At 66.6% G+C, this 65,825-nt stretch overlaps 4 protein-coding genes across 14 annotated transcripts in view; 1 reads left to right on the forward strand and 3 right to left on the reverse strand.

Annotated features, from left to right (window-relative positions):
- The first annotated feature begins 20,156 nt into the window (after positions 1 to 20,156).
- On the forward strand, positions 20,157 to 26,865 carry LRPAP1 (LDL receptor related protein associated protein 1). 2 transcript variants are annotated; one of them, XR_013960479.1, is made up of 9 exons: positions 20,162 to 20,439; positions 21,934 to 22,078; positions 23,333 to 23,457; positions 23,652 to 23,772; positions 24,248 to 24,406; positions 24,876 to 24,958; positions 25,189 to 25,365; positions 25,642 to 26,318; positions 26,397 to 26,865. XR_013960479.1 is itself a non-coding variant. In XM_080666211.1 (8 exons), the coding sequence occupies exons 1-8, from the start codon at positions 20,224 to 20,226 to the stop codon at positions 25,702 to 25,704; spliced, it is 1,089 nt and encodes a 362-aa protein (XP_080522337.1). In that variant the 5' UTR covers positions 20,157 to 20,223; the 3' UTR covers positions 25,705 to 26,865. The 2 variants fall into 2 exon arrangements, 1 of the variants encoding a protein (XP_080522337.1); XM_080666211.1 differs by having other exon boundaries at positions 20,157 to 20,439; positions 25,642 to 26,865.
- A 7,411-nt stretch (positions 26,866 to 34,276) lies between these two features.
- DOK7 (docking protein 7) lies at positions 34,277 to 47,240 on the reverse strand. Of its 5 annotated transcripts, XM_080672726.1 has the most exons (7): positions 47,083 to 47,240; positions 46,961 to 47,006; positions 41,139 to 41,369; positions 40,154 to 40,354; positions 36,918 to 37,037; positions 36,228 to 36,347; positions 34,277 to 35,947 (listed from the first exon to the last, which is right to left on the reverse strand). In XM_080672726.1, the coding sequence occupies exons 1-7, from the start codon at positions 47,134 to 47,136 to the stop codon at positions 35,208 to 35,210; spliced, it is 1,512 nt and encodes a 503-aa protein (XP_080528852.1). In that variant the 5' UTR covers positions 47,137 to 47,240; the 3' UTR covers positions 34,277 to 35,207. The 5 variants fall into 5 exon arrangements, with proteins under 5 accessions (XP_080528852.1, XP_080528853.1, XP_080528854.1 ...); XM_080672727.1 differs by lacking the exon at positions 46,961 to 47,006; XM_080672728.1 differs by lacking the exons at positions 46,961 to 47,006; positions 47,083 to 47,240 and adding an exon at positions 46,532 to 46,648.
- Positions 47,241 to 49,287: 2,047 nt separating this feature from the next.
- Positions 49,288 to 57,288, reverse strand: HGFAC (HGF activator). Of its 2 annotated transcripts, XR_013960767.1 has the most exons (15): positions 56,847 to 57,287; positions 56,168 to 56,348; positions 55,963 to 56,059; positions 55,679 to 55,758; positions 55,023 to 55,145; positions 54,767 to 54,898; positions 54,540 to 54,650; positions 54,272 to 54,446; positions 53,926 to 54,011; positions 53,218 to 53,473; positions 51,569 to 51,708; positions 51,169 to 51,309; positions 50,943 to 51,091; positions 49,754 to 50,472; positions 49,323 to 49,508 (listed from the first exon to the last, which is right to left on the reverse strand). XR_013960767.1 is itself a non-coding variant. In XM_080671476.1 (14 exons), exons 1-14 carry the CDS (start codon positions 56,949 to 56,951, stop codon positions 50,290 to 50,292), a joined length of 1,959 nt encoding a protein of 652 aa, XP_080527602.1. In that variant the 5' UTR covers positions 56,952 to 57,288; the 3' UTR covers positions 49,288 to 50,289. The 2 variants fall into 2 exon arrangements, 1 of the variants encoding a protein (XP_080527602.1); XM_080671476.1 differs by having other exon boundaries at positions 49,288 to 50,472; positions 56,847 to 57,288.
- A 1,055-nt stretch (positions 57,289 to 58,343) lies between these two features.
- RGS12 (regulator of G protein signaling 12) overlaps positions 58,344 to 65,825 on the reverse strand; it is a 75,267-nt gene continuing 67,785 nt past the window's right edge. For 4 of the 5 annotated variants that reach the window (XM_080671430.1, XM_080671431.1, XM_080671433.1 and 1 more), the window contains 2 exons: positions 63,759 to 64,160; positions 58,344 to 58,814 (listed from right to left, as the gene is read on the reverse strand). In XM_080671430.1, coding sequence (XP_080527556.1) covers positions 58,588 to 58,814; positions 63,759 to 64,160 — 629 coding nt within the window. In that variant the 3' untranslated portion in view covers positions 58,344 to 58,587. Of the gene's footprint in view, positions 58,815 to 63,758; positions 64,161 to 65,825 lie in introns of those variants that run through there. The other variant, XM_080671432.1, reaches the window with a different exon arrangement.

The raw sequence follows: 65,825 nt of genomic DNA on the forward strand, positions 1-65,825 counted from the left end.
GTGGTATGATTGTGTGTGCATGTGGTATGATTGTGCGTGTGCGTGTGCGTGTGCGTGTGGTTGTGTGTATGCATGAGTGGGGGTGTGGTGTGTGCATGTATGATTGTGTGTGTGGTGTGATTGTGTGTGTGGTATGTGCCTGTGTGTATGGTATGTGTTGCGTAGGTCATGTGTATAGTGCATGGTCTGTGGTGTGTTGTGTGTGCTTTACATGTTGTGTGGTGGGTGCATGCCACTCTCCACCAGAGGCCCCCACCCTGAGGGCATCAGGGAAGTCCCCTCCATGGACCCACCCTGCGGCCCCGATCCCACAGCCCCAGGTGCCCAGCCCCCAGGCCGCCGGCACATCCATGCCCAGAGCCGGAGCCCTCCTGGCTGAGGCCTGCAGGGTGCGCACCGAGGGCCCAGCCCAGGCTGCCCCAGCTCGGGCGAGGCCTGCCGGGCCAGGGCGGCGGGCGGGACAGCCCTGCCCGTAGCTCTCCAGTGCCTGTGACCCCCTGCTTCTTGGGGCGCCCCAGGTTCTTCAAGCTACAGAAATTGAGAGGGCCCGGCTGGCGGGGCTCAGTGGGTGAGCATCGACCTGTGAACCAGGAGGTCACGGTTCGATGCCCGGTCAGGGCACATGCCCAGGTTGTGGGCTCCATCCCAGTGGAGGGCGTGCCGGAGGCCCACATATTCTCTCTCATCAGTGATGTTCCTCTCTCCCTCTCCCTTCCTCTCTGAAATCAATAAAAATACATTTTAAAACATAAAGAACCCGCGAGGGAGACACCCCCACCCCCCCTGTTGGGGCCGGGCTGCTCCACTGTCCTGCCCGCTGGGTCTGTCACCCGCACAGGTCACCCCCAGGACACCTCAGGGACCCTGCGCCCAGGTCCTGGCCTTCTAAACTGCTCCCCAGCTGGTGCCTCCCCCACCCAGCGCCCCCATAAACACACTCAAACCCTGACAGGCAGTGGCCAGGGGCCCCGCTCCCCACTCTGCATTCTGCCCCCTGGGGGCTGTCTCCAGGCTGAGGGGTCTGAGTGCATGGACGTGGACACCCGGGAGCAAGGGCAGGGGGCTGGGCTCCTGGCCTCCCCTGGCAGGTGGGCAGAGGGCACTTCCGTCCCCGGAGACGCCCCCAGCCCCTCAGGGCTACACCCCGCATCCTGTCCCGGTGTCTCAGGGTGAGGGCTCCCGCCAGTCTGCCGCCCCGAGCCGCTCTGTGCCAGGCTGGGGAAGAGGCCACCTGCCCGTGACCCGGAGCGATGGCTCACAGCCGCGGCCAGCCCCCCCGCCCCCCGGCACCCGGCACTTTGCTGACCACTGACCTTCGACAGGCCGGCAGCCAAGCCGGGAGGGGCCACGGAGCCTGCCAAGCCTGCGGGCGCATGGAAGCGGACAGGACTGGCTCAGGCCAGACCTCGGGCGGGGGCTGGGGCTGGGTGTCTCAGAGCCAGGGCGTCCTGGGGCCGGGGCAGGTGCCGGGGGCGGGGACGTGGACGGGCCATAGTCTGGCCTGGGCCCAACCGTGTGGACGAGAGCGGCCAGGCAGCCACACGGGGCCGGAGACGGGCTCGCTGGGACCAAAAGGAGACATCAGAGGGAGCCCTGCCCTGCGGAGGGGCTGCGGGGCTGCACTGTCCCCCAGGTTCATCCGCCGAAGCCCGCCCGCCCCCCGGGCCGGAGACTGTGGCTGCCTTTGGAGACTGGCTCTTCAAAGCGGGGGTCGAGGTAAAGGAGGGGTGGCTGGGGTCCTGACAGGAAGAGACCGGGGCACAGGCCACACAGGGGAGGCCGTGTGAGGACACGGGGAGCACCCCCGGCCCCCGCCTCCCAGGCCCCTGCCTCTCGCGCTGTTGTGCGGCCAGTGGCTCGGAGCGGGTGGCAGGTGGGGCTGGGTCCTGCCTGGCCTGTCACCCTCCTGGAGCTGAAGCGCCTGGTCCTTCGATGTCTCCTCGCGTCGGGCAAGGCGTCTGTCAGTCACGCAGGGAATGGGGCTCAGAGAGGGGCCTCGGACCCCTGACTCCATGCCACCCGCCCTGCTGAGGGCACTCGGCCGGGACAACTGAGAAAGGAGGTGCTGGACCGGCCGCCTCACTATGGGGACCTGGGCCCAGGCCCTGGGGGGCCAGCCGGCGGCCCGGAACCTTCGCCCGAAGCCAGCGGTGCCCGGGCCAGCCCTGCCGGGCGCACAGACAGCCTCCCAGGGGCAGCAGCCAATGCCTGGCGATGCTCAGGGCTCCCGGAGCGTTTGAAACCAAGATCACTCTCACCCGGCCGGCGTGGCTCAGTGGTTGAGCATCGACCTATGAACCAGGAGGTCGCAGTTCTATTCCCGGTCAGGGCACATGCCTGGTTGTGGGCTCCATCCCCAGTGTGGGGCGTGCAGGAGGCAGCCGATCAGTGATTCTCTCATCGTTGATGTTTCTCTCTCTCTCCCTCTCCCTTCCTCTCTGAAATAAATAAAAATATTTTTCAAATAAAAATAAAAATAATAATAATAATAATAATACAATCAAAGCCATTTTCTAAACTCCCACCTCTCCCTGCTCTGCCCCCCGGACGGGACCCGCAGCCAGTCTGACAGCTGTTCACACACCACGTGTGGTCCCCTGGGCACGGGCACCGTGGATGGACACGCCCTGTGGAGGGGACACGCCTTGTGGAGGGACACGCCCTGTGGAGGGACACGTGCCGTGGAGGGACACGCCCTGTGGAGGGACACGCCCTGTGGAGGGACACGTGCCGTGGAGGGGACACGCCCTGTGGAGGGACACGTGCCATGGAGGGACACGCCCTGTGGAGGGACACGTGCCGTGGAGGGGACACGCCCTGTGGAGGGACACGCCCTGTGGATGGACACGCCCTGTGGAGGGACACGCCCTGTGGAGGGACACGCCCTGTGGATGGACACGCCCTGTGGAGGAACACGCACGGTGGAGGGACACGTGCCGTGGAGGGGACACGCCCTGTGGAGGGACACGTGCCGTGGAGGGGACACGCCCTGTGGAGGGACACGCCCTGTGGAGAGGACACGCACGGTGGAGGGACACGTGCCGTGGAGGGGACACGCCCTGTGGAGGGACACGCCCTGTGGAGAGGACACGCACGGTGGAGGGACACGTGCCGTGGAGGGGACACGCCCTGTGGAGGGACACGCCCTGTGGAGGGGACACGCCCTGTGGAGGGACACGTGCCATGGAGGGGACATGCCCTGTGGAGGGACACGTGCCATGGAGGGGACATGCCCTGTGGAGGGACACGTGCCGTGGAGGGGACACGCCCTGTGGAGGGACACGCCCTGTGGAGGGACACGCACCGTGGAGGGACACGCCCTGTGGAGGGACACGCCCTGTGGAGGGACACGCACCGTGGAGGGGACACGCCCTGTGGAGGGACACGCCCTGTGGAGGGACACGCCCTGTGGAGGGGACACGCACGGTGGAGGGGACACGCCCTGTGGAGGGACACGCCCTGTGGAGGAACACGCCCTGTGGAGGGGACACGCCCTGTGGAGGGACACGCCCTGTGGAGAGGACACGCACGGTGGAGGGACACGTGCCGTGGAGGGGACACGCCCTGTGGAGGGACACGCCCTGTGGAGAGGACACGCACCGTGGATGGACACGCCCTGTGGAGGGACACGCCCTGTGGAGGGACACATGCCGTGGAGGGATGGGCAGGAAGCAGCCTTCCTCCTCCCGCTTGGCCTCCACCCTCCCGCCCTGAGACCCTCGCCCTCAGCTCTGCCCAGAAGGCCGCCCGTGGCCTGTTGCGGGGCCTCCTGCCCCTGGTGCTGGCCCAGCAGCGACCTAAGCCCCCTCCCTCCCCAGCGCCCACCTGACCCAGGGCACCGAGCAGGAGGCCACCGTGCTGGGCGGCTCCGGACAGCCAGGCCCCGGCACAGCCTTCTCTCCCTGAGGCTCCATCTCCCCAGCTTTCCCCCCGCCCCCACCGCTGGCCCCTGGCCCCAGGCCCTCCTCTCCCCTCAAAGCGCGGGGCCTCCTGCCCCCCAGACCCGGGGTCCCCACTGCCCGAGCAGAGACGTCAGAGAGAGACAGAGGAGCAGCTGTGCTCCCTGCAGGCATGACTCGGAAACCCCGCAGCTGCCCCAGGGCTGCTTAGGAGTCAGCGGGTACCAAGGACTTGATGGAGGGGGACTCACAGCCACCTCCAGGCAGCCAGGGCCCTTCCCAGGGAAGCTGCGCCGCAGCCCTGCTGACTGGCGCCACCCTGTGGCCGCATCCTGCACCGGCCCCTGTGCACATCAGCTCTAAGGCCTCACAGCGGCTGGGGGCTCCCCCACCCCCACGCCCCACCCCGTCCTCGCACCTGCTTTTACCGCTCAGATTTTGCACATGAGCAGAAAGGTGAGGGCTGGCCTGGGGCCACAGCCTTTAAGGGATGGGGTGGGATTTGCACCCAGTGTCCCTGGGGCCAGCTCAGACCCTGACCATCCACGACCCTGGCTCCTTCTCCGAGGCATGCCCTCTGCTGGGCATGCCTTCAAAGTCCAGGGCAGCCCGGCCGGCGTGGCTCAAAGGCTGTTGACCTATGAACCAGGAGGTCAGGGTTCAATTCCTGGTTAGGGCACATGCCCAGGGTGTGGGCTCAATCCCCAGTGGGGGGGGGGGGGTGTGCAGGAGGCAGCCAATCAGTGATTCTTTCTCATCATGGATGTTTATCTCTCTCCCCCTCCCCCTTCCTCTCTGAAATCAATAAAAACATATTTTTTTAAAAAAAGTTCAGGGAAGATGGGCCACCTCCTCTGGGAAGCCCTCCCGGACTTCTCGCCCCCACCAGCCTGCATGGGCAGATGTCCCCTCTCTGGCAGTCAGTCCTTCCTGTGACAGCCATCCTGTCGTCGGCTCATTTCACATGTCTGCGCAGAGCGGGGTGCCCCCGCCGCCTCCCCACCGGCGCAGGGGCTGCCCTTCACTGGACGTGCCCAGGCTGACGATGCCCACCCCGGGCAGCGCTGAGTAAGCCTTCCGTCCCTGCAGCCAACAGCTTCCCGTCGGCTGCTTCGTGGGGCCGTTTGCCCTTTTAAAGTAAAAATAGTTTAACATTTAAAGTTGTTGTTTTCTTTCTAAGATGGTGCAGAAATTTAAAAAAGTGTTTTAACATCTTAGTTTCCTTTTTTAGCCCAGCACGTGCGTGCGCAGCTGCTCAGCGCACCCCCCGCTCTGGCTGGGCCCCAGCATCACAGTTCCCACTGCATTCTCAGGGCCGGGGGTCAGGATGGGGGCGGCCCTGCCACGGGAGGGAAGGAAACGTGGCGATTCATCTCTCGGGGTCACAGCACTGATGTGAAGGGGCCCTGGGGACCTCCCAGCCGGAGCGGGGGGCCCCCGAGCTTCAGCGAGTCCGGCAGAGCCCAGAGCATGGCAGCCTCTTGCCACCCTGCAGGCCCCCCCCCCCTTCAGGGCCGGGGGCGCCTCCTCCATGCCCACCGCGGGGTGCTGGGCCCAGAGGCAGCCCCGTCCTGCCCTTAGGAAGCACCCAGGGCAGAGAGTGAGAGCCAGAGAGGTAAGGGCCAGGGCTGAGGATGGGGCCCCAAGCGGGTCTGGAAGGCCTCCTGGAGGAGGTGGCTCCTGACTGAGGCCTGCAGGTAGAGAGGGAGTTCAGCAGATCAGCAGGGACAGGAGGGCGGATCACCAAGGGGAGCGCCAGCCCCGCGGACCCCCGAGACGGTCATGGCGGTAGAGAGGGTCACGGGGTCACAGGGAGTAGAGAAGGTCATGGGGGGAGAGAAGGTCATGGGGTCACAGGGAGTAGAGAGGGTCACGGGGTCACGGGGAGTAGAGAGGGTCATGGGGAGTAGAGAGGGTCACGGGGATTAGAGAGGGTCATGGGAGTAGAGAAGGTCACGGGGAGTAGAGAGGGTCATGGGGAGTAGAGAGGGTCACGGGGAGTAGAGAGGGTCACGGGGAGTAGAGAGGGTCACGGGGAGTAGAGAGGGTCACGGGGAGTAGAGAGGGTCATGGGGAGTAGAGAGAGTCACGGGGAGTAGAGAGGGTCACGGGGAGTAGAGAGAGTCACGGGGAGTAGAGAGGGTCGCGGGGAGTAGAGAAGGTCACAGGGAGAAGAGGGTCACGGGGTCACGGGGAGTAGAGAGGGTCACGGGGAGTAGAGAAGGTCACGGGGAGTAGAGAGGGTCACAGGGAGTAGAGAGGGTCACGGGGTCATGGGGAGTAGAGAAGGTCACGGGGAGTAGAGAGGGTCACGGGGAGTAGAGAGGGTCATGGGGAGTAGAGAGAGTCACGGGGAGTAGAGAGGGTCACGGGGAGTAGAGAGAGTCACGGGGAGTAGAGAGGGTCACGGGGAGTAGAGAAGGTCACAGGGAGAAGAGGGTCACGGGGTCACGGGGAGTAGAGAGGGTCACGGGGAGTAGAGAGGGTCACGGGGGGTAGAGAGGGTCACGGGGGATAGAGAGGGTCACGGGGAGTAGAGAGGGTCACGGGGAGTAGAGAGGGTCATGGGGGGTAGAGAGGGTCACAGGGTTAGAGAGGGTCACGGGGGGTAGAGAGGGTCACGGGGTTAGAGAGGGTCACGGGGGGTAGAGAGGGTCACGGGGGGTAGAGAGGGTCACGGGGGGTAGAGAGGGTCAAGGCCGGAGAGTCCTGACCTGCCAAGAGGGGATGACCCCGAGGGCCCGGCCGGGTCCCCACCAGCACATCAGGGCCGCCGTGCCCCCCACTCCCGTGAGCGCTCTCACACGCACCCTCCTCCGCGCATCATGCGCTGCGGCTCCTGCACGGCCCAGCACCGTCTCCTGGAAGGTGACAGGTCAGCGTCACCCTCTGCATCTCCATGTTTCCTTGGCAACCCCTCTGGCCGGCAGCCCGCCCTGTGACCCCCTCGGGGATGGCCTCTCAGGGTGACGAGCGGGTCTCAGAAGGTCCTCAGTGCAGCGATGGTCGGCGGGTCCGGGTTGGCGCGTCCCGGGTCAGTGGGTCCCAGGTCCCAGGTCGGTGGGTCCCGGGTCGGTGGGTCTGAACTGGACCCCTGTGACCCTGAAACACTGCTGGGCTTTCTTCCCTGCGGCACCTTCTGGCCCAGAGTGGAGCCCGCATGGCAGGGAGGGCAGCCCGAGGTGGCACGGGGGGTGGGGGGGGCACTGAGCAGCGTAGGAGTTTGGGGAGACGGAGGCAGCTGGAAAGTGTGGGCGCCTCGCCAGGCACCCCAGGTCTCAGGCAGCAGGGCCGGGCGTGAGGAGCAGACCTCCGGGCCCCAGAGTGAGGGCAACGCCAGCCCCCCCCCCCGCCCACCTCTTTTCACAGACACAGGTGAAAGGTGAAGGGCAAAGGGTCACAGCGTCTGGGGCACCTGCAGTTGGCTGAAGGGCAGGGGAAAGGAAGGACCGGTGCAGGGCGTCCCTCCGGCCCTGAGGCGCTCTCCCGCCCCACGCTTCCCTTATGGAAATGCTGTAATCACAGAAACCCCACGGCCACAGGCCTGACCGGCAGGGCTCAGCCATCTGGCGTGGCACACGCCCAGGAGCCTGGGTGGGGGGAGCGGGGAGGGCTGCTCAGCGGCCAGCGTGGGGTCACCGCGAGCGCCAGGCCACGGCAGCATTTACTGGTCCAGCCCAGCACCCGCTCCCCCGCCCATCTGCTCTGGCTTCTGTTTGGGGGCCACGGGGTTTCCGAGAAGCTGTCCTCCAATTCAAGGACGCCCGTGTGATGTAGGTCAGCCGGTCACACCCTGGCCGGTGTGGCTCCGTGGATAGAGTGTTGGCCTGCAGAGTGAAGGGTCCTGGGTTCGATACCAGTCAAAGGCACGTACCTCGGTTTAGGCTCCTCCCTGTACGCGCAGGAGGCAACCAATCGATGTGTTTCTCTCACATCGATATTTCTCTCTGTCTTTCCCTCTCTCTTCCTCTCTCTCTAAAAATCAATGGAAAAATATCCTCATGTGAGAATAAAAAATAAAAAATAACAATAAGTCAGCCTGGTCGCTTAGGATGTGTGTGCACAAAGACCCCGTAGCCGTAGCCTCAGGAGGGGCCGGCAAGCACACAGAGGCCCAGGCCTGGTGCTGGGGGCACCCAGGACCGTGGAGCGCTGGTCTGCGGTCGAAGCCAATGGAGTTACTCAAGTCGCATCTCTGTTGCTTGCACCCCAAAGCACCCTTCACGTTATTCAATCGCTAGGCCCTCACTTACAGCCTTCAACCAGTCAACAATGTTCACACAATTCTGAGATCTGTCTTGTTTCCCACAACTGAGTAGAGACCCAAAAAATGAGGCGAGGGAAGGGCTGCTGCAGACAGGCACCCAGCAGGTGGGACCGTCAGAGGTGACAGCAAGCAGGCAGATGGGCTCGCACCAGAGAGGAAGCCCAGATGCTCACGCTCATGCATCACCGTGGAAACGCAAATGAAACCACAACAAGTACGTCACACCCGCGAGGCTGGCAAAGGTTCAAACAGGATAATACCAAGTGCTGACAAGGATGTGAAATACCTGGAATGCGCCCGGGACCGGCCACTGGACACACCCCACTGATGCGTGGAGGGTGAGAATAGGAGTCGGTGTATAAATGGGCGGACGGAAGTGCTATGAGCGTGTGGGTACGTGGGTAGCAGCAGGGCAAGCGAGTGATGGGTGAGTGTGGGGGAGGATAATGCATGGGTGAGTGGATGGGGATCAGGTCAATGGAATACGGGTGGAGGAGAGGCAGGTAGGTATACAGATGCATGGATAGGTGAGTGAGGGGATGGATGTGTGGTGGGTTAAGGGGTGGGTGACTAGATGAAGAGATAGGTGCATGAGGCAATGGACAGGTGGATAGATAGGTGGGTACATGAAAATTGGGATATACGGGAGGAAACATGCTATATTAGTGCTGGAAACCAATTCCAACATGTAATCATTACAAGAGTTTCACCGAAAGGTTGGTGAAGCTAGGGGAGCTCAACAAGGGTGAGCCACATATGTAGTTTACCTGTTGGAACTGCTAAATGGCACTTCCCTCAAACCTGAATAGGATTGTCTGCTGCCAGACAGCTCAGGGCATTTTATTGCCTCCTGTTGGCCAAACACCTGAACAGCTGTAGGCTATTCCCCAAACTGACAATATCCTTTGATACCCTACCCTTTGAAGTGTATTATCTCCACCTTGCCTTAGGACAAATTGTGTTAATAAAAGCAGGGTCCTGAGTCAAGGAGGGGAGTCTTCAGTTCCTTTAGCTGAAGATCCTCTGACCCCCAATGCCTTTCAAAATTATCTTTCGTCTTTGGACTCCTTCTTAATCATCTACGTGCAGCCCCTTTCTCCAGATTGCTGAACCCTTCTTAAAGCTTGGACAAGAACCTCGGCAATTAGTTTTGTGGGTGGGTGGATACAGGACTCAATGCTGGATGATGGATAGATGGATGGTGGATGGATGATGGGTGGATGGTGGATGGATGGTGGATGGATGATAGATGAATGGATGGATGGTGGATGGATGATGGATGATGGATGGATGATGGATGGATGATGGATGGATGATGGATGGATGGACGGGTGGTGGATGGATAATGGATGGACGATGGATGGATGATGGAGGGATGGATGATGGATGGATGGATGGATGATGGAGGGATGGATGATGGATGGATGGATGGATGGATGGAGGGATGGATGGGTGGTGGAGGGATGGATGGTGGATGGATGGACGGCTGGTGGATGGTGCAGTAGTGAACACATACATTTCCCGTTTAGCAGACAGGCTCTCTCAGAGGTCCTGGTCCCAACTCTTCCAGAAACTTGCTTTCTGCCCCTCTGGGCTCGGTTTCCCCGTCGGCTCTGTGAGCGCCATGGAGTCGGGTAGCCGTGCCTGCTCGTCCCCCAGACCAAACCCCGGTGCCTGGGAGTCACGCCGCAGGACACAGCCCCGCCACAGAGAGCCAGGGTCAGCAGCCTCCAGCCAGCCACCCTCCTGGGACCAGACAGACAGGGAGCGCCTCTGCCCGCTGGCGTTGCCATGGAAAACCCGTCACGGCTCATTTCCTCCCTGGCTGGTTAGGGAGAGACTCTGAAGTGGCCGCGGCACGGGCCTTCCCCGCCAGCTCCGACCTCGCGCTGACAACCCCGGGGCCGCTACCCTTTTCTGCCGCAAACAGACCGAGGCGGGCCCTCGAGCCGTCTGGCCCACAGGGCCTGTCTCCGGGGAGCTGGGGCACCCAGGGAGCAGGACGGCGGAAGCAGCCAGCAAAGGCAGGTGCTCTCTGGGCCCCGCGGGACGGGCATGGGGCGTGGGTGAGCCACAGGAGCAGGCCACACGGGGTGCGGGCAGGCTGCCGGGCCTCACAGCCCCATGAGGTGCTGGGCCCTGGACATCTATGACTCGAGCCACGAGGCTGCCGGCCGCCTTGGGAGAGGCCGGGCCCAGCAGGGTCCCAGGCGTCCTCAAACTACGGCCCGCGGGCCACGTGCGGCCCGCCGAGGACATTCATCCGGCCCGCCGGGTGCCGCTGCCTGTCCTGCTTAGCAGCCGACGCGTCCCGGGCCCGCAGTGCGCATAGGAATTCGTTCATAGTTTTTTTTTAAAAACTATAGTCCGGCCCTACAATGGTCTGAGGGACAGTGAACTGGACCCCTGTTTAAAAAGTTTGAGGACCCCTGGACACGCTCCACCAGCTCCGAGTTTCTGGGACTGACGCCCTCGCCGACTCCATGGTTCTGGGTCTTTCCGATCGGGAATCAGAGAGTAGGGCAGCCACTGTCTCATCGAGGGCAAGGCCACTTCAGCGGCGGTGGTCAGGGAGGGCGGCCGGGGGGAGGTGCCCGTCCAGCAAGGAGCCGGGCCAAGCGCTGGGGCAGAGGGAACAGCGTGGGCAAAGGGCGGTTGGGCCGGCAGAGGTGCCGTGTCTGAGGGCCCGGCCGCGGGCTCACAGGTCCCTCTGGGTGTGGGGGTCCTGGCGGCCGCGGGGCTCAGGTAGAGGGTCGCCCACATGGCGGGGCAGCCCTTCCTCCCGCCCGGCCTCCCTGAGGACGCCCCGAGCCGCCAGCTGGGGCTCCTGGCCCAGGCCCTGCCTCGCTCTCTGACCGTGAGCCCGGGCAGGGGCAGCTGAGCGCCTGCAGCCCCCGTTCAGGTCTGATGACCCCGAGGTGGGCCTGGGCCTGCTCCTCCACCTGTGAGCGGGGCTCCCCAGGGCCCGGCGGGCGCACAGAACCGGGGGCACCTGGGAGGGCCTCTCGTCAAAGCCACATCCTCACGCAGCTTGTGACTCATTACGCTGAGGGGCAGAGCCCCTAAGCGCCCACGTGTGGGGGTGCAGCCACAGCGGGGCGTCCCGGGGATCCGAGCCCCCGGCAGTGCCAGCCCGGCAGCGAGTCCCCCCTGCTCCGGGCTTCGGGCTCCGGGCGGCCCCAGCTCAGGAGCGAGACGCCTTCCCCACACAGCGGGCCGGGGCACCCAGGCCTCAGTGAAGCAAGGTAGGGGCAGCCGGTCCTGACCCCAGGCGGGGTGTCACCTCTGGGGCGGGGCCAGGGGAGAGCGGTTCCGGGACGCTGCACGTGGGCCAGCCTCTCGGTGCCCAGAGCAGGCACCTCTGCTTCCCCGGGGGGGGGAAGGCCTGGCCATGTCTCCGACGACTGTGCTGGGACCCACCCCACCATCAGCCGGAGGCCCCTCGGCCGGGCCTGTCCCGGAGCGTGCGCTGGGAACCCGGCGCTGCGGGTGGGGGGGGGGTGCGGCCAGGGGGACCCGTGAGGTGGCCGGAGACGCCCGTCTACACACTTTGGCGCCTCCATCTGCTCTTTTGTCTGCAAATCAAGAATTAGGTCAGCCCTGGCCGGTGTGGCTCAGTGGATAGCGTGTCGGCCTGCAGGCTGAAGGGTCCCGGGTTTGATTCCAGCCAAGGGCGCAGGCCCGGGTTGCGGGCTCCATCCCCAGTGGGAGGCATGCAGGAGGCAGCCGATCTAAGCTTCTCTCATCATGGATGTTTCTATCTCTCTCCTGTCCCTTCCTCTCTGAAATCAATAAAAATAAATCTCAAAAAAAAGAATTAGGAGGTCACCCGTTTGACTCCCCGTCAGGGTACATGCCCGGGTTGCGGGCTCAGTCCCCACTAGGGGGCATGCAGGAGGCAGCTGATCAATGAATGATTCTCTCTCATCATTGATATTCCTCTCTCTCTCCCTCGCCCTTTCTCTCTCTAAAATCAATAAAAATATATTTTTTTAAAAAAAGAATTACCCAGCCAGTGTTGCTCAGTGGTTGAGCATCAACCTATGAACCAGGAGGTCACGGGTCAATTCCTGGTCAAGGGCGCAGGCTCGGGTTGCGGGGTCCATCCCCAGTGTGGGTCGTGCAGGAGGCAGCCAATCAATAGTTCTCTCTCTCCCCCTCTCCCTTCCTCTCTGAGATCTGCGTGTCTATAGGGAAGAATCGGTCACGGAGGTGCTGCCGAGGTGGGCCCGGGACGCTGAGCCTCCCTCTCAGGCCCGGGTGTGGGCCTCCGGGCAAGAGCACTTGAACCCCGAGGGGCGGGCGTGAGGCAGGCAAGTGGGGAGGACGGGCATCCCTGCCTCCCGTGGCCTTGCTGAGCCGGAAGTCAGTCCCACCCAAACCCCACACCCAGTCCCCACCCCCACCGTGCAGCCCACCCCTCGCCCTGTCCACAGCGGCCCCCAGCGGCCCCCCATCAGCAGTGGACGAGGGCGTGAGGAATGAGCCACGGGGAGAGTGAGGCGGGGACACCTCCCTCGCCAAGCGTTTAACTTCAGCAGTCAGTCCCCTGGGGTAGGGACTCCCCGTGGTACACACACACACACACACACACACACACACACACACGCTGCTGGGTCCCCTCCTCCCCGACCTGGACGGAGGGCGCGCAGTTGTCATCTCCCCGCGTGGCCTGCAGGCGCGGCCGGGCGGCGGGGTGGGCGGCGGGGACCGCCGATGGCGGCTTTCTGTAGGGAGGCCCCTCCTCTTAGCATCTCTGGGCCCACGGATCCTCGCATTCGACATCATCATAACATTTCCCAGGCGGGGCCACTGCGAGCCGGCCACAGCCCTCCTGTCCCCGACGTGTCCCCTCCGTCTCCCAGGGCTCCTGTCCCGGCCCAGACCTGGAGCCCCACCCCCGCGCCAGGAGCCGCCCGCAGCGGCACAGCCTGGCACCACGTGCGCCTCCGAGCTCAGCGCGGGGCCGGGTTTCACCGTTTAGAGTTCGGCCTCCAGCGCCGCAGGGCCCGCCTCTTCCGCGCCTCCCCGCTGCCCACGGCCACGGCCCACAGGGTCCCGCTGCCAGGAATACTCCCCGTCGCCCCACGGGACCACCCTCAGCACCCAGCTGGGTTCTCCCGCGGGTCCGCCACCTCCGCCAACAGCAGGCCGACCAGGGAGCTGAGGCTTCGGCTTCCTCACAGAAGCCCGCGGAGGGAGCCGTCTGTCTTCCCGCTGGTACCCGCTCCCCCAGCTCCATCCGCTCTGCCTGCAGGCAGCTGTGGGAGCCGTTTGATCCGTGCTGATTTAACTTCGTTTTGGGGAGATAAAAACACCTTTTACATGCGCAACAGTCAAAATAAGGTTTAAAAGACACTCAGGATTCTCAGTTCTCCTTAATGGCGACCTTGTGCCTTGCGGCTGGATTTTCCTTCCTTTCTTTTTGCAAAATACTTCAATGCATAGGCAGGTAGGTAGGTAGACAGATAGATTATAGATAGGTAGGTAGATAGATAGATAGATAGATAGAGATAGCAAATAGTGTGGATGGAAAAAAAAAAGCCACATGCTAACCTGACCAGCTCAGGGAAGGCCTGCATGGCCGTCTTGCAAACTCAGAGACCTAAAGTCACCACAAAGGGCCCTAACCGGTGTGGCTCAGTGGATAGAGCGTCGGCCTGCGGACTGAAAGGTCCCAGGTTCGATTCCGGTCAAGGGCATGTACCTTGGTTGCAGGCACATCCCCAGTGGGAGGTGTGCAGGAGGCAGCTGATTGATGTTTCTCTCTATCCCCCTCCCTTCCTCTCTGTAAAAAATCAATAAAATATATTAAAAAAATAATAATTAAAAAAAATAAAGTCACCACAAAGGATGGTCTGAAATTAAACTGTAACTAAACGCAGTGATGGAGGGTAGTCACCTCCTAGGCCGGTATCTTCCCTGACAAGGTCAATCTTTACCTTAACTGAGCTTATTGTCTTTCTGCATCTGCGATAACATAGGAAATGTCAGGGTAACTTGTAACTTCCCTTTTTTCCAGACTCCTCAGGGCACAGCCAATGCCCTAGGCGCCAGGACGGAGACCACAAATCCCTTCGTTGTTATTGTTATCATGTTAATTACTATCCCGTACCCGCCTAAGTAAACAAAGTATGTGTCTATCATTTTACTCTTTATCCAATCCCAGAGGTTCCCCCTCCTTTGCTTTCTCCCGCCTCTCTACTCTCTATTACCAATGGATTTCATGTAACCCACCTTCGTCTCCTCCTTCGATTGCAATGTATAAAAATAGATGAAAACCCGCCATTCTCCGGGGCACTAGGCCAGTGGTCGGCAAACTGCGGCTCGTGAGCCACATACGGCTCTTTGGGCCCTTGAGTGTGGCTCTTCCACAAAATACCACGGCCTGGGCGAGTCTATTTTGAAGAAGTGGCGTTAGAAGAAGTTTAAGTTTAAAAAATTTGGCTCTCAAAAGAAATTTCAATCGTACTGTTGATATTTGGCTCTGTTGACTAATGAGTTTGCCGACCACTGGGCTATCCCAATCCGTTGAAATTCTGGTTTGGCTCAAATAAACTCACAAAAATTCTTCACAGGTTTGAATGTTTTTCCGTTAACAATAAATAGATGATAAATGATAGATAGATAGATAGATAGATAGGTAGATAGATTGGTAGATAGAGGATCGGCAAGCATGTGGTATGCGTGTGCAAGTGTGTCTGTGTGTGTGCATATGTGTGCATGTGCGTGTGCATATGCGTGCGTGTGCGTGTGCGCGCCCTCCTCCCCGCTCCTCCCTTGCCCGCAGCAGCGACCCTTCAACCACAGGCTCTCGCTCTTGGCTCCTCTCACTCCCAGGACCCGGGCCCAGCGCCCTCCCTCGCGGTGTTTGCGGCGGCACCGGCTCCCCCAGGGGCGTGCCAGGCTGCGGCTCTGCCTCCCGGGTGGCGGGCACTGGCACTGCGCAGCCCACGCGGTGATGAGTGGCCACTGTGCACCCCCCGCCCCCCACACACAGTGCCTCCTGTTGGCAGAGGCCCCGCGGAGCCGCTCCTGGAGCCGAGCCCCGGGGGAGCGGAGCACCCGCCTGGAGCGCCACCTCCCGCCGGGGCTGTGCGGGGACCCTGGGAGGCACCCTTCCCGCTCCCGCCCGGCTGCCCTGCACTGCGGCTCCCACAGGAAGGAAATGAGCCGAGTGTGGCTTTCTTCCTGGCGAGCATCTCTCCCGGCGTCGCCACTGGTCTCTTCTCCTGCAGCCGGTTGTCCACGTCTGTTATCCACTTTCCGCACCATTTTTTATTTCGTATTTAATTGTGTTTATTCGGTCGCACACACCAGGTACCGGAGACAAACCGGGGGTCCGAAATGCCCGCCGCAGAGCGAGAAGGCCGACACCCTGGTGGCCCGCCCCCCCGCCCCCAGAGGGCAGGGGGCACCGCTCCAGCCAGTGCCCAGCTCAGGCCAAATCACCCCTCCCCCCCCCCGGGGACCCCACGTCCCCAAGCCCCAGGGGAAGCAGCCTGGGCAGCACGGGGGGGGGGGGGGGGGCGGCCAGGAGCCGCGGGTGGGGAGAGACTCCCAGGAATTGAGGGGACCAGCCAGGTAAGGAGAAGTAAACCCACATCCAGACACACGAGTGAGGCTGCGACCAGAGACGGAGGGGAGACGCTGGACAGTGGTCACCGGGGGTCAGGGGGTGGCGGCGGGCCAGGGCCTGCCCGGCACTGTCTCTCAGTCCCAGGGAGGGGCACCCGGTGGCTGCCCGGAGGCTGGGGCTGTGGGGCGATGCAGCCAGGCAGGGAGAAGGGGTCCCCACCCGCGTCTGCCCTGGCCGCGGCTCAGGTGCTCGGAGCGCCGTCCCATACACCGGAGGCTGCGGGTCCATCCCCGGTCGCGTGCACACGGAGACCACCAACCCATGTTTCCGTCTCACATCCTTGTTCCTCTCTCTGCTGTCTCTCTCCCTTCCTCTCTCTCCCTCCCTCTCAAATCGATAAAAACATACTCTCGGGTGAGGATACATAAGTAAATAAGTAAATAAATTTGAAGAATGAAAGCAATGCCACCAGCACAGCCCAGGGCAGCTTGAGAGGTGAGTCAACGTGGGTCCCCAGTGAGGCACACAGCCACAGGGGGAGGAGGGTGCAGGCGTGGAGGGCGTGGGCACCGAGGCGAGTCAGGGCCAAGGTTCCTCCCGACCTTGGGCTCTGAGGTGCGCCCGATGCCTTTCTGCGCCCGCCCTTTGCTGAGCGTCTCCCCATCGGCAGAAGGGGTGCTCGGTGGACCTGGGAGGCAGCCTGGCCAGGAGAGGCGGCCTGGCTGAGAAGGCAGAGAGGGGGTGCAGGACAGCCCCCAGAACGCAGCCTGCGCTGCCCGATGCTCCCTGCCAGCCCCCAGGAACGGCCTGCAGGGCCACTTTGTTTTTAAAATGTTGCCATTGGCTTTTAGAGAGGGAGGAAGGGAGAGGGACAGAGAGAAGGAAAGGATGGGAGAGAACCATGGATCGGCTGCCTCCTACACACACACATGAAGTATGGTAGCAACCACACTTGGGTAAAAATTGCTGTTTAATATTTTAACCTTGCTGTTTTGGGTTCTGTACTCATTTAAAAGTTATTTTGATTTTCTGAACTTATGTATGCTATCCCAATACTCCCTTGCTGGCGGTTTGAATATCCCATGGATTGTGATCTCACTGGTTTCTGAAGCACATTCTTCTGGGAATTAGAAGAATACAATTATCCTAAATTGTCTCAGCAGCTACAGATAACTGAGTTTCGGTTGACGCAGGGGTCCCGGAATCTGGACAGCACAATTATTCTAAATTGCCCCGGTGGTCCCAGATAATGTGTTTCTGTTGATTCAGTGATTCGTAGATACTTTAGATAACTCAGTTGCTCAATTTCGCTTCTGTAAAAAAATGCTTTTTCGAAAAACAGGTTCCTCATTCCAGACCCAAAGATGTAATCAATACTTTTGTGATATTCTGCCAATATAAGCCAGCTGTGGCAAGCTGTTCGGGGCTGCGAGGTCTGGAGCGCTTTTGCTCCCTCGTATGCCGCCGGCTTTTAATAAATGACTCCATAAAAAAAAAAAATAAAAAAAAAAAAATAAATGACTCCATAATTCAACCTTTTTTTGAGGCATCCTTTGTAAGATGGGGTACACTACAACACACACACACCCCACTGGGGACCAAGCCTGCAACAGAGGCACATGCCCTTGACCGGAATCGAACCTGGGACCCTTCAGTCCGCAGGCCGATGCTCTATCCACTGAACCACACCAGCCAGGGCGGCCACTGCCTCTGTGTGAGACCGCACTGCGCCTGCCTCAGGCCGCCGTGTGGCCCTGCAGCGTCAGCCCTCGCTACCGTGAGAATCCAGCTTTGAATGTCAGCGTGAGAACCTGCAGAGTGAACAGTGGGAAGGGAACCCCATCTCCACAGGGGCCATGTGGGTGGGTACCTGACTTCACACACGGTACACGCCCACCTTCTTGGGCCCTGGGACACGGCACCCCAGACCAGCCAGCAGCCCCTCCTCAGCCAGGTGCCCAGGAGCAGCGCGCAGGACCCAGTGTCCCAGGTGACACCAGGCAGGTGCGGGCTGCGCCCCAGCGCTGAGGCCTGCACTGCGGCCCCACCTGCCCAACCACTTCCCTCTGGCCCAGCCGTGGGCAAACTACGGCCCGCGGGCCGGATCCATCCCGTTCGGCTGTTCTATCCGGCCCGCGGAGCCGAAAGAGCGGAGGGTTCTCTTGCTCTCCCCTCCGCTCCTTTACTTTGAATTTATATTAGTTCACACAAACACCCCATCCATGCTTTTGTTCCGGCCCTCCGGTCCAGTTTAAGAACCCATTGTGGCCCTCGAGTCAAAAAGTTTGCCCACCCCTGCTCTGGCCCATCCCGGCTGCTTCTGACTCACAGATCACTCCAAGGGCACATTCCAGGGTCAGGCGGGGGCCCCACCCACTTGGGGAAGGGTTTCTCTTGCTGCCCTGCCTGGGGGCTGTGAATTCCTGTCTTCAGACCTAAAGACTGTCTGGGCCCACCCGCCCACCCGCCCACCAGCCCCACCCCAGCCCAGGGCCCCTCACTACGTGCAGGCACGGGGCGGGATGGGCCCCAGCCCCCTGTGCAGAGGCTGAGGGGCTAATTCACGGCCCAGGTTGCACAGCGGATGCAGAGCAGCAGGGAACCTGAGCTCATGACCCTGCTCCTTGTCACACCCCAGCCCTGCACCCAAGGATCACCCAGTGGGGCAGGACAGGCAGACGAGGGACCGCGCTCCAGTCTAGAGACTGGAAAGGGGGTCACACGCATTAACATGTTAAAAAGTACAATACATGTGACATAGAAGGAGCATTCCATAATATTCAGTCTCTCTCTCTCTCTCTCTTTTTTAATCCTCACCCGAGGCTATTTTTCCATTGATTTTTAGAGAGAAGGAAAGAGAGAAGGAAAGACAGAGAGAAACCTCGATGTGAGAGAAACATCGATTGGCTGCCTCCTGCAGGAGGTCCGCCCAGGGCCCGGGCCAGGGAGGAGCCTGCAACCAGAATACGTGCCCTTGACCCAAATCGAACCCGGGACCCTTCCGTCCACAGGCCGACGCTCTCTCCACGGAGGCGAGCCGGCAAGAGCTAAAACGCAGCCTCTGTTCTTAAGATGCCTTAGCTGTTAATCTGATAAGAGCCTCTCCCCAAAAACTTGGGACCGCAATCCGAGTTAATGGGGAAGTGCTGAAAGCTGGCCCTCTGAGGCAGGGACACAGGATGCCCGCCGGCAGGCAGCCTTTCCGCTCAAGGTCAGCCTGGATGTGACTGGGCAGCGGGGAGGTTGTAAAGAAACAACACGCTCTATTCACAGACGGCTGTGTGTGCGCCAGGCTCTGGAGGCAGGGGTCCTCACACTTTTTAAATGGGGGGCCAGTTCACTGTCCCTCAGACCGTGGGAGGGCTGGACTATAGTTTAAAAAAAAAAAACTATGAACAAATTCCTAGGTGCACTGCGGGCCCGGGACGCATCGGCTGCTAAGCAGGACAGGCAGCGGCACCCGGCGGGCCGGATCAATGTCCTCGGCGGGCTGCATGTGGCCCGCGGGCCGTAGTTTGAGGACCCCTGGCTAGAGAAACGATGGTCACGAACAGGGAGCTGAGCAAAGTTGTTGGGTTCAAAATCTATGTGCAAGATTCAACTTTCATCCTATAGGTCAGCGACTATGTTGGAAACATAACTTTGATGATAGACATTATTACAGCACCCCAAGTCCAGGGTTGATGCGCAGGGGCACTGCCAGGAAAGGCAGAAAACGGTCAGAGGCACAGAGAGGCCCCAGCGAATGGAGACCAGGCCGGGGGCTGGAAAACTATAGATTCTCCTGGGCGTGTTAACTCTTCCCAACTTGATCTATAGGGTCCAAGAAACTTCTACCCAAACCCCAATCAAGTGTTCCTGGAAGGAAAATGCTGATCTCAAGATGCATAGGGAATGCAAAGTCAGTCCAACACACCCGGCCCACCCACCACGGCTGCCTGTGCAGTTTCTCCGTCAAACACCGTGATCGGAGGCGGAGGGCGTGCCCTACCGGACACGGGGCACAGGATGACAAGGAACATTCAACATCAGATGTCACAGCAACAGTCTCCGCGACAGGAAGACACGGTCCAATTTCTACGGAGTAGAGAGGAAAGGGGCCTGCGGTCGCTCGGTTCCCGGGGTCTGGGTGGCCGGATCTTCTCTCTACCAATCCCCTTCCCCTCGCTCCCCTGCCCCCTGCCCCCTGCCCCCCTGCCCCCTGCCCCCTGCCCCCTGCCCCCCTGCCCCCCTGCCGGCCTGAAGCCTCCATTAAGGAAGCCCTGGTCTGGGCGCCCGGCATCACCAGGTCGCGGCGTGGTTGCCTGGGAAACGCTCACGTGCCGCCGCAGGGCTTCCTGGGCCTTGTAGTTCGCCGGCGGCCTCGCCTGGGCTGGTCGAGCGGGAAGGACTACAACTCCCAGGAGGCGGCGCGGCAGGGCGGGGCCTTGCGGGACCGCTAGGAAGAGGCACTGGGTCTCCCCGACCAGAGGAGGAAGATGGCGTCGTGGGGGCACGGACCCGGGCTGCGCGGGCTCTTGGCGCCGCCGCTGCTGCTGCTGTTGCTGCCGCTGCTGCTCGCGCCCTGGCCGGCGGCGGGCCACGGCGGCAAGTACTCGCGGGAGAAGAACGAGCCCGAGCGGCCCTCCCAGCGCGAGCCCGCGGCGGAGTTCCGCATGGAGAAGCTGAACCAGCTGTGGGACAAGGCCCAGCGGGTGAGCGGCGGCGGGCCTCCCCGGGTCCGCGGCCGGCGGGGGCGCACCTGCCGTGGTGGGGTGCGGGCCTCCCCGGGTGTTGCTTCATCCCGTCCAGCGCTGCGATCTCGACTCTGCGGCGCTCTCCAGTTCCTCTCTGGTCTAGTGCGCGGCGCGGGGGGCTCGGGTGGCTTCGGGGTGTTGTAAGACCCGTGGGCCGTGGGCAGGGCGGCCTGGGCGCCCGGGGTGTGGGTGGGGCTGAGGGAAGCCCCGGGCGGCGCACTCCAGGGGTGCCCGGCGTGCCGGGTCGGTGCCGCCCTCCGGGCTCGGGGTCGCCGTGCGCTCTGGTGCTGCCGAGCCAGCGCTCAGGGCCAAGGTCTGGGAGCCCCACGTTCTTGCAGGGGTGCTTGTCCTCACTCGGTGGTTAAAGCGGGTGAAGCGCTTGGCCTTCCGGGCGCGAGTCAGATGGTGTGAACGCCCCTGCGTCCCCGTACCCGCGCCGCCTGTGGCCTCTTTCCCTTCCCTTGGGGCGCCACCTCCCTCTGCTCTGGAGGGGCTCTGGAAGGGTCCCCGAGGGCGGGTGGGGGGGCGCACCTGCCTACCAGGAGGTGGGCTGGCCTGCTCTGTCCCTGGGGCTCTTTCCCTGAGCCACCATCGAGAAAGGGGAGGGTGCTGGAGGCCTCCAGGGGCCCCCTGGTCCCCACCAGGGGCCAGCGCAGCAGTGACCTCGCCCTGCCGGCCTCCTTGAGCTGTGCTCTGCGCACCATCGCTCCGCCAGAGACCATAGCTGCGGGGAAACCTCCGTGTGTGAGCGACGCATTGATTGGCTGCCCCCTGCATGCGCCCATGCGCCCCAACCAGGGCCGGTGGAGCTTGCACCAGAATCCACCCCGGACCTTCGGCCTGCGGGCCAGACCAGCTGGGCCCAATGGTTTCTTTTAATCTACTGGGGTGTGGCTGACAGGCAGAAAGCGCAGTTAGGGACACATCCGGGTGAGTTGGAAATCCAGGCTCCCTGTGGGGCCATCGCCACCACCAGACATCCCACCGGTTTCTGCCCAGTGCTCCGTCCGCGTGTCGGTTGCCTCCGGTCACTGATGATTTACTCCGCTGCTTGACGTTGGACAATTCCACTTTGCCTTTGGCTTCTATGAACCAGCTCTTTTCCCAGGAGGCATAACGTTGGGCTGTAACTTAGAGATCTTCAAAGATCCCAGGGAGTGGGGGCTGGTGGGCGTCCTGTGCCCGCAGGCTCAGGCCCCTGGTGGCAGGTGGCTCCCTGGGGACCTGGGGTGGCCACCATGCCGAGTGTAGATTGTTCAGACGAAGCCGGTAGTCTCACGCCATAGGGCCCAGGGCCCTTCGAAGTCCTGCAGGAGCGGGTGCGGGATTTGAAGGGCTGGGGCCGGACTCTGTCTCCTGCTGGCCTTCCGGTGTCTCTGGGTCACCCTTTCTCCGGGGCCGTGTCGTCGGCCGTCGAGCAGTGGTATCAGGTGTCCCCTGTCCCGCCCGCAGCTGCAGCTCTCCCCCGTGGACCTGTCCGAGCTCCACGCCGACCTGAAGATCCAGGAGAGGGATGAGTTCGCCTGGAAGAAGCTGAAGGCCGAAGGCTTGGATGAGGACGGGGAGAAGGAAGCGAAGCTTATACGCAACCTCAACGGTACCTCCTTCCTCCTAACCCGAGGGGGCGGGCACCCCGCTGCGCTTCCCACTCGGCTTGTGGGCGGGACAGCAGGCCCTGCAGGCTGGGTCTGACATCAGGAACACCCCCTGCCCTCCGAGCCCCAGCTCACATCAAGCCCCAGGGATCCGGCTTCCAGGAGGAGGGAGTTTCAAGGCACAGGCTGCCTGTACCTCTAGACCAGGCGTCCTCAAACTACGGCCCGCGGGCCACATGCCGGGCCACATGCGGCCCGCTGAGGACATTGATCTGGCCCGCCGGGTGCCGCTGCCTGTCCTGCTTAGCAGCCGACGCGTCCCAGGCCCGCAGTGCGCATAGGAATTCGTTCATAGTTTTTTTTTTAAAACTATAGTCCGGCCCTCCCACGGTCTGAGGGACAGTGAACTGGCCCCCTGTTTAAAAAGTTTGAGGACCCCTGCAACAGACGGGACGCCAAGCTTCCCTGAGCCGAGAGCCGGCGGGCACAGCCCAGTGCCCAGTGCAGGCTCGCTGAGGGCGGACAGGGGCAAGGCGCTGGTGCGGAGGGCGTGGGCCGAGGTGCCCCTCGCCGACTGGTTGTGTCCACAGGAAGGGCTGGGGTCAGCCGGGAGACTGAGAGGGCGAGGGAAGCTCACGCCAGTTTCTAGGGAAGACGGGCGGGGCGGGAGGACCCCAGCCCTTCCAGCCAAGGAGGTGGGGGGGGAGGGCTGAAGGGCAGGGAGGGGCCCTGAGTGCCAGGGCAGACAGCAGGGGCTTGTCCCAAAGGCCTGCCCCATGTGGTGCTGGAAACCAGGCTGCTGGCAGCCCCCCAGAAGCAGCCCCCGCTGAGGGAAGTAGCGGCTCGTGGCCCGGCCGCCCTCGGCGCTGCTGCTGCTGCAAGGTGCTGACACCGAAGTTTCTCCTGTAGAACCAACCCTCACCCTCCAAAAAGAGGGTCCGGTTAGGGACCCCCTCGGGCGCACCCTGTGTGCGGGGCACATTCTCCCACGTCCCCAGAAATGGGCTGCCGGTGTGGGCTGTGAGAACGACCTCACTGGTAATGACCCTTGTCCCGCGGGACCTGCTCCCAAGGGGAGCTACGAGCCGAGGCGGCCAGCGCTGGCGGGAGGGTCAGGTTTGTCTTGGTCCTGCTGGGCCCCGGTGGGTCCTGGTGGGCGCCGGAAACCGGGGCGGTGGAGGAACCTGTGAAAGGGGAGCCGCTGACCGGCCCCATGGACCCGGGCCGGCCGTGACTGGCGCCCACTTCCCTCCTAGTCATCCTGGCCAAGTACCGGCTGGACGGGCGGAAGGACGCCCGGGCACTCAGCAGCAACTCCCTCACCGAGGGCCCTGAGCAGGACAGCCTGGAGGACCCCCGGCTGGAGAAGCTGTGGCACAAGGTACCCGGGCGCGCCCTTGTGTCGGGAATTGGGGCTGCTGGGCGCTCCTCTTCCCGCGTCCTGCTGTTTCTCGGGGCGGGGGGGGGGGCTCTGTAGGACCTCGTTATCCACGTGTCACCCACGGTCTGGGTGGGGGGCGCCTGAGGTGTGGACGGGGAGGGCGGCTGTTCACTCAGGCTCCCCCACTCCCCCAGGCGAAGACCTCCGGGAAGTTCTCCAGGGACGAGCTGGACAAGCTGTGGCGGGAGTTCCAGCACCATCGGGAGAAGGTGCGCGAGTACAACGTCCTGCTGGAGACGCTGAGCAGGACCGAAGGTGTGTCCAGCCCGCCACCACCCCCCCCAGGCGCCCCGCTCCTGAGAGACAGCCCCTCTCCCCAGTGACAGCCCCACTCGCTGGGGGAGGGGAGCTGCGGGAGGCCGTGCTGGTTTCTCGCGGGCCGTCAGGGTGCCTTTGGCAGGTGCGGGGACGGGTCGATAGAGCACCTAGTGACCTGGTCTCCCCGGCCGCTCACAAACATATCGCTTCGGCTGCTGTGACCCCTGGTGGCATCGTTGTGTGGTCGCTGCTCCCCCCTCAGAAAGCCGGGGCCCTGGCGGTCGGGGCCGCGGGCTCCTGAGCTGACAGCCCTGCGAAAGGCCATCTTGGAACGCAGGTCTCACATCTGCACGTTCCGAAGGAAGGGACGGGGACCCTTAGGGACCGAGAGCTGTGGTCTCCCCGTGATGCGGGCGGCTCGTGGCTGGTGTCCCCGGCCCGGGGCCTCACCAGGCACCGCTTCGTCTCCCAGAGATTCAGGAGAACGCCATCAGCCCCTCGGACATGCGCCGCGCTCAGGAGGAGGTGCTGCACAGCCGGCATGCGGATCTCAAGGACCGGCTGCGGCGCATCAGCCAGGGCTACGACCGGCTGCGCAGAGTCAGCCACCAGGGCTACAGCGCTGAGGCGGGTGAGCTCGGGCGGGGCGGGGCGGGGCCCACTGGCAGGCACTTCCTCGGCAAGTTCTCTGAACGTTACACGCCGTCCCCTCACATCCATGGTCCCTTGGCCCGTGTGTCAGTCATGACATCTGGTTACGCCGCAGTAACAAGCAGCTCCACACGCGGTGGCTCATTGATACCCACACTTCCTTCTTGGGGCCACTGCCCACACCCGAACCCCTGCAGGGGCCTGGCAGGAAGTGGCCCCATCCAGCGGGTCCTGTAAGCCGCGGGCTCAGCACGTGTGGGGCGGGTGCCCGAGGCACTTCCCAAGGGTGCTGCACACACACGTGCGTGCACACACTCATGCTCACGGGCACCTATGTATCACACGCACGCCCACATCTGCACGCTCACACCCTGTGCTGGCGGCCTGGTGGACACGCAGCTGGGGCCACGCCGCCGTGCGGGCCTCTGAGGTGGCCCTGCTCTCCGCAGAGTTCGAGGAGCCGCGGGTGATCGACCTGTGGGACCTGGCCCGGTCCGCCAACTTCTCTGAGCAGGAGCTGGAGGCCTTTCGGGTGAGCAGGGCACGGGGCTGCCTGTCCTGTCGTCTCCCGGGGGCTAGGAGGGGGCTGCGGCCTCTTCACCTCTGACTGCAGCCGCGGCCGCTCCCAGGGCCCGCTCCTGCCCGTCCCCCTCGTCCCCCTCCGCCCCCGGTGCAGTGGCTCCCCGTGTGCGCGGGCTGCGGGGGGGCTGCGGGGGGCTGCGGCTGTCGGGAGGTGGGGTGTCAGCGGCTGGGACGTTCCAGGAGGAGCTGAAGCACTTCGAAGTGAAGATTGAGAAGCACAACCACTACCAGAAGCAGCTGGAGATCTCGCACCAGAAGCTGCGGCACGTGGAGCGGTTTGGGGACCACGAGCACGTGAGCCGGAACAAGGAGCGCTACGCCATGCTGGAGGAGAAGACCAAGGAGCTGGGCTACAAGGCGGGTGCCGCGCCCCGGGCCTCGGCTTCCTCTGCACGGGGAGGTGGCTCCTGGGCCCAGACATGCAGCCTGGCTCCTGGGGGGGGGGAGGGGTGGGAGGTGGGACGGGCCTAGGAGGCTGGGACCTGGCCGGGGCTCTGGGCGGGGCTGTGGGCAGCACGTGGGGGCGGGGCTGCGGGCTGGCCTGATGACTTGCTCTGGCGCCTCTGGGTGGAGGCCTGGGAGGTGGTGGCAGCAGTGGCGCTCCTGCCCGGCTCACCTGCCCGCTCTCTGTAGGTGAAGAAGCACCTGCAGGACCTGTCGGGCCGCATCTCCCGGGCGCGCCACAACGAGCTCTGAGGACCGTCCTGGCGTGGCCCGCGCTGCGTGACGGGACCTGCGACCGCGTGGCCGTGCCCAGCAGGGCGGTGGCCTCAGGCGCCGCGTGTGCCTGGCGCAGGCCGCTGCCCCGCACCGAGCGCCGATTCACCTACAGCGCCACAGCCACAGGACCCCTAACAGCCGCGGGAATCCCGGGTTGGGAGTCCCTGCGATGATTGTGTTTAACTCGTCCGTGACTGTCACTCGCTGTCCCTGTCTCTCCCGCTGTGTGTGTGTCGCTCGGCCGCAGCCCACGGTGGCTCCGGGCACTGCCAGCTGCAAGGTCCCCCTCCCACCCCCACCCCCATGCCCCGTCTTCCCTGGTGCATGAGAGGAGGGGGGGGAGGCTCAGGGGTGATGCTCAGCCCTGCGGGCACCCCGCGGGAGGAGCCTCGGGTGGTCCAAGGGATACCTTCCCAGGTTGGCACCTGGAAGAGCTCAGCCGTCAGGCCCTCATCCCTTGGTGGAAGGGACCCCGGGCAGCGTGCTAGTGTTCGTGGGGTTGGGGTGCCGGGAGGGGCCCCCGCAGGCGCTGGGTCCCCGGCAGGGCAGCCTTCCTGCTGGGCCTCCACGCCATGTCTGCACTGGCCACTGCCAGGCCTCGGGCAAGGCTGGGGCTGCCCACTGAGGTCAGTGCCAGGGGCCCAGAGCCATGCCCTGTGCCTGGCCAGTAAAAGGCCTGGGATGAGTCTGGCCCCGGGACGTGGGGGTGAGCAGAGGGGACATGGGCCTCAGTTTACCTGAGTTGTTGACAGCCTGGCCTTCAGACCGTGTGGTTGGTGGTTCCTGCTCCTGGAGAGATGGCTGAGGTGGGGGGGAGGGGCAGTCACGGGGCATGCACAGACCGCCTCCAGTGCATGCGCTGTCCCGGGAGCAGGGGGCCCACCCCAGGACCCCCACGCTCCTCTAGCTAGCCACTTGGCTTGTGACCCCCAAGTTCAGCTACTGAGCCCAGCCCCCGGCGTGTGGGATTTGTGGGTGGGCCCTGTGGGGGTGATTGGGTCTGAGGGCGGAGCCCCACTCGTGGGGTGAGCACCTCTTCCTGCCGAGCAAGGTCGTGGCTTTCCAGACACCAGGTCCGTCTGCTCCCTCATCTTGGACTTCCCGCCTCCAGGACAAAAATAAAGGTTTAAGCCACCAGTTTGCGGGTTTCTGTACAGGGACCCCGACAGACAAGCCACACGACTTCCCTGTTTGAGCTTCACAGATGTGGGAGAGTGTGTACGCCGGCCTCCGTGCCTTAGATGAGGTTGGCCCTGTGTGTGTGCGTGCGCGTGTGTACATGTGTGGGCCTCCGTGCCTTACACCAGGTCGGCCGTGTGCATGTGTGTGTGTCTTGGCCTCCGTGCCTTAGATGAGGCCAGCCCTGTGTGTGTGTGTGTATACGTGTGTGGGCCTCCGTGCCTTAGATGAGGCCAGCCCTGTGTGTGTGTGTGTATACATGTGTGGGCCTCCGTGCCTTAGGTGAGGCCAGCCCCGTCTCCAGAAGTGCCCCTTGTCTAGTGTCCATCCCGCTGCCCCTGATGGTCACGTGCTCGCTGTGGGTGGATGTTGGCGTCGTTCTGGACGGTGACGGGTGGGCGTGAGCCTCTGGCCGGGGCACAGGGCTGCCCGGGGGACTGGAGGCAGTGAGGCTGGGTGCCGGCCGGCCGGCCGGTGGCCTCCGTCCTGGGTGGCGGTTTGGAGGAAGTCACACAAGTCCTGGTTCCCATGATGAGTGACGTGTGGTTGCCCACGTGGCCGTCACGGTGCAGGCGGCAGGCAGCAGCCCCACTGGAGGGCACTCCCTTTTTCTTCAATCCTCACCCGAGGACATTTTTAGAGGGGGGACATCCCGCATGCACCCGACCAGGGTACATGCCCTTGGCCGGAATCGAGCCCACAACCCTTAGGTTCGCAGGCCAACCCCGAACCGCTGACCGAACCAGCCGGGGCGGCCACTCGCCTGTCACCGTAGTTGCTGTTGCCTGTCCCTGCGTTTCACGTGGACAGACAGACAGTCGGCGTCGTTTCCCTCTGTCCCGGCCCATCTGTTAGGGAGACGCTCCCTGTAGCCGGCTGGGAGGGCCTTTGTCAGAACCTGAGCGAGGGCCGCGGTCCTGCCCGCTGGGTGCACAGCGCTGATCAGCCCTGGACGCAAAGAAGGAGTGTGCCTCTGTCTTCACAGGCCACGAAGGGACTCGCTTTCCCACACGCATTTTGGAATCGGCTTCTGAACTTGAACAGAAAAGCTGCTAGACTTCTGATAGGATGGCCTTGACCTCGGGCCCGGGGCAGTGGCGTCAGCTACGCCGGGTCTCCGGCTGCGGGCGCTGCTCGGGAGCCTTTCCTCCGCCGCCTTTCCTCTTGGCACAGCCGCCCGCATCTCCGCCGGATTCACGCCGGGTACCAGATACCTCGTGCTGTTGTGAACAGGTTTTCGGTCCATTTTTTGAATAGTTTGTCCCCTCGGTTCACGTGTCAGTGGTCCGTCCACACTCGCATCTCCTGTCCACACGACAGTCCCCCCTCCTGGTGCCCCGGCTCCCCCTCTGCCCTGGCCCGCGGCCGCCCATCTTCCTCCAGGGGCGTCGCGGATCTGCCGTGATGAGACCGTGAAGGTTGACTCTGGGAGTGACAGTCACCCGGGTTTTGGATGCCTGAGCATAAAGGGACTTGGCACGGGCCGCAGCGCCCCTTCCTGTGAGCGTCCGCTGTGCTGGCGCCTGCAGCTCCCTCTCCGCCGTCTGTCGTGTCTCTGCTGCGGTGAGTTGTCCCAAAGAAGGTGACGTGTCGGGCCGCAGGCGCTGCGTGGCTGGCGTGGCCTCGCTCCTGAGTGGGGGCTGAGGTCCGTGGGGCGCCTGCCAGGCTGGAATCTCCTAGTGCTGAGTCTTAAGAACTCAACTTTTAAAAACAGGCATGGGACTGTTTAGCTTTTCCAATTGTTTTTTTTAAATGTTTGTCAAGGCATTTCCTCCGAGTTGTCGGACAGCTGTCCGGCCTTGGTCCTGCCCCTGGTCTCCCCGCCGTCGGCCGGCTCTAGTGGGATCTGCTCCTCCAGAAGCTGCTGCTGCGCTGTGGCCAGGACGTGCGCCCTCCCCCCAGGGACCGGCCCTGGGGCCTCAGCGCTGGCACTGCCCTGCCCTGTCCCACCTGCAGCGTCTGCTGCCTCCGCCTGCCCAGAGCCAGGGCCTCCTCCAGGGAACACCCAGCCCTTCCTCCCACCCCAGGGCTCAGGGCGGGCCTGACTCTGCCTTGACTCCCCAGCTCAGAGGTCAGAGGTCACTCAGAAGGTGGGGCTCCTGTTCTGCAGACCAAGACGCCGAGGGAGGACAGATGGAGGGTCAGCACTTGTGCTCCCCATGGCGGCTCCCGCAGGCGCGCTGCCTTTAGTGGGCTGGGGAGTCGGCGGGAGGGAGAGGGACTGATGGATGCAGGATGGATGGACGGACGGACAGGCTGGTAGATGGACAGAGGGAGGATGGATGGGGGAGGGTAGGAGGGAGGCAGGGAGGGAAGGAAGGAGGGAGGGAGGGAAAGTAGGAGGGAGGGAGGGAGGGAGGGAGCGAGGCAGGCAGGCCGGAGCGGCCGGATTGGAGCCCCAGCGAGGTGGAACAGCCCATCCCATCTCTGAGACCAGGTGGGGCCCAGGGGACGGCCTGGTGCCCAGGCCTCAGGGGGTGGCAGGAAGCCCACCGCCAGCCTCCAGACCCCGTGGTCAGTGCAGCCCCCACCCCCACCCCCGCACAGTCACAAACATGCTCCCCCAAACATGCTCGACTCCCCCAAAGCCACGGGCACCACCGGGAGGAATCACCGAACCCCACCCGGACCCACCCACTGAGCTAAGACCACCCTGAGCCCTTGGCCGTGTCAAGATGACCCAAGTGGCCCGGCCGGTTGCTCAGTGGTTAGAGCGCTGGCCCGCAGACAAGGGTTGCAGGGTCGATTCTGGGCGAGGGCAGTACCCCCACTGTGGCTGGGTCCCGAGCACCGGTCGGGGCACCTGTGGGAGGCAACCAATCGATGGAAGACTGAACTGTGCAGGCCGCCCACAGACAGCCCGGGAGGGAGGAAGCCCCGGCCCCCCAGGAAGACGGCGTGCGTCACTGAGTAGAGCGCTGGTGGCTTTAAATGTTTACACGACCCACCGATGGGTCCCGAGGAGCGGTCAGTGCACGTCCACATCGCTGACGGGCGGGGCCAGCCCTCCCAGGGCCGGCTGGGCCGCAGCACCGCCCCCCCCCGCGCAGGGCAGCGATGCACAGGGCGCTCGGCTGGCAGGGGCCCCGGCGGGACGTGGGTTTCACGCATCGCTCAGGCGGCCGCCGCCTCGGCAGGGAGGGCGGGCGCGTCCCAGGGCCGTGGGCAGGCAGCCCTGGTCCGGCCACCAGCCACGCCCCCGGGGGCCAGCAGGCCGTGAGCCACGGAACGCAGACCTCTGGGTGGGCACTGCTCAGCCACGGGCCATGCAGTCACTGGGGCGACGCCACTCAGCGAGGGGCCCCCTTCCTCCTGGGCTCCAGCTGGGCCAGCCGCTCCTCGCGGGCCTGTGCGTGCTGGGCCCCCGCCCGCTGGGCCGCCGCCGTGGCCGCCAGGTCGATCTGCGCGTAGCCGGAGGTGCTGGCCCCTGGAAGCGGCCCCAGGTGAGTGGGCCCAGGGCCTTCGGAAGCCTCGGCGGGACCAGGTGTGGGGCTGCGGGTCCCACCCACGCCCTCCACCCAGCAGGGCCTGAGCGGGGAGGGGGGTCCTGGGCGGGGAGGGGGGTCCTGGTTGGGGAGGGGGGTCCTGGGCGGGGAGGGGGTCCTGGTTGGGGAGGGGGGTGCTGGGCGGGGAGGGGGTCCTGGTTGGGGAGGGGGTCCTGGGCGGGAGCACAGCTCAGCAGGAGGAAGCACAGGGCGGCTGAGGGCCCAGGTGCCGGGGTTAGGGCCCCACTCCCGTGGGCCGTGGGGGGACCCACCTCGGACGCCCGCCTCCGCCTCGGGGAGCTCCAGGCCCAGGTAGTGCAGCTGCTTCGCGGAGGAGGGGCTGGCGGGGATGTTCACGTAGGTGGGCGCCGGGCCTCCTGCAGGGACAGCGCTGTGAGTCCCGGGGGCTGAGAGCTGAGGCACCCCCAGTGCAGCCAAGAGCTCCCACCGGCCCCTCACAGCCCCACCTCCCTCCTCCAGGGCCATGTCCCTCCCTGACCGTCCCTCCCCTTCACCCCGGGCTTCTGAGAGGGGTGCCCAACCCCCACCCTAACACCCCAACCACCCCTCCCGGCCACTCCCTCCTCAGGTCCCCGCACCCCACTCCTCCCACGCAGGACACCCCACTCTGTCCAGGCCCCTGGGCTATCCCGGGTGACCGCCTACTCCAGGTTTCAGGGACCCCTCCCCCGAGCCCACATGTCCACCCACATGACACCTCCTCCAGGAAGGCCTTAGGCACTTCGAGTCCCCTCCACCGTCCCAGACCTGCCCACGGGGTTCAGGGCAGGGCCCCAAGTAGCAGGCTGCCAGATGCACACGACCCACCCCAGGCCCTTCCCCAGCAGCCCCCCGCTCCTGCCTCAGGCTGGGCTGTCCCTGCAGCCACTGTGGTCGCCCCCTCCCGTCCCGCGTGTGAGCTGGGGCCGGGGCCGAGCCTACCTGGGTGTGTGGGGGGCGCAGGGGGTGAGGCGGCGGCTCCCTAGACCAGAGAGAGCTGCGTCAGCCACGGCCTGCTCCCACTCCCGCACCAGCCGAGCCGGGAGCTGACCCCAAGAGGGCCGCGGGATGGGGGACCTGGCCGCCCCTGGGGAGACCAGCCTGGGCCCCTCACCGTGTGCCCCCGGACTCGCCTGTCCCCGTGCCCGGCACCCGCAGGCCCCGTGGGGAGAGGATGGGGCCCAGGCCACCTGCTCCCCGGGGACAAGGCGGTGGCGTGCAGCCCTGGCCGGCCCAGTGCCTCTCCCAGGTGTGGACAGAGCAGGGAAGGAAGGGGCGCTGGTGGCCCCAGAGCAGGGGACTCTGACCGGAGGAGGGAGGGAAGGTGGCCCCTGGCTGGCACGGGGTCCCCCGGTCCCCGTAGGAGTTGGCCCAGGAGGGGCAGGGCCGGGGCCGGACAGTGTCCCGGAGAGGGCAGCCCAGCAGTGGGGTGTGGAGCTGGGGCTGGGAGCTGGCGGGGTGCCTGGCCTGCTCTCTGAGAAGGCGAGGGGCTGCCAGGCTCAGCACACGCCCCTCCGGTGCGGGCCAGGCCGGGAGCAGCTGCGTACAGGAGCCCTGTGCGCGGGCCTTGGCCGGGGCCTGACCTCCCACACCCAGGGCGGCAGGCCCACTGCCCTCCAGGAGCGGGCACTCACACAGGCCTCCCTGCCCTCAGAGCCCCCCACGGCACCTGCTTGGGGACTAGTCCTGCAGGTGCCTATCAAACCCTGCGCTGTGTGTGTGTGTGTGGGGGGGGGGGGGAGTGAGCCGCATGCGTCCCTCCCTGGGGGCCGGCAGGGCAGGCACAGGTGGAGTCGGGGGGACAAGGCTCAGGACTCCTGGGGAGCGTCCGCCCTCGGGGTGCCCCAGCCCTGCCGCTGGCAGGAAGCCCCACGCGGCCCCCCAGACCTGGGAAGGAGGCGGGCGGCAGGTGCTCACAGGAGGGAGGGAGGGCCCAAAAGCTGTGCTGGCGGCCCCGCCCCACCCTGGGCCAAACTGGGACCCGGGGAGCCCGAGGCACGAAATGCCTGGCCCCGAGAGCCCCAAAGGCCACAGCCACAGGGTCAGAGGCCATTCCCATGAGGGTCCCTCCTCCTCGGGTGAGGACTGAGGGTTAGGGTTAGGGTTAGGGCTAGGGTTAGGGTTAGGGTTATGGTCAGGGTTAGAGTTAGGGTTAGGTTAGGGTTAGGGTTAGGGTTAGGGTAAAGAAGGGTTAGGGTTAGGGTTAGGGCTAGGGCTAGGGTTAGGGCTAGGGCTGGGGTTAGGGTTAGGGCTAGGATTAGGGTTAGGATTATGGCTAGGGCTAGGGTTAGGGTTACGGTTAGGGTTATGGTTAGGTTAGTGTTAGGGTTAGGGTAAAGAAGGGTTAGGGTTAGGTTAGGGTTAGGGTTAAGGGTTAAGGTAAAGAAGGGTTAGGGTTAGGGTTAGTGTTAGGGTTAGGGTTAGTGTTAGGGTAAAGAAGTGTTAGGGTTAGGGTACAGAAGGGTAAGGGTTAGGGTTAGGGTTAGGGTTTTGTTAGGGCTAGGGTTAGGGTTAGGGTAAAGAAGGGTTAGGGTTAGGGTTAGGTTAGGGTTAGGGTTAGGGTTAGGGTAAAGAAGGGTTAGGGTTAGGGTTAGGGTTAGGGTAAAGAAGAGTTAGGGTTAGGGTTAGGGTTAGTGTTAGGGTTAGGGTTAGTGTTAGGGTAAAGAAGGGTTAGGGTTAGGGTTAGGGTTAGGGTTAGGGTAAAGAAGGGTTAGGGTTAGGGTTAGGGTTAGGGTTAGGGTTAGGGTAAAGAAGGGTTAGGGTTAGGGTTACGGTTAGGATTAGGGTAAAGAAGGGTTAGGGTTAGGGTTAGGGTTAGGGTTAGGGTTAGGGTAAAGAAGGCCACTCACTCCACCTCTGGGGCCTCAGTCTGCTCTGGTCAGAGTGACGCTGGCCCTGTCTGTGGACAAGGGGCTCATGGACAGAGGCCCTGTGGCGTTTGGCAGGACTGAGCCCAGCCTTATGGGTCATGCCCTGCGGGCTGGCAGCCTCAGCTTGCAGCCCTGTGGATGTGCAGGCCGCCTGCGGGGTCCCTGTGGGTGGCCGTGTTTGTAACGCTAACTCCGCCTACACGCCTTTAAAGACGTGTTGTCTCCTTGCACCCTCTCTGTGTGCCCGGGAGCCAGGCCTGCTGGCCCTTCTGTGGAGGAGGAAACTGAGGCTCAGACAGGTGGAGTGACTTCCGGGCCCCTGGCCAATAGGAGGGCCCAGCTCTCCCCAAAGCCCGCCTTTCCCACCTGCATTGCTGCAGGGCCCACCGCAACTCCCCATCCCACTGGGGAGTAAATGAGGGTGAAGGGGGTGACAGGACAGAACATGCCCCCAGGACATGCAGTGGAGAATGTGGTGGGGTCCCTGGACCTCACCACCTACGTGGACAGCCGGGTTCCAAGCCAGCACCCTCCCAGGCCCAGAACACGAGTGTCCACCTCCCCTGGACCCGGCAGCCACCTGCCTGTGCCCCAGGGGCCTCTGAGGACCTCACTGTGGTCTCCAGTGAACACTCAGAGACCACATATGTGCACACGCACCATACGTACCACACACATGCACATACCATTTGCACACACATGCACAAAACACACAATATGCACGCATGCTGCATGCACACGGACACGTCACACGCCACGTGTGCACACACAGAGGTGCATACATATACATAGGTGCACACACAGCTGCATACCACATACAATACACATCTGCACACACAACACACAACAATGCACACGTGCGCACACACGAGCCCCAGAGGCTGTCTGAAGCCGCCACTCATTTTCCACACGCAGGCGCTGAGGCCTTAAGCGGCTGGACAGACGCTCCGATCCCTGCGGAGCGGGTGGGTGGGTGGGTGGGGAGCGCTGGCCAAATGCAACAGGACAAGGTGGTAAGAAAAGAAGGTTTTATTTCCAGTCTAAGAATTCATTACAAACTGTCAGGCTTTAAAAATGTCAAAGAGCAACAACCGTCTTCAGCCGACAGTGACGGTAAGAAGCGGAACAGGGACGGTGAGCGCCGGTGAGGGACGAAGCCGCCCAGAGTCCAGAGGCCAGACAGCCGCGCTCCATGCAGGCGAGCAGTGCAGCCACGAGGGCGCGGCCGGAGCGCGCAGGCCCATGACAGGACCTGCCCTCCGGGCGGACGCAGAGGGACAGGCCCGGGGCGCGGCCCCTCCGCTCCCGCTTCCCACCGCCGCCTCCCAGCCCCATTGCAGCTGGGCTCCCCGCCAGGCTGGCCACAGGGAGGCGTGGAGGCCCCGCCCCGCCCCCCCTGCCAGACCGTCCCGTCCAGGACTTAGTTGGTGTGGGGTGAGCGCAAGGGCGGTCCCAGAGTCCGGAGATCCAGCCCCACAAGTCCCTGCGCCTCCTGAGCCTCAGTTTCCTCCCCACAGGACAGGCCGCCTGTGGGTGTGGGTGTGGGTGTGGGTCCGAGGAGGAGGCGGGGACAAGGGAAGGCTCGCCCACGCCCCGGGGACCGGACGCGTGAATGGAGCTGACACGGAGGGACTTAACCTGGGCGGCGGGCGGTGACTGCGCGATGGGGAGGGGACCCGACCGAGCAGCGGAGGCAGCAGTGGGCAGGGTGGGAGGGCCTCTGGGCCCAGCAGGGCCAGGCCTGGGGCTCCGCCACCTCCCGCCCCGCCCCCCACATGCCCCGCCCCCAGCCAGGTGAATCCAGAAGGCACTTCCAGCAGCGCCAGGTGGGGCCACCCGGTCCTGCGGGTCCGCCAGCGGCTGCAACTCCCCCCTGCGCTCCCGACGCCCCGAAGGCCGGCCCTGAGGCCGCGCCTCCTCTCCTGTGCAGAGGGCCACCCCGCCCTCAGGGAGGGGGGTTTACCTTGAATCCTCCGCAGACCGCACACGGGGAAAAGAAAGCCGGAGGGGGCCCCGCGCGGAGGCCGCCTGCTTCCCAGGGCTCTCGGGGGGCCGGGCTGGGCGGTGCCGCCTCGCTGCCTGGGGCCTCCGTCTCCTGGCCCCGCCGTCTTGCGCCCAGCCAGCCAGAGGGACACCCCGCAGACGTCGGGCCGCCCGGGTCCCCGGCTGCACTGTCGCCCAGGCCGCCCTGCGCAGCCGGGGTCCGGTCCCGGGGGGCCTGGCGCAGGCTGCGGGGCGTGTCGTAGTGGGGCCGCGGGGCGCCGGGCACCTGGTACTCCGCGGTCCCGGGCGGGCAGGCGCACAGGCGGGGCTCCGGCACCCCCGCCGCCGGCGGCAGGCTGAGCTGCGAGCCGAACTCCTCGCCCGCGCGCCACACGTCCAGGCTGCTCCCCGCGCAGGACGAGCAGCTGCCCGAGTAGGAGGAGTGGCTGCCCGTGGCGATGCCGCTGTCCGAGGAGCTCTGGCGGCCCACCTCCTGCAGCTGCCGCGGCCGCAGAGGCCTGGGGGGCGGCCTCGAGGCGCCCGGCGCGGCCTCCCCGAGGGCGGGAGCCGCCAGCCCGGGCCCCTCCTGCGACGCGCTGGCGGAGGACGAGGACTGCTCCGGCCACGCGGCGAGCCGGCTGCTGGCGCTGACGTCCGAGTGGCTGGCCTCCGACGAGGAGCTGGACAGGCTGCGGTCGTCCCCTGGGCGGGAGGGAGAGGGCGCGGGGGCGCTCGCAGCTGGGACTCCCCGGGCCCCGCCCCCTCCCCAAACCCGGCCGGTCGTTTGGGCACGGCCTCGCCCCTGGTGGCCGCCCCAGGCCTCCCCTCGGCGCCCAGGGCGGCACCTAGTGCCGGCAGTGAGTCGGGAATGAACGAGAAGGATGGAGAGCACCGAGGGAGGGGGCGGCCAGCGGGGTGGGGCGAAGGCTCGGAGATCGCGAAGGCCCCACCCTCCGCCCTTGCCCAGCCCGCGTGGCTGTACCTCCGCTGCCCGGCCGGCCGCAGTGGGAGAGGAGGCTGAGCCGCTTCTCCAGCTGCAGCGCCTCCAGGGCCTCCTGGGCCACTCGCTCCTCCGCGGGGGCGGGTCCCCCAGGGCCGGCGTCTGCGGCAGAGGAACCACAAGAGGCAGCCCCAGCCTCCCCCCCCAGGACCCTCCGCCGCGGTCCACGCGCTGCCCAGGACTCAAGGTGAGCCGGGCACTGACAGGGCCACGCGCACCCGGGTGCAACCCCCACGCCACAGCCGGCCACGGGTGACCCCCTGAGAGCCCGCCGTCCACACCCCCGCGGCCGCACCACGCCTGGGCTGCAAGGCAGGACAGCGCCAGCAGAGGGCGCTGCGGGCGCCCAGCAGAGCCGGTGGAGAGCCTCTGGCCCTGGACTCCAGGCCACAGCCAGCGGAGGGAGCACAGGGGTGGCCCACTCTGTGCAGCCCCTGCCCACCCGCCTCCAGCCCACGGTCCCTGCCGCCTCAGGGGCCAGCGCTGCTCAGGGGTCCCCGAGTCCCGTCCGGTCGGGGCTGCTGGCTGAAACTTCCGTCCAAACTGTCCCAGCCAGCAGGGGTGACCCCGGTGTCGCATGGCGCAGCCGGAGTGCCAGCTCAGCCCCCTCCTGCTGGGGGGGAGCAGGGCAGAGGCCGAGGGACCCTCCCGCTGGGACCGCTCCCCACGCACCTGGGAGAACTGGCCGCAGCCCAGAGGGGCCCTTGGTCGGGGAGATGCCCCGGACGATGCAGTCAAACAGGAAGCTGATTCGCTCCCCCTCGGTGGAGGACAGGAAGAAGACTCCGGCCCCTGCAGGGGACAGCCCGTCAGCCTGGCCCCCAGTGGGCGGGACCCTGCGGGGGCTCCAGGCCGCGTGGGGCTGGAAGGAGGGATCCCTGAGCAGAGCCAGGAGACCCCTGTCAGGAGCATCCCCTACCCCCCGCCCCCCCTGCTGGGATGAGTCTCAGCTCCATAGCCCTGACGTCCTTCAAACGCCCTCATCCTGGGGACCAGCGGCACCCCTGCGTGCACCCCTCCTGTGTGACAGGGATGGGTGGGGGAGGGGTCTCCCTGTGGCCACCGGAGGAGCTGACAGAAGTGTCCTGGCTGCACGGTGGAGCCCCCCCACATCTCCGAGTTCATCTGAGGGGGGTGCCTGGGGCAGGGGGGTGCCTGGGCAGAGGGGTGCCTGGGGCAGGGGGGTGCCCGGGCAGAGGGGTGCCTGGGGTCTGATGCTGAGTGGCCCCAGAGCAGAGGGCAGGCGGGGTGAGTGAGCGGCCGCCAGGGTGAATGAGATCCCTCACCGCGAGTGAATGGGTTGCGGGTCACGTGGGCTGAGCGGCCGTGGCCTCAGCGCACAGGAATGCCCGCGGCCCGGGCCTCTGCCCGCTGCCCAGAGAAAGGCACGCGCTCCGAGGGAAAGGTCCCCGGCGCCCTGAGCAGCCCCACCCCTGGCAGTGCCACTGTGCCGCCCGAGGGGCCTGGCACGGGGTCAGTGCCTGGGTCGGAGGCAATGCCCCCAACCTGCAAAGATGGGAAAGCTGAGGCCCACAGGGGCCAGGAAGTGGGCTCAAGCCAGGACCCCACAGGGACCCCCACAAGGCCCAGCCGCCGCCCCGCCCGCTGCGCCCACCAAGGCCCGGGCCTCTAATCCGGCTCCCCGGCAGCTGGCAGCCGCAGGGCACAGCCAGTCCCCCGACTATAAAAAACCACATTACGAGGGAAGGGGAGCCGCCGCGCATTCCCCCGCGTCTGCCAGCGCCCGCTGCGGGCCAGGCGGCTGCTGAGGCCGCGCCCTCACCTCTCGCTGCCCGCAGGCTCCCGTGCGGGAGGGGCGCTCCTGACCACAAGCTGCTGGACGTGGAGCAGCCTGAGGGCTAGGAGGCTGGGCGGGCCCCGAGGCTGAGTCCCCCGCACCCCACTAGGTACAGCGAGCCCCGTGGAGCAGAGGAGGGAGGACGGGCGGGAGACGGGGTGGCGGAGGGCGGAGGAACATGCAGAAGCCACGCCGGCCGTCCCGAGACCCTGGGCTGAATGGGAATGCCTCCAACTTGGAGGGAGGGTGAGGCCCGTGCGGTCCTGTCCAGAGGTCCCTCCCGAGGCCCCAGCGCGGGGACAGCGGCCCGCCCCTTGGGCCGCCTCTGCCGGGAGGGAACGGAGGCGCAGACGCCCAGAGGCATCGCCCCAGCTGCTCCCGCCCCTTCGTCCGCCCTGTGCGCCCGCACGCAGACCCAGCTGCATCGCGCAGACGGGCAAGTGTGGGGGGCTGCACGCCCCCGTTTCCTCACCTGTAGGATGGGGGGTCTGCATAGGGCCAGCGTGAGGACGGAGAATTAGCACCCAGAGCCCTAGGAACGTGGGACTCTGCAGGGTGGGCGGCTTGCCCCCCCCCCCCCCCGCTCCCCGCTCCGGCCTGGGCGTGTCCCCGTGCCACCTCGGGCTCCGCGCCATCTCCTGGTCACTCCCCCCAGCATCGTGCTGGTGTGCCGACGCCCAGTGGCCGCCACAGGAAGCCAGCCCGGCCCACTCCCCCCCAGAGCCGGAGCCGCAGGTCGGAGGCGAGAGCAACACCCGTCAGAAGTATGCCGGCCGCAGAGCCGGGCCTCGAGCTCCTCGCCTGACCTGACAGGTTCCTGTCCCCCGACCGCAACTCACAAACGTCCCTCCGTCCCTCTGTCCGTCCCTCCCTCCGTCCCTCTGACCCTCCATCCCTCGTTCTTCTGTCCCACCCTTCCTCCATCCCTCCGTTCCTCCAACCCTCCCTTTGTCCCTCCATCCCTCCATCCTTCCGTCCCTCCCTCCGTCCCTCTGACACTCCGTCCCTCGTTCTTCTGTCCCACCCTTCCTCCATCCCTCCGTCCTTCCGTCCCTCCGACCCTCCCTCCATCCCTCCAACCCTCCCTCTGTCGTTCCATCCTTCCGTCCCTCCAACCCTCCCTCCATCCCTCCGTCCCTCCAACCCTCCCTCCGTCCTTCTGTCCCTCCGTCCGTCCCTCCGACCCTCCGTCTGCTGGAGGGGGCGGGGCCGCGGTTCAGGCTGCATGAGACAGGCTGGCGCTGGGGAGGGGCTCCAGGCTGCACCCCCACCCTGGGAACCTCACCTCACCCCTCCTCACACCCCGGCTGCCCCTCCCGCGCCCCCTTCAATCACCACCTTGTTAAGGGACCAGGAACCCACAGGCCCGTCGCCCCACAGCTGCTGGGAACTCGCCCCCTCAGCGGGCCCACAGCGGGCACCTCCGCAGGCCCTGCCTCCACCATCTGCACCCGGGGCCCCCCAGGCTCCCCGCGACCTGGAAACCTCGGCCCTGGCCAGGCGCACGGCCCCCCTGGGTAGAGAAGGGGCTCCAGGCCCCGGCAGCAGCAGCTGCCACCCCAAGGCCACAGCAGGGCCCCACGCCCAGGAGCCATGCCCACACGGCCAGCCATGCCAGCCAGACCCCGCCCAGTCTCGGCAGGGACACTGAGACAGCCCCGCGGGCGCCAGCGTCCCTGAGGCCCAGGTCCACCCGCAGCGGCCAGGCCCTCCCACACCCCCCGCAGCTGGCCTGGCCGCCTCCGGGGCCGGCAGCCCTCCCCGCTCCCTGCCCGGTGGGGCCAGGGGCCCGGAGCCTGTGTGTGAGCGCTGTGGTCTGTGCGTGCCCGGCCCTCTGTTCTTTCTTTTCATTAAAACCAACTCGAGCTCCGACACTGCGGCCTCCGACGCAGGCCGTCCTGTGACCCGAAGGCCTCGGTGCCTCCGGCAGCCCCGTGCGGGCCCTCCTCTCCCTCCCGGCGCGGGAGCCGGTCCCCAGGGTCAGGGTCAGGGTCAGCACCAAGCGCCCGTCGTGAGAGACACCACCCAGGCGGGCCCCCAGCCGCCAGCCAAGCGGTGTGCCCTGGGGGCAGGCCGGGGCAGGGGGCCAGTGCCCTGGCCGCAGACTTACAGTAGCCACACCTGGTCCCGCCTTCCAGGATGAAGCCGTTGGGCACGGCCCCGTAGCGCCGGAGGTCCGACAGCTTCCACTGCCCCGCCACGGCCGGGGGCACGTCCCTGGCCACGACCAGCAGGTCATTGCAGAGGTGGAGGGTGGCAGGGCCGCTCTCCAGCTTGGTGCCCGGGGCCACCGTCACGGGGAACCTGTGCACTGAGCCGGGCAGGGAGAGGGCATCAGCGGGGGCAGAGGGCAGGGAGAGGGCATCAGCGGGGGCAGGGAGAGGGCAGCAGCGGGGGCAGGGAGAGGGCAGCAGCGGGGGCAGGGAGAGGGCATCAGCGGGGGCAGGGAGAGGGCAGCAGCGGGGGCAGGGAGAGGGCAGCAGCGGGGGCAGGGAGAGGGCAGCAGCGGGGGCAGGGAGAGGGCAGCAGCGGGGGCAGGGAGAGGGCAGGGAGAGGACATCAGCGGGGGCAGGGGCAGAGGGCAGGGAGAGGGCAGAGGGCAGCCCCAGCCATGGCGGCTGCCCTCAGCTCCCTGGCCTTCAAGGCGGGCAAGCCCTCGGGGCGGCTGCCCTGCCCATTCCTGCCACCCATGGCCGGGCTTGGCTCTGGGGCGCCCCTCACGGAGCCACCCTCAGGAAGCAGCCCCGTGCAGCCCGTTTCACAGACGGGGAAACTGAGGCTCAGGGATTGTGCGGCTCCCGGGCTGCCTCACAGCCGCCTGGCGACAGGGCGCTCAGGAAACCGCGGGCCCTCCCCTCTCCGGTTAGCGGTCTCCCTGGTGCTGAGCTCACTCATCCCCCCTCGGAAAGGGGTGCACATCTGGGGACCGGTCCCCAGGGAGGGTGACAGCAGCCTGCACGGCACTGCGGCATCTCCACCCCCTCTGAGCCCGCTCTGACGCCCAGGGTCCCGCCCCAGCCCCCCGAGAGACCCCCCACCCCGCTCAGTGCCCAAGGATGGAGGCTGTGCCAGGCCCAGGGCGCCGGGCCACTCACCCTCGCCGAGGGCGTAGCGGATGCGGGCGTCCCAGGCGCCCATGGCCTCCCGGCTGTCGAAGCCCAGCATGACGGCCTGCGACAGGCAGACGATGGCCAGCGTGTGGGCCAGGCCCTCGTAGGCCAGGCCGGGCTCCAGGCCGCAGATGTCCTCCAGCGTCAGGCTGCTGCGCTCCCGCAGGCCCTTGGCGCGCTCCGCCCGGTCCCTGTAGGCCAGCATCAGCAGGCAGTCTGCGGGCGGCGGGGCGGGGCGTCAGGGCGCCGGCCAGCACCCGCCCCAGGGGTGACCCCGAGCAAGCCACTTAGCCATTCTGCCTCCGTGTGCTGGGGTTCAGGATGTCACACACCCCGCCTGTTACCCCAACGGTAAAGCCGGCAGCTGCGGGGCGGGGTTGGGGGGGCCAGGGGCGTCGGCGCTCCACACTGAGCCACAGATGCGGCTGCACCTCCACCGTGTGGACCCAGGAAACCCGGCCTCAAGCGCAGCCCCCACCCCTACCCCCAGTCAAGTGTGGGTGCCCCGAACCCTGCAGGAAAGCCCGAGACATCGCCCAGGGGAGCGGAGCAGGGACGCTGCCGCTTTGATCCCTGACCAGCAGAGCCAACACCCCCGTGGACGTGGACGGACACTGCCCCTGCCCTGCCCCTGCCCCTGCCCTGCCCCTGCCCCTGCCCTGCCCCTGCCACTGCCCCTGCCCTGCCCTGCCCCTGCCCTGCCCCTGCCCCTGCCCCTGCCCTGCCCCTGCCCCGCCCCTGCCCCGCCACTGCCCCTGCCCTGCCCCTGCCCCTGCCCCTGCCCTGCCCCTGCCCCGCCACTGCCCCTGCCCTGCCCCTGCCCCTGCCCCTGCCCTGCCCCTGCCCTGCCCCTGCCCCTGCCCCTGCCCCTGCCCCTGCCCCGCCCCTGCCCCGCCCCTGCCCCTGCCCTGCCCCTGCCCCTGCCCCTGCCCTGCCCCTGCCCCTGCCCCTGCCCTGCCCCTGCCCCTGCCCTGCCCCTGCCCCTGCCCCTGCCCCGCCCCTGCCCCTGCCCCGCCCCTGCCCTGCCCCTGCCCCGAATGAGCAGCGGTGCTGGCTGGCTCCTGCCCGGTCCGGCCCGAGCAAGGGGACCTGAGCGACATCAAGGCCACCGCCCACCCGCACACTCCATCCCCGCCGCGCACCTCTGCCCTGTGGGGTGACAGCAGGTGGCTGGGTCCCAGCAAACCCAGGCTTACAAACTCACAGTGGGGGGACAGTGCTGGGGCCCCACCTCCTGTTTCATACCTGGCCACTGTGTTTAGAATGCTTCCATCAGAAAAATGCAAAGATTCCCCATTTTGAGAAAAAAAAAAAATAGAAATCAGAACCCATCAGCGGTTTCAGCACGTTCTCTCCCAAGTGTGGCCCAGGAGAGGCAGCGGCGGGCCCGAGGGTCCGTCACACAGGCGGCCTGACAGGCGCGTGTCCCATGAACATGTCCCCAACGTGTCACCAGAGGCCGGAGGGGTAGGAATGCGAGGGAGCGGTGACCACAGAAGGACCAGCCAGAGACCCGGAGAGACTCCTCGTGGGCGAGGGGGAGCGCAGGGCAGGCAGCTGCCGGGGAGCGGGCCGGGACAGCTCCCCCTCCTCCCGCGCCCCCCACAGCAGCCCCACCCCAGCCCCTCAGCGCTGGGGCCTCTCTGTCCGTCTGAGAAATGGGCACACCCACCCCGGGGCCCAGGTCCTGACCTGGCCGCCTGTCACCCAGGAGCCCCGGCATCGCCACCCCACGGGCGAGCACGGGGCTAGCAGCACCCCCCGCCCCCCGCCGGCACCTGGGACCATCTCAGGTCCCTAAACACAGGGAAGGGTGCACACTGACCACGTGACCTGCCCCAGGCTCCGCCCGCCCCAGCCCTGCAGGGAGGGGGCAGCAGGGGGACCGGCGCTCGGGTGGGAAAGGCAAAGGGACCCGTCCCTGTCAGGACCTGCAAGTCCCTCCCTGGTCCCCTGGGGCCCACTCCCCCCTCCCGCTCTGCCCACAGCCTCCCCGCCGCCCCTCAGCCCCCCTTCTGCTCAGGGCAACCTGGGGACCAGGGCACAGCCGGGCAGTGGGCACTGAGCTGGACGAGAGAAGCCGGGAGGGAGTGCGATGGGGAGAGGGACAGGCGCCGGTGGCAGTGCACCGGGCTCAGCGGCGGAACAGACTGCCTTCTGTGTGATGGGAGGAGCCAGCCCAGCAGCCCCGCAGGGAACAGCGTTGTGCTGCAGGGAACAGCCAGTGCAAAGGCGCAGAGGCAGGGACCCAGAGGACCGGGCCTGCATGAGGGGGAGGGGAAGAGTGGTCCCAGATCAGGCATTTAGGTCGGGGGCCTGGAGAGGCGGGCCTGGAGCCTCATTCCAACGCCCCAGGGGCCTGGCCGCGGGTGGAGGGGCCGCGGGTGGAGGGGCCGCGGGTGGAGGGGCCGCGGGTGGAGGGGACGCGGGTGGAGGGGACACGGGTGGAGGGGACGCGGGTGACCACAGAGCCTCCAGCTCCAGCAGCTGCTCAGGAGAGAGGTGCTGGCTGGGCCGCCTGCGGTCACCACGGCGACAGCTCCAGGGAGCCTCACTCACAGGCCCTCCTGGGGGCGGATGAGGGAAAGGAAGAGGGAAGGGATGCTGGGCCAGGTGGGGCGGGGGCCGAGCTGGGGTGCTGTCCTGGACACGTGAGCCAGAGAGGCCTATAGGGCCGCAGGCGGCGTGCCCCCGGCAGCTGAATGTAAAAATAACCGTGGAGTCATGAGCACGCAAAGGCCTTTACAGCGGGGGGGCAAGGGGGGTGCCTGCAGTGAAGACCAGGGCCTGAAGTTGCTGGAGATGGAGGTCCGCACGCGGGCAAGGCCGGCCGGAGCCGGGACAGAGGCCGGAGGAGCAGCCGCTGGACTGAGCCCTGAGGGGTCGCAGTGACCTTGGGGGTGCCTTCAGGAGAGCGGCTGCTGAGCCCGGGGATCTGCCGATGGCGTAGGCAGGGGGTGGGGAGTGTGGGGGCAGCCCCAAGCACTGGGGCTTGGGGACCGCTGGCCGGGCTGGTCTGCAGGTGCCTCAGTGGCAGCCAGGAGGCACCGTGTGCCACGCAGGCCCGCCCACCAGCTGGTGCAGGAAGGACGCGGGTTCAGGCTGTGCACCTGGGCATGGAGGGCGTGCGGGCTCACACAGGCCTTGGGGGCACACAGGCTCCGGGTGCCCGGGCCTGGGCAGGGAGCACCCCATGTGAGCAGAGCCAGACCGGAGCCGAGGGGCCCCGGCTGCACCCACACTGTCCAGGCTGCTTGTCTGGCCGGGACCCGTGCCTCACGTCCATCGGACACAGAGCACCCAAGGCCGGGAGACCCTCCACATCACCCATCACCACCAGCCGGGACCCACCCGCAGCGCTTATACCCCGGGAGGTCCTGGGAGGCTCCGTGCCCCCCTCCCGCCCCCGCAGCTGTGCAGGTGCTGCCGAGAGTGGCGGGGCCCCAGCCCCTCACCCAGCAGGTCCCCCCCTGCCAGGCTGCCCGCGAAGGCCGGGGCTGCTGGGGCACCCGCCTCAGCCTCAGCACTGACCCGGGGAGACAGGGCAGCCTGCGGCGGGGCTGGGGGCAGGCTATGCCTATACCAACGCCCGCGGCCCTGCCAGCGCCAGACGCAGTCCCTCCTGGAGGCTTCTCGGGGCTGGATGCAGCCCCCAGGGCACCCGCACAGGACGAGGTAAAGAGGGACCCCTGAGCGTGGTGGGCCGGGAGCACCCAAGGGCCCTCTTAGGGGGCCCCGTACACTCCCCCGGCACCCCCCAGACCCAAGGGCCTCTGGACACCTCACCCCCAGGCCACACCCTCCGGCCGCACGCGACACCCCCTCCCACCACCCTGAGCCTCAGCCTGGAGGAAGGGAGATGGGGCCTGGCCACCAGACGTGGGCCCGGGCCATAGAGGGACCAGGACAGAGGCTGAGGCCAGGACACGCCCGCGAGGCGTTCGGACCTGCGGGGAAGGTCCACCAGGTCTGCTACGCCAGGCGCTGCCCTCCTCGCCCTGGCTACCGACGAGGGGCCCTCCGCACCGCACAGCCTGCTGCCCAGTGAGCGTGCGGGCCCTCCCGGGGCAAACCTGTCTACGACACGGGGGCAGGGCTGGTCCCCTCCTTCCCAGGATCCCCTGTCGCCTCACCAGGATCTGGGGGTCTCAGCTGTGAAGTCCTCACGGATGGAACCTGCTCCCCGCACCCGAGCCCCTGGGGGAGCTGGCCTTCAGGGCAGGCAGGGAGGGGGTCGCAGCCCCAGCACCCCGCACATGGTGAGGGGGCGGGGCCTCTGCCGTGGTCTAAGGCGCCTGCGGTCCTCACGCCGGCAGGGTGGGCGTCACCCAGAGGGGAGACCCTGGCCCCGCGAGGCCCTGAGTGTCCAGCCCGCTCCTCCCCAGCAGCTCCGCCCTCGGGCGCCGGGCGCTGGGCGCTCTCCCGCTGTGGCTGCTCCCTGCTGCTCCCTGATTCTGCCCTCTTTGGGGGCCCGTGCACTCCCCCGGCACCCCCAGACCCAAGCTCACTGCTCCGAGATTCTGCCCTCTTTGGGGGCCCGTGCACTCCCCCAGCACCCCCAGACCCAAGCTCACTTGCAGCTGATACTGGCATGAAGGCCACCCCGGGGCTGCTCTTCCAGGGGGACCCCCGGCCTGCACAGGCCTCAGCTCACACAGCTGGCTGGAGCCCTTCACCCGCACACGGGCCTGTCCCCTGCCCTGCCCTCAGCCTGGCAGGGGCCTCTCGGGGGGGGGCCCTGCCTGCCAGGCCCGTCTCCCAGCCCCACGCCCTCCCCGGCTTCCCTGGAGTTCCCGGGACGGGGCACCAGGTACAGGGGCTGGCATGAGAGGCGGAGAGCTCCCCTCGCCGGGAGCCAGGCCCCACAGAGGGGCAGCCGAGGCCCAGCGGGGAGGGAGGGAGTCCGGCCAAGAGCGGGCCTTGCGCTGCATCTGTGAGGTGCGGGGAGCAGGCTCTGCAGGAGGGACGGAGGAGGGGACCCAGGAGAACGGGAGGGACCCCACACCCTCTCTGGGAAGTGACAGGCACGCAGGCTCCCAGAAGACTGTGGCAGGCCCCCGTGTGCGGCAGTGCGCACCCCCAGCATCCCTCACAGAGCCCGCGCCTGGGCGGCTCCGGGCACCTGTCTCCACCAGCAGCTGCAGCCGGCGCCCAGCTTCCCAACCGAACAGGAAGATGCCCGGCTTCAGGCTCAGGGCGCCGCCCTCCCAGCCGGGGCGCCGCCTGGTCGGGGGGGGGGGTGCCCCCTGGTGGGCCATTCTCTCCTCCAGGAGGGCTGTGCGCACCCTCCCCGCCCCCCCCCCCCCCCCGCCCGGCACCAGGGGACCATTTTCTCAGAAGCACGCCTGCTCCTGCCCGCAGCCCGGCCCCTGCTCTACCTGGGCAGGTGGGCAGGTGGGCAGGCCGGGCCCCACCCATCGGCTCACGGCCCTCGGGCTCCGTCCCAATGTTCTGGTCCCTGCGGGCGGGGGAGGGGCAGCCGGCTCCCGCATGCGCACCCCCTCCGCCTCCGCAGGCCCTGCCGACCCCCGGGCGCAGTCCGCCTCTGGAAAGAGGGTTCTCGCCCGCCCGGGCCTTGGGGTCTGACGCCGCGGCTCCAGGCCCGCACCCGGCCCGCGGGGGGTCCGGCGTCCCGGGAGGAGGCCGAGGCCGAGGCCGAGGCCGCCGCGCTCTCCGGTTACAGCTCAGCCCGGTGCCGCCGGCTATTTCGGGAGAGCTGGCCGCGCTCCGGCCGCCCAGCGCAGGAGGCCACCGGCGCCCGCGCCCCGCGCCCAGCCCGGCCCGGCCCGGCCCCGCGCCCCGCTCACCTGCCACCGGCGACGGCTTGCGCAGCACCAGCCACCTACTCTTCCACTGCGGGGACAGAGGGCGTGAGCGGCCGCCCGCGCCCGCCCGCCCCCGCCCGCCCCCGCCCGCCGCGCGCCCGCACCTTCTTGCCGTCCCGCAGCTTGACCTGGCCCTCCACCAGCGCCGCCTCGGTCATCTTCTGTCATGGTGCCCGCCGCCTCGCCCGCCGCCCGCCGCCCCGGCCCGTCCCAGCCCAGGGTCACTTTCAAAATAGCTCGCGGAGGCGCGGGGCGGGGCGGGGCGCGGGGCGGGGCGGGGCGGGGCTCAGCGAGGTGTGCGCAGCCACGCGGGGCGCTCGGCCCATCAGAACCGGCAGCCTGATATAAGAGTAACCAACGGATGCAAAACATTGGGGGTGAGGGCATGTACGGGAGTGGAGTCGCAGGGGGGCAAAGGTAAGATATGTACACATATAATACCTTAATGAAAAAAAAAAAAAAAAGAACCGGCAGCCTGTGGCTCCGAGCCGGCGCCCGCGGTGCCGGGGTGCTGCTCCCCTCCCCAACCAAAGCGGACACCCCTCTGCCCACGTCCGCGGTTTACAGCTGCTCTCCCACCGCCCTGGCCTCCCGCGGCACCTGCCCCTCCCGGCGCCTAGGGCTGTCCCCAGACGCCCCGACTACAGACTGACTTTGGGGCGACTCAGCCCAGCCCTTCAGTCCCCTCTCCTCTCCCTCAGAGGTCGCCCCACTCCCCAGCGGGGTGACGGAGGGGGTCTTAGCGCATGGCCTGGGGCGCGAACCCCAGTTCAGCTGCTGCCGGGTGTCTGGTCCCCTGCAGCCCGGGGCGCACTGTGCCCGAAGGTGCCCCAGGAGCTGCGTTGCTCTGCAAAGGCCTGGGAGGCCCTTCGCAGGGGGTGGCCCTTCGCATGGGGGGGGCCCTTCGCAGGGGGGAGGCCCTTCGCAGGGGGGCGGGGGGCTGGGAGGGCGCTCAGCGCCAGGGTTCTCCTCCACATGTAGCTCTAGCTCAGAGGTTCCGGGTTCTCCAGGAACCCAGGTGGTTCGGGGACCTGGCAGGGCTACGTCCCGGGTCAGCCAGCCCCCATCGCTGACAACAGAACATCCACGGTCAGTGGGCAGCAGAGGTGGGGGCGGCGCCCCAGAGCAGCCATGAGAAGCTCGCTCCACTGAAGGTCCCTCAAGGACTCATGCTCTGGCCGATAAGAGGGAAGAGGTGGCGTCCGGTTAACCCGGAATCCGCGCCAGGAAGGCTGCCCCGGGGCCGGGTCTCTACACTGTCTGGGTCCTTCAGGCGGGGTCCTGCCACCCACAGAGCAGGAAGTGACACTCAGAGCCACAGGTCGGTCTCGCTCCGTCTGGCCCAAGTGGCTGAGCCTGGACCGGGTGGGCGCGTGGCTGGGTGCAGAGCCAGGCCCCGCACTTGGGGGGCCTCCTCCCCACCGCCCCTGGGGGTCTGAGAGGGCAGTCCCTGGGGGGTCACCAGCTTGACGCTGATGCCCTGGGATGCCTTGTCAGGGCCCGGGTAGAGCAGGGCCGGGAAGCAGCTCTGGCCCCTGCTCCCTGCCCGCCATCACCTGCGTGGCTACCAGCCGTCTTTCCCACAGCAGCTGCCCCGCCACAGAGGCCCATTCATGGGCCCACATGTCTCAGGCCCAGGGGCTGGCCCTGGACAGCTGGCACGGGCGGGGTGGTGGCTGGGGGCTGAGGCCACCGCCACATCCGCCACCCCAGGCGCCTGGCACTTGGTCATCCCTGCCGGGAGGGACGTGCCTGCATTCTTGAGGGCTTGCCCTGGCCCAGCTCCCGCCACGCCTGGCGCTGCACCTGCTCCCGGACGGCCAGGGAGATTCGGCCTCAGCCGGGACAGAGTCCCTCCCCTCCAGGGCCGCAGGGCTGCTGAAAGGCAGGGGCCTCAGCGTGGCTCCCACTCCGGAGGCTGGGTGGGCGCCAGCCTCTGCTCCTCAGTTCCTGCTGCAGACCCCGTGTGTGTGCCCCCGTTCACGTGTGAAGTCCAGCCCTTTGTGTGGTGGTGTCAGGAGGAGGGGCCTTGGGAGGTGAGCAGGTCAGGAGGGTGGAGCCCCCACGGCGGGATTAGTGACCTTCCCAGGAGAGACACCTGAGGACACAGCAAGCAGGCGGCCGTCTGCACGCCTGGAAGCGAGCGCTCAGAGCCCGGCCCCTGGCTTCCGGCCGCTGGGACTGTGGGATCCTCCCAAGCTCAGCTCTGAGGCTGGCGTAGCCTTGAGGACAGACAGTGAAGAGCATGGGGAAGGAGACTATAGGCCAGTCTCATGCAGAGACGCAGAAGTCAAATCCCAAACAGAAATAGAAGCAAACCTGAAAGAGCTTATAAAAAACAATAGTGTGGCCAATAGTCAGGGTCCTCGCAGACTGGCGTGACAGGACGAGCCGGACGGGTTTATTGACAAGGCGACATTGTGGGGGGCCCCGGGGGCGAGGGGAGGGTGAGTCGCTGCAACTGTCCAGAGCCATGTGCGTGTGGGGCGTGGCCGTCGGCGGGGGTCTGGGTGTGCCGTGTGCTTGGCCACTGGAACAAAGCACCGCAGACGGGGGCGTAAGCCAGGGACACAGCGCCTCACGTTCCGGGCGAGGTCCGGGGGGAGATGCCCGCAGGGAGGGAGCCGCTGCTCGGGCCGTCCTTGGCTGTAGATGGCCGCCTTCCCCAGGGGCCACTTCACACGGGCTTCCCGCTGTGTGTGTCTGCGCCCCACTCTCCCTTCCTCATGAGGACACCTTGTGCTGGGTCAGGGCCCACCCTGACCTCCTGCGAACCTGGTCACTCTCTCCAGACAGTCACATTCTGAGGTCCTGACGCCAACAGGTGGGTTTCAGAAGGTACAACCTGTAACACTGAGGTGACCCCAAGGGCAGGGAGCAGGGAAGTCATACTTCATCTCACTCTGCTCCTTCTCGGACTCCTGCGGGCTCCCTGAGGCCCCACCATAACCAGGGCACAGAGTTCATGGACCAGCCTGCGCGATCAGCCTGAGCTGAGGCGGGCCGTGGACGATGCCTGGCTCACACCGGACTCAGCACAGTTCCTCAGGAATGCAAAGCTGGCTTGACCCTAGACAAGTGACTCACCCTAGCTGTGAGTCACCTCTCTAACAGATCCACACTAGGCACCGGGGGAGAAGGGGCGGAGAGAGCTCGTGGGGGGAGGTGCATGCAGGCCTGGGTCCTGGCCTCAGAGGGGAGGCTGGGTTGGGGCAGCGGGCCAGGCTGGGTGAGCTGTGTTCTGGGGGGCAGCTGTATTGCCAGCAGGCAGGGATGGGCAAGGAGGCAGCATGTCCCGGGGCGGGGTGGTCTCAGGAGGCATCTGCCGGCCGCTTAGGGGGCCGAATCCGGTCGTTGATCCAGCCCACGTAATTGGCCACACGGGTGTAGACGCCCGGCTTGTTGAGCCGCCCGCAGCCATCACCCCAGCTGATGATGCCGTACAGGTAGGCCACGCCGTTCTTCTCACAGACCAGGGGTCCACCCGAGTCCCCCTGCGGCAGAGCTGCCTGTCAGACCCGTGGCTCAGCTCCTCGGCACCCCCCGCCCCGCCTCCACTCCCTGGCCGCATCTGAGTTGTGTGACCTGGGAGGAGTGATGGCCTCTCTGGGCCTGTCTCCCCATCTACGACGGGGAGGACGCCGCCCCTCTGCCTCAGGCTTGCACACACAGGTCCTGCCTGGATGTGTGCGCGCTGCTGGGACTGGCTGATGGGAGCGCCCCCGGTGAGAGTCTGGGGTCACGTGGCCAGCCCTGCCCCGGTTGGATAGCTGGGCTGTCCGGCTTGTGACCTGCTCTTCCTGGGCCTCAGGCTCCCGTCTGTGTGAGGAGGGTGTCCCTGCCCACTGTGAGGCCCTCCAGCTGCGGTGGGCAACAGGCTGGGGGGCGCGTGTGCCGTCTGCCTGGCCCCGCTGGCCCTGCGGCCGGGCCCTCCCCGGGGCGTGCAGCTCTGAGGCTGGCTCACCTGGCAGGCGTCAGACTTGCAGTCGAAGTAGCCGGCGCACAGCATGTTGGGGCTGATGTCGGCGCCGTACACCTCGGGGCTGCTGCACTTGGGGTCGGCCACCAGGGGCACCAGCGCCTCCCGCAGGGAGCTGGAGTAGCCGCTCACGTCTGCGGGCAGGGACACGGGTGTCAGGGTGGGCTGCTCCCCGGGTCCCCGCTGCCCAGCGGCCCCCACCGCCACGCACTCTCGTCCTGGTGGCCCCAGCCCGCGATCTGGCACTTGTGTCCAGCGGGGAAGGGGCTGCTGGGTTCCGGCAGGCAGATGGGCTGGACGAACTGGGAGCGGACGGCACAGCGGTCCCCCTTCTTCCTCAGCCGGATCAGGACTGGGCGGGAGAGAGGCCAGCGGTCAGCTGGGGTGGGGGGTCCCTGATGGACGCTGAGTCACACCAGGTGCACCCTGCTGGGTGAGAGGCTGTGACGGGAAGACCCAGAAGGGGCAGGAAGGCAGGCCAGGCCCCTCCCCACGCCTCTGTCCCTCCGTCCACCCCTCCTCACATTCACGGATCTGAGGACTCTCCCAGGATTCTCCGGTGCCCACCCCGCCCCTCTCCTGGCTGCACCCCCGCATGCCCTGAGCCTCACCAAGGTCATGGTCGCTGGGGTTGAACACCGAGTACAGGGGGTACGGGATGTACTTCTCAATGCGAAATGCCTGTGTCACGTCCGTCGTGAGGTTGAAGAAGTGCTGGCCCAGGACCACAGAGACGCTCTCCCTTGGGGGGCTGCGGGGGGGGGGGGGCAGCAGGGCTCTGGCCTCCCCTTGGGCCCTGAGGTTGGCTCTCCCTGCACCCATGGGGGCCAAGCGTCCCAGAGACAGCCCCTTGGTCAGCCCCCGGCCCTGTCAGCGCCTCTGCTTTCCCATCTGCTGTGCATGAGGGTCCCTCTCGCTCTGCTCAGCCCTCCCGGCCACTGTGGGACCTGGGCCACTCAGCCCCCCCAGGCCTCAGGCCTTCTGGGAAACAGCTCCCACGCCCTGGGCAGCAGACGCCAGCGCACCGTGGGGCTCGGTGCCCCCACCCGCGGGCAGGGCCAGAGCTCAGGGCTCCTGGGTCTCGCCGAGGGTGGGCGGCCAGAGCTCAGGGCTCCTGGGTCTCGCCAAGGGTGGGCGGCCAGAGCTCAGGGCTGGGGACCCAGGCCTTGAGGGGGAGGGGATCCCAGCTGAGCCTTTGTGTCCTCTAAGGGGCGGGCCCTCCTGCTAGCCCACCTGGGGGATCCAAGAGTCTGAGCCACGCCCTCAACCTCCTTCCTTCTTTCCTGTCCGCATCTGTCCCATCCCAGACTTGTGGCCAACGTGCTGGGGTCCCCAGGTACACCCACCAAGCTGGGCCCTCCCGGCTCCTCCCTGACAGGGGGAGTGGGCGCCTGCTCCCCTCCCCCAGCCTCTTAACCCCTCAGTTCCATCCTGGGAGGCCTCAGGGGTCCCATTTCCCAGGCCCAGCCAACTGCCTGCTGAGGTAACAGGTCAGCACAGGACTTGTGCCCACTCAGCCCCCGCCCCCCCCCTACCCCACGCTGCAGTCCCTGGGGTGACCACGGGGGTGCACCGCCAACCCCCCAGTCTTCCCCCAGCTCCTGACTCCTGAGCTGCCACTGTCAGGACAGCCCCCGCCCCCCAGACCCCCACACCTCTGGGCCCCAGGCAGGCCGCGGGGAGGAGCTGGCTTTGGCTCAGAGCTTGCCGGTCCCCCTGGGAGTGAGGGGCGGGTCCACACCCCCGGAGCCCGCCGACGGGGCGGGGCCTCGAGTCCCAGCGCCCCCGAAGCCGCCACCGGCAGTCCAGGGGCGGGGCTGGCGGGGCTGGCGGGGCTGGCGGGGCTGCAGGCCCCGCCCACCATCCCTACTGCGCATGCCTGACTATCCCACCCGCCCCCCCCCCCACACACACACACTGCGCCCCGAGGCCGCCCTCCCTCCCAGAGCCCCTGACAGCGCCGGCAGGGATGGCAGGGATGGCATCGGGCAGGGACCCGCGGGTCTCTGCAGCCTCCGGGTCCAGCACCGGCTGCGCGCCCAGTCCCACCGGAGGCAGAGGGCGACGCGGGCCGGGAGCGGAGGCACCAAAGGATGGAGGTGGCGCGGGTCGCGTGTGGACAGGCGGCTGGGTGGGAGGATGGGGTGGGAGTGGGGATGGAGAGCCGCGAGCTGTGGATGGCTGGGCGATGGTGGCTGCGTGGGGCGGAGGCAGGGACGTGGGTGGGCAGGTGGGTGGGGACCCTGGGGCCAGCGCCCACCTGTTGGAGAAGCAGTGGGCGGCGGACACTACCCAGCAGGTGTGGACGAGGCTGCCCGCGCAGAAGCTGTCCCCGATGTAGATGGCGGCCAGCCAGGGGTGGGAGCCGGGCAGCGAGGACGAGCCCCCGATGATGCGAGGCCGGAGGAAGTTCCTCTTCTTGTGCCGCCGGCCGCAGGTCTGGCGCGGGGCGGGGGCAGCCTCAGGCAGCCTCAGCAGGACCAGGTCGGGTGGGTGCTGGGTTCTGGTGAGGGATTCTGGGGGCACAGGTCGCCGGTCACACGTGCCCCAGGCTGCACCCACCTGCCCCGTCCTCAGGCCCCTGGGCGTTCACTCCCGCCCTCCCCATCCTGGCAGCCCCCGTGGGCGAGGGTCCAGGGCGGCTCTGCCTCCGGGCACAGGACTCACGCTCTGAGCCTCCGTTTCCTCATCTGTAGGAGGAGACCCCAATCCCCGGCTTTGGGGGAACGGAGTGGCCTGCACACCTGGCAGGTGTTAGGGACCCCGAGGCAAGGCCAGAGGGGGAGCTGCCCACCCCAGCGCCTGCCTCCAGGGCACCTGCGGGACCTCCCGCCCTGCACGGTTCGGGTGGCAGAGCTGCCCAGGGACCTGGGGGCCGGCCCTGCCCCGGAGCCCCTTTCTCCATCTCAGGTGGGCAGCGGCCTCGGAGAGAAGAGGCCCCCCCCCGCCCCCTCCCGCCGCCACGCACCGCAGGCCGCCAGGCGGCAGTACTCCCAGGAGAGCGCGTGCTCCTTCACCACGTAGCACCAGGGCCGCTCGTCCTTGTCGGGGTTCCTGGGGGGCAGGGGAGGCGGTGGGTGCTGTCACACTGCCCTCAGCGAGGGAAGCGGGGACAGGGGTGTGGGGACCCTTGCAGGGGGTCCCTTCCACCCACCCGGAGCAGCCTTTGCTCGCTCTGTGATGGACACAGCGGCCTGGGGCCTGGGGCCTGACCCCGCCTGGCCCTTCTCGCTGGGGAAGGGCCCGACAGGAAGGCCTCCCCAGGACGGACCCTGCCCCAGGGTGAGGTGGCCTTGGGCCGGGCCAGTGCTGACCGGCAGTAGGCGTGGGGGCCCAGGCCGAGCAGGGCCGCGGCGCCCACCGAGTCCACGTGCAGCTCCTGGTAGAGCAGGTCCGAGTTCCAGGCCAGGCAGCTGAGGCCCGAGGCCGCCGTGCTGGCCACGCCCCGGTACTCGGTGCCGTTCCCCACGAAGCAGCTCTGGGCGGGCACTGTGGGCAGCAGCGGCGGTGAGCCTGGGCCCGAGGCCGCCCCGTCCTGCCCAGGCAGGGGCTGGCCCACGACTCGGAGGCCGAGCCACTCACCAATGTTGCAGAGCCTCCCGGCGTGGCCCGGGGCGCAGGCACAGACGGTGGTCCCGGTGGCCACAATGAGGTGGCAGGTGCCCCCATTCAGGCACGGGCTGCTCAGGCAAGCTGGGGGAGGGCTCAGAAGCTAGGCTCGGGCGGACGCATGGGTGGTCCCCGCTGAGTCCCTTCCCCTGGCATGGGACGCCCAGTGGGAAGGCTCCGCCCCCCGCCAGCCGGGGTACCTGTGTGGCGTGTGTCCTCACACTGGACCCGGCCCCCCGCGCACTTGCACTGCTCCACGCGGCCCTGGTGCACGCGGGCCCAGCTGTCGCCCTCCTCCAGGTACTCGTAGCGGGTCTCGTCGAAGCATTTCTCTGGGGACCACACCACGTGTCCCTGCTCTCTGCACACCACTGCCCCGTGCAGCCCCCCTGCATGCGGCAGGCGCCCCTCCTCCCAGGACCCGGCCAGGCCCCGCGGCCCCCAGGCCCCGCTCACCCGTGCCACAGTCCTTGCCGGTGAAGGCCACAGGGCAGGTGCAGTGGTGGGAGCCGGGGTCCTGGGTGTTGGTGCAGGAGCCCCCGTTGAGGCAGGGGCTGGAGGCACAGGGATCCAGAGCCGCTGGAGACACGCAGGAGGGTGGGTGGGGATCTCAGCCCGACCAGTCTGTCCCCCCACTCTGTGACCCTCGCTGCTTGCCTCTGTTGGGCCTGCCACCTTAAAGATGCCCCTTCTGGGGTCCTGGGAGGGAATGCAGGCCGCCCACAGCCCCACTCGGCACTCAGGGCCTCTGGCTCTGCACCCAGCAGCCTGGGAGCCTGACCACCCCCGGCAGGCAGCACAGCCCCCTCCCTGTGACTGGGACCATCATCGGCAGGGCTGCCAGCATGGCAGACCCCGCTGGCCCTCACCGGGCTGGGCTGGCCTGTGTGGCCGCAGGGCCTGGCCTGGCCACCAGGGGGTGTCTTGCTCCCAGCAATGGACAAAGCAACCCTGTGGCCCCAGAGGGGGTGTCCCCTGGCTGATGGCTCCCCTGCCCCTGTCCCTGGTCTCCCACCCCCTTCAGCATGTTGACCGGATGCTCCAAGCTCAGCCCACACAGGCCCAGCCCCTCCTGGCCTGGGCTCAGGCCTCCCAACCCCCCAGGCACCCACCTGGGCCCTCGGGGGGCGCGGAGCCCTGCATGCAGTAGCCCCAGGCCCGGTCGCGGTCATAGTTGTGAGTCGTGGCACACCTGGGGGTGACGTGTGCGGTGATGGGGTGCCCAGACCGGAGACCTGCCCCTCCAGCCCCGAGGTTGGGGATCTCTGCGTTGCACGCACACACTCACGCCCATTCAGTCATGCGCTCACTCACCACACCTGTGTCACCCGTCTGAGCAGGAGGGTGGGAGGGGCCGTGGGACCAGGAGGAGGGGGCCTTGCCCAGCGGGACCCACCACTTCCTGTGGGCGCTTCCCTCTGACGTGCAGGAATGGAGCAGGCGGCCGCCCAAGCGGAAGGGGAACCGGCAGGGCTGCCCGTCCTCGGTGAGCACTGCTGGGAGGCAGCCAGCGTCACGGGGCTCCCGCCCAGCCTCACCCACTCCCCACCCACCCATCCAGATGCAGCCCCCACCTCCTCCAGGAAGCCCCCCTGACCGACCTGGGCCCCCAGGGCTGCTGCTGGAGGGGGCCGCCCTGGGTGGGGAGGTGAGCCCCCCACCACGGGGACCCTCTGTCTCTGGAGTGCTCGTGGGTGAGGTCATGGGGGTCACTGAGGTCACAGGAATAGTGGGGGTCCTGGAGGTCACTGTGGCGTTAGGTTCTTGGGACTCCGTGTGGTTCTAGGAGGAGCCGAGAGCTGCGACAGCATCCGCGTGGGACCAGCCCCCCAACATTCAGGCCCTGCCCCGGGCCTCACGTACTTGGGCCCTCAGACCTTGAAGTGGGGACCGGGTGACACGGGACACCCTGAGGGTCCAATAAGCCCTCCCGCCGAGCCCAACAGGCCCGCCGAGACAGAGCTGGCTCAGGGCCGGCCGGCCTGCTCGATCCTGGGCCTAGAGCTGCGGTGAGGCCCTCAGAGGCCCCACCCCCACCTCAAACTCTCAGACCCCACAGGCCCAGAGAGGGGAGCGGCCCCCATGCCCCGAGGTGGGGGCCCAGTAAGTTAGATGCCCAGGTTCTGCCCTGCCCACCAGCCCAGCACTCCCACCGCACCCCATGGCCAGCTTTCAGCACCTTGGGCCCCTCGCCCGCTCCACACCGGCCCTGGCCTCGGCCTCAGGACCCAGAGTGGGCACAGGGAGCCCCAGGTCACCGCGCGATGGGTCAGTGCTCACCCTGCCAGCCGGGGGCTGCGCCCTGAGAGGCGCCAGCAGCAGCAGCAACAACAGGGACAGTCCGGACGGGGGGCAGGGGCTGGGGACCCAGGCCCAGCGCCCCATGGCTCCTCCCGCGCTGGTGTGAAGGCAGCAGGAGTCAGGAGCAGAGTGGCCGGGGCAGGTGGGGTCAAGGCCGCCTGGAAATGATTAACCAGCTGCCCCCCCTGCCGGCCCTCAGGCCCCGCATCTGCTGCCTGGCTCACCCGCCAGGCCCATGGGGCCGGCCTCCCCTCTGCTCTCAGCCAAGGGTCCTGGACAGGACAGTGTTCTGGGTCTCCCCGATGGCATGCAGGCAGGGGCCCTGGCCCCCAGCCCGGCTTCCGGTTCCCGCGGAGCTGGCCCCGTGTTTGAGCAGCCGGCAACCAAGCAGCTGCGTGTCTGCTCTTTCCTGCCCAGCCTGGAGGGGTGCTGCCCACGCCCAGCACCAGGTCAGGCGGAGAGGAGGCTGGGCGCACTGGGCCGCGTGGCAGTGACCCAGGTGGGGAGCTCTGCTGCTTCTCCAGGAGGAGCCTGGGGCGGGGTCCCCAGGAAGTGCAACATGGGGAGCAGGACCGGAGCCCCCTCGGGCTGCCCTGACCTGGGGTGTCCAGGCGTTCCCCTCCTCACCCTCCTGGACTCCCTCTCTGGTCCCCAGCAGAGCCGAGGCCGCGTACCCAGGGGCCACAAAGGGCCAGAGGCCTGGCTTGGGGTCCTGGCCCTCTGTGACCTGGCTGGGCAGTGCCCCGCACACAGCAGTTATCCCGCCTGGCCCAGAATGCCGGCCGCCGCACGGGGTGCAGACGGGCTGGCACTGCACCCGCCTCGCTGCGCCCAGGAGGAGAGGGTGCTGGGCACATGGGTGCCGCCCGTCTTCATTCCCAAACCTCCCCTAGACCCCCTCCCTGGAAGCACCCAGAACCCCACAGCCTGGCTCTGTTCTCTGGCCTCTGACAAACCCAATAAGACAAGACCCCACCCCTTCCCCACCGAGGATGGCAGACCGAGGAGCGGGGGCCCCTCAGCATTGAGCGGTACACTGGGGCTCCAGCGAGGCAGCCTGGGACCAGGGTGCCATCTCCGTCTGCTTCCACCCAACACCACACGGGCCCTGCCGCTGACCTCCACCGGTTCCCTCCTGCCTTGGCTCAAGCCGTTCTGTAATCAAGCTCGCTCCAGCCTCAGGGGCTGGGCACGGCCCTGCCACTCTTGCCCAGGCCTTCGGCTCAGGTGATCCCTCCACAGACAGGCCAAGGGCATGGCAGCCGGCAGGTCCCCACTGTGCCCGGAGAGGAGCCTGCACTGACCTGCAGGGGATGGTGTGGATTGGAGAGACCAGGGCCTGACCCGCAGGCTCACTTCCTCAAGCCCCTCCCACATGGTCCTGGAGGCCATGGCAATGCCTCCAAGGATGAGAAGGACATGAGGACGGAGGACAGACGGCCTGGGGCCCAGCACCCAGCAGAAGGCCAACGCAGGGTCCTCGAAGACACTTTATTGGGGGAAGGCTGGAGGCCGCGGCAGGGGGCGGGCCCAGGAGCCCTCCGAGCCAGCCCTCCGCCTTTCTGGTGGCTTCAAAGGGCGCGGTGGCCAGGGTGGCCGCCAAAGGCCCTCACTATGGGCTGCGGCCGCCCCGGGACACGCCTTCAGACCCGTGTCCAGGCGTGCAGCTCAGGGGGGTCCAGGGGCATGGGGCCCGCCGGCGGGCGGGCTGCGGGCGGCCTCAGACGAAGGTGGCGTGGTGCGGGCTGGCTTTGGGCTTGGCGGGCCCACCTTCGACGGGGCTCAGGCCGGGGAGGTCTGGTGCGGGGGGCCTGCTGGCCTGTGGCCTCCGGGGGCCCATCCACACCCCTGGAGCCCTGCAGCCTGGGCCAGGGGCCGAGCCAGCGACCAAGTCCACATCGATGATCGTGTTGACCGGGAGGCCTCGGCTGCTGTGGGCCCTGCCTCCTGTCACAGGGAGAAGAGAGAGGCTGTCACCATCACCCCCAGGCCTGCAGACACCCCGCAGGAGTCCCCACCCACCTGCCCTGCACGGACACTGGCCGTGGGATGGGTTCCTCAAATGCCCAAATGCATCCCGCAGGCTGGCCACCTCTGACCTTAGCCTCGGCTGGGGTCAGGGGTCTGCAGACCCCCAGCCTCAAGCCACCAGCCTCTCGGGGCCCCCTGCACGTCCAGGTGGCAGAGGTCCTGGCAGACGCCACACAGTGTGGGGAAGTCCCAGGCCGAGGGGGGCGCAGGCATGAATCGAGCAGGAAGGGCAGAGGCTGGGGCCCCAGTGCTGGGGGTGCAGGGCCCAGGTTCTGTGCCATGGCGCCCGGGGAGCCCCTACTGGCCACAGGAACACCCAGGGCTCCCTGCGCCCTGCCTTCATCCAGTCTGTGCCAGGCCAGCCCGGGTCCTTCAAAAGCTGTTCAGCACCTGGGCCCTGCCCCCCTCATCCCGCCCCTCCCGCTGGCACCCCCCCCTCGCTGGCCGAGGATGCTGAACTGCTCCCTGGCAGGGCTGTGAGTGGGAGGTGTGTGCTGCAGGAATGAGGATTTCTGGGCCCCAGGAGGGGCTGGGAGGCAAAGGAACTGGAGGGGGAGAGGGGTCCCAGGGCCCCAGGAGGCTGCAGGGCTGCTCACAGGGACCAGCGGCTCCCGGCTGGGTTGTGGCCAGTGGAGAGCAGTGTCTGTCGGGGGGACTGTCAGCACGAGAGACTCGGGACAGAGCCGGCCCTACTGAGACCCGCCTCATCTTCCCTGACCCCCACCCCAGGCTACTACGGCCCCCAACTCTCTGGGGGCTGTCTGCAGGGCTTGTCCTTAGACCAAGGGGGGCTGGGGCCACAGTAAGTGGGTGCCAAGGGACAGGCCCCTTGCCTGGGCTAGGGGGGGACCCAGCTCTGGGTGGCCCTCAGCAAGGCTCCCAGGCACTCCAGCCCCACACAGACCTCACTGCCAGCCTCGCTGCAAGACGCAGCTCACAGGCCAGCGTGGGGCAGAGGCCGCTCCAGAGCCCCCGTGCCCGCCAGCCTGGCTGCCAGCTGTCCACCTCAGGCCATGTCCTCCCTCACAGTCCTTCCTGGCACCTGCCTGGGTTCCGGCTGCGCTCTCCTACCCCTTGGCCACACCCAGGCCTCGTGCCCGTCCCCCGAGCGGACGGCCTGCCCCTCCTGCAGGCTGCTCAGTGCCCAGCGCCCCGCCTCAGCCCCAGGAGTCCTCGGGCCACCAGAAACGCCTAGGCCCTGGGGTGGGCAGCCCCGACTCCGTGCTAGGAACCTCTGGGCGGGCCGCAGAGCCCGGGCGAGGCTCTGGAGGACGGAGACCTGTCTTTCCAGGCACAGTCCCCAGGGACCGGCATGGGTAGGCTTGGCAGAGGCTCCTAGCCCCGGTGCCCTCTACGCCCTCCTCTGGCTCACGGCCAGGACGGGGCGGCTGTGCCGTCCAGATGAGGGATGCCAGGGCCTGGCATAGAATCTATAGGGTGTCGGTGAGCCCAGGGCTGAGGGCTCTCAGGTGCCCACAGCGAGCAGGCGTCTCGGCCCGTGACCCACAATAGACCCGGAGTCCTGCCCCACGGACCAGCCCTCCCTGGGCCTCGGTTTCCCTGGCCTGGCTCCGCTTCCTCCGTGGGGTCAGGAGCCTGTGTCCCCAGCTGCTCTGCGGCCCCAAAGTCCCACCCTACTGCACCCCAGGCCTCCATGAGCGCCTCCCCGTGGCCCCAGGGCTTCCCCCTGGCTCGTTGCTGTCAGAGTGCCCGGCCGCGTGTCCTTCCCCGACACAGCTGCCGGGCCAGGCGTGTCCTATGGGGAAGGGTCTCCCCCTGAGGTCCGAGGGCCCAGTCCTTTGGTCATTCAACAAACACCCCACTAGGCCTCCCCACTGGGATCCACCGTCCCCGTCTGTCACTGGGCCCCCATGCTCCACACACGGCTGCAGGGTGGGGGGGGGGCAGGGCGTCCATTTAGCTTCAGGGTGGAGAGGGCAGGGTTTGCCCCGGGTTCTCTGCCCGCTTGGGGGTATTTGGAGAGTAAAGGACCTGCGGCCCCACTCGGGCCAGGAGCCTGGCCCCTCCCGTCCAGCCCTGATGGGCCCAGGGCGACAGAGGCTGCAGGGGCAGGCTCAGCCCCAGCCGGAGCCAGAGCCGGACAGCTCAGCAGGCCAGGGCGGGCATGCCGTGTCGGGCACGGGCAGCTAGCGCAGGCCGAGGTCGGTATCGTAGGGCGGGTGGCCAAGGTCCAGGCCCTTCCTGCCTGCCCGGCCCAGATTTGCTTCCTGAGGAAGTGGCAGCCCCAGGCCTGTGACTCAGTGGCAGCAGCCCAGCCCCGTGCAGTGGACGGGCGCCGAGGCCTGGTGCCAGGGCCTGCCAGGAGCAGCTGCCCGCCGGGCCTCCTGGCAGGCAGGCCACACGGGACCCCACGGGGCTCCCGTGGCCATTCCCAAAGGGTGCCTGTGCCACGCCCTCTGCCAGATGTGAGGCTGGGCCAAGACCTCGCCTCCGCCTCTCAGGTCGCACTGCTGGCCCCTCCCCCCAGGGCTCACAGCCCGACATCAGCTGACGAGTCTGTGGTTCCAGCTCCAGGCAGCGCCCAGGGCCCCGCTGGAACGCCTACCGCAATCGGGGCGCCAGAGCCACCTCAGTTGCCGTCCCCGGGCCCTTCCTGCCCCCAGAGGGACCCTCCTTGTCCTCCATTGCTGTGACTTCTGCCCACATGCTCTGAATTGTCTGCTAGGCCGCCTTTTGTGTCCTTCAAGGCCACCCTGCCACCTCCTCCGTGAAGCCTCCCGGGGTGCCCCTCACTTTCACAGCACAAGGAGACTGGGCACAGCTAAGCGGAAATATGGGGAGGGGAGGGACAGGCAGCCCTGGACACCCCACCCCACACTTCCTCGGAGGCTGAGTCCCTGTGAGCAAGAGCTTCACAGCCCCAACCGAATCCCTGGCTCCGCTTGTGGCACACACAGCCCCCTCCACTCGGACCCAGTGGGTGGGGACAGGCGGGGGCGGGGTTAAAGGTCCTCATGCAGCCAGTGCGTGCTGAGCGCCCTCGGGTGAGGCGATGTCTAAGGAGAATGGGGACAGAGGCTTTGACAACCTGACCCGAGGACTGAGCCCAGGGAACAGAGGGCGCCTGTCACCAGGTGGGAAGCCTGAGCCGGGAGCGGGCACACCGAGTGCCGGGTGCACCAAGCTCGGAGCGTGGAGCCGCAGGGGCCGGTGGGAACGGAGAGCCAGCCCACCACAGGGCAGCTGCGAGGCTCGGCTCCGGCCCGGGAACAGGCGGAGAATGGGCCGGGCCGCCTCACCTCCCCTCGGACAGCAGAGGCCGATGCCCGCCAGCACCGCTGCGCTCAGGGAGAGGCCCGGGCGCCCCGCCCCGCTGCCCATGCGCTCACCGCCGCCGGCACAGGGCTGCCTGTGGGGACTTGCAGGGTGCTTGAGAGCATCTGCCGAGTGAACGACCTATTTTAAAAGCCACTATATCGCCCTGGCTGGCGCTGGCCTGGGGGCTGAGGGGTCCGGGTTTGATTCCAATCAAGGGCACAGGACCACGTTGCAGGCTCGATCCCCAGTGTGTGGGGCGTGCAGGAGGCAGCCGATCCATGATTCTCTCTCATCCTTGATGTTTCTCTCTCTCCTTCTCTCTGAAATCAATAAAAGATATACATACTGAAAAGCCACTCTGTTAAGGTGAACCCACTGGAGTCCCTAAAAATGCGTGACGCTTTCCTTGGAGTAAAATACATCTATAGTTTGCTGAAGTGGCAATAATTATTCAAGTGAAAGAAAGTTTTAGTCCAGTCCAGTGATGAGCTGTGGAGTTTATTCCTCCTGGAAGAACACGGACCCAGACACGGGCGACAGGACACAGGTGCGCAGGGAGCAGGGGAGTCGCCGTGCGTGCGGCCGGCGACAGCATGCACCCTGGCTCCGCGCGGGGGTGCGCTCCGAGGGAAGGCACCGGCGGGCCCCACAGCGCAGGTCCTCCACAAGCTACCAGGGACCACAAGCTACCAAGGAAGCAGGGATAATGCCCCCACCCCAGGTGCGGGCTGCAGGTCCCGCAGGACCCAGGCTGCCCTGGCGGGTGAACACGAGGGCGTCCCGTCGCCTGCCAGCGGATGGGGACCGGCAGCGTCCGTGAGTTGCAAGTGTGCAGAGGAGCAGGGCAGCCCGCTGTCAGCGTGGACACCGAGCAGGGGCCCTGTCCACCCGGCGGGGACGCACACGGGGCCATGCACAGGCGGGCGGGTGGGAGGCTCTTGGAAGCCCCTCACAGCAGGCAGGAGCCTCGCCTCCACTTCCAGCCGCGCTCCTGGGGACAGTCCCTCCGCCAGCCGTATGTCACCGAGCTCAGTGCACAACCAAACTCACGCCTCCGGAAGTTTAGCGGAATGTCTGTGACTGCCCGAGGCCAGGACCCCGAGCCTGCCTGGCCCAGGCCGACGCCCCTGAAATGGGCTCCGTGCGAGCGTGGTCCTAAGTCACCTGGGCGCCACTCACTCCTCAAGACAAACGCTTTTTCTCCGTCTCGGGACAAACACGAACCATGCTAGCTCTCCTCGTTTTAAGGAACATACATTCCGGACCCCGGACAGAGGGCGAGGGGCGAGGGGGCTGCTGTCTGCTCACAGAACACGGCACATGCCGGGAGGCCTCCGGGACCCGTCCTGACCACACTCCGACCTCAGCTGTGCCTGACACCTCCTGGGAGACCAGCCCACAGTAACTATGGTAACAGAAGGGACGGAGCTGTGGAAGAGCCTCGTTAGCGATCGTGGGGCAGAGGGGCGACCTCCCGCATCTGTTTTTATTGGGGACCAGGTGGACTTTCCCGGGGGACATCCCGGGGGACAGAGGAGTAGCAGAGTCAGAGGTGAGCAGGGGAGCCATGCCCGGCGGTACCTGGAGTGGGAGGTGCTGCCGGGTCCTGTGGGGCAGGGGGGGGCGGCAGCAAAGTGCTGTTGGGGCTGCTGATGTCCCCCTCCCCGGTGAGCATCAGGTCGGCCACGTGTTCGCCCTCCAGGGTCTGGACGCCCCCGGCCTCCGCTTCCTGCACGTGGGGCGTGGGCGATGTGGGGGTCGTGGAGGTGCAGAACGGGGGGCTGTCAGCGGAGCTGGGGCTGGTGGCTGGGCTGGTGGGGTGCTCGCGGGGCCGGGGTGCCTTCTCCTGGCCGGGGAGGCCGGGCTCGGGCGTGCTCGGGGGTAAGCGCAGGAACTCGGGCAGCACCAGGTCCTCCTTCCTCAGCAGCCCGCGCTGGTCGTCGGCCCTGTTGCTCTGAGCCTTGGAAATAAGCTCAAAAAACGCTGTTGGGAGGAAACCCCGTGGACCGAGTGTGAGAGCCTCGCCCTCTGCCCGCAGCCACAGTGCACGTCTGGAAAGTTCTCGTCTCGCTGTGCTACGGCCTTCGGACTGCAGGCTGCGGCCAGGAGGTCCCGCACCCCTAGCACCTCAGCCCGGGTTTCTAGAACAATCCAAAGCAGCCCTAAGCCTCCCCCAAAATCTGTGAAGTCCAGACCCAGTCACCCACGCCCATGACCCCCTAAGGCCGTGCTGATAGCTCGGGGGTGCTGGCTGTGCTCTGGCGGGGACGTGGCACTGGGGACCTTGACACGCAGCCCTGGGCCCCGTCCCACAGGAAGGAGTGACCGCAGAGGCTGCAGCACGACAGGGCCAGCGGCCGGGTGAGCCCGCCTGGGCCAGGGGAGGGGCCCGGGAGGGGCGGTGTGAAGGGGCCTTGGTGGTGGCACCAAGCCTGGGCTCTGCAGTCCTGTTTACACGAAGCCCCTCAGCCCTTGGGCCCCTCCGCGCCCTCCACACCTGCTGGCCCTGGCCCTGGCCCTGGCGGGCCCTCCACAGCCACCTTACTGGAGGGCGTTTCCAGTGGAGCTCAAGGCCACGGTCAAAGGAGAAGGGCCCGGCTGGGCTTCTCTAGCGTCCAGCTGCTCCCAGTCGTGAACCAGGACAAGGGCTTTCAAACCTGACGTCTTCATGCCTCTCAGGAGGGCGCCAACCTCCGCGCGGCTGCGCGCTCCTGCCCTCTGCCTGAGCCCACACTGTGGGGTTATGGCTGTAGGGTTATGGCTGTAGGGTTATGGCTATAAGGGGGGTTGTTATGGCTGTAGGGTTATGGCTCTAAGGGGGGTTGTGAGGGCTGTAGGGTTATGGCTGTAGGGTTATGGCTGTACGGGGGTTGTGAGGGGTGTAGGGTTATGGCTGTAAGGGGGTCGTGAGGGGTGTAGGGTTATGGCTGTAGGGTTATGGCTGTACGGGGGTTGTGAGGGGTGTAGGGTTATGGCTGTAAGGGGTTGTGAGGGCTGTAGGGTTATGGCTGTAGGGTTATGGCTGTAAGGGGTTGTGGGGGCTGTAGGGTATGGCTGTAGGGTTATGGCTGTAAAGGGGGGCTGTGAGGGCTGTAGGGTATGGCTGCAGGGTTATGGCTATAGGGGGGTTGTGAGGGGTGTAGGGTTATGGCTGTAAGGGGGTTGTGAGGGCTGTAGGGTGAGGGCTGTAAGGGGGGACTTCCAGGGAGCTGGGCAGCTGAGCAGGAGGAACTCTGGGTTAAAATCCGGGTCCCAGTGACAACTCTGAGTCCTGATTCTGCTTTTCTCTGTTAGATGTTTCCGAAGGGGAGACCACCCTCCCTCTCCATCTCCGCGGTGCCTCCGGCAGGCCTCCCGCAGTCAGGGCAGAGGTCGGGGACCCGGGCCTGCTCGCCTGGCGCCGCCTGCTGTGAGGACCCTCTGACACTACTGAGCCTCCATCAGCGGGACGGAGGGAGCCGAGGAGCCTGCCAGGACCACCGCACTGCCCCTGCCCCCCAGGGGTCCTCCCTGACTCCGAGGGGCCCGGCTCTCAGTCTGCAAACTGGGGTTCAGCCCCAGACTGACACGGGGGAACACACTCATGTGACAGGGATCACAGCCACCCCACTGTCCATCGCTCAGAGAACGCGCTAATGAGAGGACTAG

Source organism: Plecotus auritus (assembly GCF_963455305.1).
Source record: "Plecotus auritus genome assembly, chromosome: 1".
In the NCBI taxonomy this organism is placed as follows: domain Eukaryota; kingdom Metazoa; phylum Chordata; class Mammalia; order Chiroptera; family Vespertilionidae; genus Plecotus; species Plecotus auritus.

Excerpts from the sequence above, each read along its gene's own strand:
- LRPAP1 (XM_080666211.1), top strand. The coding sequence starts at position 20,224 with ATGGCGTCGTGGGGGCACGGACCCGGGCTGCGCGGGCTCTTGGCGCCG. Across the intron at positions 24,407-24,875 it reads GGGCTACAGCGCTGAGGCGG|AGTTCGAGGAGCCGCGGGTG; the intron begins GTGAGCTCGGGC and ends TGCTCTCCGCAG. Across the intron at positions 25,366-25,641 it reads CCAAGGAGCTGGGCTACAAG|GTGAAGAAGCACCTGCAGGA; the intron begins GCGGGTGCCGCG and ends CGCTCTCTGTAG.
- DOK7 (XM_080672726.1), bottom strand. The coding sequence starts at position 47,136 with ATGACCGAGGCGGCGCTGGTGGAGGGCCAGGTCAAGCTGCGGGACGGC. Across the intron at positions 41,370-46,960 it reads CAAGCCGTCGCCGGTGGCAG|ACTGCCTGCTGATGCTGGCC; the intron begins GTGAGCGGGGCG and ends CGCCGCCCGCAG. Across the intron at positions 36,348-36,917 it reads GCTGCGGCCAGTTCTCCCAG|ACGCCGGCCCTGGGGGACCC; the intron begins GTGCGTGGGGAG and ends CCTCTGCCGCAG.
- HGFAC (XM_080671476.1), bottom strand. The coding sequence starts at position 56,951 with ATGGGGCGCTGGGCCTGGGTCCCCAGCCCCTGCCCCCCGTCCGGACTG. Across the intron at positions 56,060-56,167 it reads CAGCAGCCCTGGGGGCCCAG|TGCTCACCGAGGACGGGCAG; the intron begins GTCGGTCAGGGG and ends GCCTCCCAGCAG. Across the intron at positions 54,447-54,539 it reads CGGGAGGCTCTGCAACATTG|TGCCCGCCCAGAGCTGCTTC; the intron begins GTGAGTGGCTCG and ends TGCTGCCCACAG.